Raw genomic sequence first — 72,089 nt, 5'->3', positions numbered from 1 at the left:
TAAATACATTTCATAACTGTAATTACAGGAAAAATTGTGTCATCTTTAGAACATACTGACATTTAAAGTTGATCAACAATCTTCCTTTGTGTGTCTGTTCTAAGTGAAGTCCATAGTTTATGTAACCTAAACACTGTAATACTTGCTGCCCCAAGGTAAGACATCCATGGAAACACGCTTACCTGGTCACATGACAGCCACCTGTTAGAACCTCATTAGAGTCAATGGACTCATACCTTTGGCTCTAGCACTTGTTTGCTAAGGTAATGTTGAATTTAGATTAGATATGAACTCAGCCAAACCCAGTGGCCAAGAAAGTCCCTTCAGAAGTGCAGTGTTTGGCTGTCCTTCTCTTAACCTTCACTTTCATTTCCGTCCTTATCTTGGTAACCATAGAAATTACCCAGAGAGGAGAAATTGACCCAGACCTACACCTCCACTGCATGGAAAGTGACAGCTGCTTGAGTCCAATGTCAATGATTTGAGGGAAAAAGCTAAAGGGTCGAACCTTGAACCCCAGCTGCTCTGACTTTTGAAGGAACATGAAAGGAAGAGAGACAGCAAAGGCCTTATACCCTCAGGTCTCTTGGACTCCTTTGACTTTTACCACTACAGGTTGCAAGTGCCCACCTCACTTGGTCATTCTCTCCCTCTCTGACTCATTAGTTTTTATCTCCTTCTGCTGACCTGTCTTGCTCTCTGTCCTCTCTCCAGATGCACAGTGAATGTGGACTTTGGAATTACAATGAGCATGAACTAGCAGGCTTGATCCTTAGTTTCCTGCTCTGCAAATGGTCATAAAACCCACTTCACAGAGTTATTCTGAGAATTAGAAACAAAAGATTGTTTACATAGTTATTTTGAGTCATGAAGTAGGGATTCTACTTGTTTTTATTTGTCCTCTGGCTATTCTCATGTTCTTTTGACTCCTGAAACTGCTACTTAGAGTATGCTTTGAGGACCTGCAACGTTGGGAATGCTGGCTCTCAGGCCCCACCCAGTATCTACTGAATCAGAATCTGCGCTTGGACAACCTCCCTAGCTGTTTCATATAAAAAGCAGTGCTCTGAAACAGAAACCTTTAAAAAAAAATTTTTTTTATCCTTTTTCCAAAGGGGAAAGAATAGAATGGGCACTACTGTGCCATGGTGAGTTGCCTGACTGCCATAGCTCCATAGCCATCTCACTCTGTGAGATCAGCAGTGAGTAGAAATGGTACAGGTAAGACTCAAGCTCAAGTCCTTCTTCCTAAACACTTTGTACTACTTCAAAACCACCTGGAGGGCTGGCAAAATGGCTCAATTGTACTATGTGCTGTTTTGCCATGTGCACAACTCAGACTTGAGTACTGCTCCCACTGCAGTAGGAAGGAATCTTCACATGAGGGCAATCTGGCTGTGACATCTGTCACCCCACTGACTGCCAGGGTTGATTCGGCCGATCTGGCTGGCTAGGCGGGTGTCCCCTTCCTCCCTCACCACTCCATGTGTGTCCCTCCCAAAGCTGTGTGCTTGGTCGAAGAGGATGGCCTTCCCGAATAGAGACGGACTGGTCTTCTGGTGAGGGTATACGAGTAGCTGCGCTCCCCTTCTAGAACCTCCAAACAAGTTCTCAAGGAAGGAATCTTCAGTGCTGTTGTAGTTAGTCTTGTCCTCTCTCCCTCTCCCTTTCTCTCCAACAACAATAAAAACACCTGGACCTGGATCTTTCTGGTGTAGACAAAGTGGAAAAAAAAAGAAGAGTCAAAAATGAAAATGAAACAAAACAAAAGAGTCATGAAACCATTAAAGAAATCAGTGGACAACCTCTTCCTGGATGACTGACCCCATTTGTCCTTCATTCTTTTCCTGGTTCTTTGCCCTTACCTTGTTATTGACACATGTTTTGGCACCTAATAAGCAATGATAAACTAGTTCACAAGCATGAAGTGATTGTTTAGTTTTCTATTTAGTGAAATGATATATCAGCTAATATTGGCATCTAACCCAGCATGTGATTGTGTCACTTTATTCATGGAAAATATTTTTATTTTTCCCTCTTAACTAGATTGTAAAGGTTTATTTTTCCCTCTTAACTAGATTGTAAAGATTACTAGGAAAGCAACCCAGGTGATGGTGCAGTGGGTGAAGAAAGCATTGACATCAGAGTATTGAGATCAGAGTATTGACATCAGATGCATTGACATCAGAGTATTGCTCTGGTTCTTTCTCTCACAAATGAACAAATTCTGGAGTAGGGAATGAAATTTTCTTCAAGTTATTTAATAATTTTACTTCATTAACAATTAATAGATCACATTTTATTATTAATGCTTCTTCTCATCTGAATAAGGAATCCATGAGATCAGCTTCATTTTAGATCAAGAGGCTCATGTCTCATAACCTGTCTTTTGCACAAATATTAATCTGAAATTTCTTGCTATATGAATAAACTCCCTAGGTATGACTTTTGAAATAAAAAAAAAGAGTGAAGACATTAGTTAATTGAAGTATTTACATTTCCAATGTGGATTTTAACAGTTATACCAGTTATTGCAATTGGATCAAAATAATAAAGCTAAATAATTGATCCATGTAAAATATACCTTACATTCCTCTGTAATGCTATTAAGAAATAAGAGGCATGTAGTATCACAGACTGATTTTTCTCTTTCAGTGGGATCTTTATTGGAGGTAAATATTTCACCTTTATAACATTCTTCAACAAGTTTTCTAAAGAGTCTATGATACAAGCAGGTGGTGGGGAAAACAGATTACCATGCTCAAGGACACAGGTTCAAAATTCCAGCTCCCACCTGGGAGATAGGAGCTTCACAGTTGGTGAAGCAGTGCTGCATGAGTCTTTTTCCTATCTCTTCCTTTACTTTCAAATTCTCTTAGTTTCTGTCAACAAAAAAAAGGGGGGGATGTGGGGGAAAAGGCCACCAGGAGTGGTGGATTTGTTGTTCAGGCACTGAACCCTAGTGCAATCCTGGTGTAAACTAAAAAAAAAAAATTTCTTTTTTGAGGTGGGCTATGGAGCAGCAGCAGCTGTGTTTCTCTCCTTTCCTCTCCCAGGTCAACTAGGAATACCAAAGAAGACCACTTGGGACTGAAACAAGACAGGACTAGAATGACTTCAGGAACCCACCAAATCACCAGAGAGTGCAAACACCTGTGGCTCACGGACAGAGAGGAACCTAGGGAGAGATTAAGTGGCTGGTAACAGTCCGGCAGTTTACCAGTTGAGACACCACCTCCAGTCTGTTTTACCAACAAGGGGATGGCTGAAGGGAGGAGAGGACTCCCCTGAAACTCACCAAGTACAACTGTGAGTCTCCATTGCTACTGCCGTCAGAATCTGGAGCAGTGGCTGGGAGGCCCTGTGCTGACACCAGGGGACAGAGAACTAATGAGGAAACTCAGGAGAAGATCTATACCTTGGTGGCTTAGCCCTTGGTGGGGCTGTGAGAGTCTTTTTGCATAACTACTATATTATCGCTGCCCCCCCTGCTTTATCTCTCGGTCAGGTGTCAGTGGTTAAGCTAAGAAGCCTTAGCTTAAGAAGCCTAAGAAGTTTAGAAGCTTTCAGGCTCCCATAGCTTACAGGGAAGGAAAAGAACAAAACAGGCTTTTAGCCCACTGTGCTCCAACTCAGAGATTAAAATAATATTGAAACAACTGTCAATTTCCACAACTGTGAACGCTTTAATTACCTTACTTAGACACAAGTCATTCCAGGCAAGAGTGATCAAGTAATTTGAAAAGTACTGAGAGAGGGACCTCATAACATACTATATAGAATGGTTAAACCAACAAGAAGAAATATTGGAGAAATGAACCAGGACAAGAGTCCAGCTAAAAGTCCCCCAAAGGCTGAAGCACAAAATAATGAGGTCAGCATCCAAATACTAGTTAAGGAAATATAAGTAAAGAGTTTGAAAGAATTGTCATCAGAAATGCAGAAGCAATGAATGAGACTCTGGAAGAAAACACTAATTATCTCAAGGTGACTAGAAAGCTGAAAGCTGAAATAAATGAGCTAAGAACACAACTAGCTGCACAAGCTAAAACAGTATCAGAATAGGGTAACAAAATAGATGAACTCCAGAAAACAGTAGAGGGCAGAGAGAATAGAATCAATGAGGCTGAAGACAGAATTAGCAAGATCGAGGACGAATTAGAGACAAATAAAAAAGAAGTAATAGATCTCAAAAAGAGATAAAGAGATACTGAAAACAACAACAGAGACCTATGGGATGAATTCAAAAGAAATGATATACACATTATTGGCTTACCAGAGGAAGAAAGAGAGGGAGTGGAAGAAAGCATTCTTCAGGACATAATAGCTGAGAACTTCTCTAGTCTAGACAACATCAAAGACATAAAGGTTCAAGAAGCCCAGAGGGTCCCAAATGAATTAATCCAGACTTAAAGACACCAAGACACATCCTATTTAGAATGGAAAAGAATAAGGATAGGGAAAGGAGCCTGAAGGCTGCAAGAGAAAAACAAATAGTCACCTACAGAGCAAAACCCATATGATTAGCAGCAGACTTCTCTACACAAACACTACAGGCCAGAAGAGAATGGCAGGATATATACTGAGTGCTCAATGAGAAAGGCTCTCACCCAAGAATACTGTATCCTGCTAGAGTGTCATTCAGACTAGATGGAGGCATAAAAACCTTCTCAGACAAGCAACAGCTGAAAGAATCAACTATCACCAAGCCTGCCCTGAAAGAAGCTCTGAGTTCTTCTATAAACAGTCAGACCACCATAAATATGCCATCTATCAGAACACTCTAAAAATCTACAAGAATGGTGTTAAAATGTCTTCAGTTTTTGATATCAATAAATGTCAATGGCCTGAATTCACCTATTAAAAGGCACAGAGAATATATATACACAATGGAATACTATGCAGCTATTAAGAACAATGAACCCACCTTCTCTGACCCATCTTGGATGGAGCTAGAAGAAATTATGTTAAGTGAGCTAAGTCAGACAGATAAAGACGAGTATGGGATGATCCCACTCATAAAAGGTACAGAATAGGATGATGGATCAGAAAATACAATCCAACAATATGCTGTTTACAGGAAACCCACCTAACTCAACCAGACAAACACAGACTCAAAGTGATAGGATGGAAAACTATCATACAAGCCAATGGCCCATAATAAAGGGCAGGAACAGCTATTCTCATATCTGACACTATAGACTTTAAAATAAATAAAATTTAAAAAGACAGGAATGGATATTACTTAATGCTCAGAGGATCAGTCAATCAAGAGGACTTAACAATTATTAACATCTATGTACCCAATGAGAAGCCATCTAAATACATCAAACATCTACTGAAAGAGCTACAGCAATATATTAACAGCAACACAGTCATAGTAGGGGACTTCAACACTCCACTCTCTCAACTTGACAGATCATCCAGGCAGAAAATCAATAAAGACATGAGGGAGCAAACAGGCTCTCATGCCTGAGGCTCCGAAGTCCTAGGTTCATTCCCCGCACCACCATAAACCATAGCTTTTTTTTTTAAAACTCTTATCTGTTTTTTTAAAAAAATATTTATTTTATTTATTTATTCCCTTTTGTTGCCCTTGTTGTTTTATTGTTGTAGTTATTATTGCTGTTGTCGTTGTTGGATAGGACAGAGAGAAATGGAGAGAGGAGGGGAAGACAGAGAGGAGGAGAGAAAGACAGACACCTGCAGATCTGCTTCACCGCCTGTGAAGTGACTCCCCTGCAGGTGGGGAGCCGGGGCTCGAACCGGGATCCTTATGCTGGTCCTTGTGCTTTGCGCCACCTGCGCTTAAACCGCTACTACAGCCCGACTCCCCCATAAACCATTGCTTAACAGTGCTCTGGTAAAATAAATAAATAAATAAACACTACAAAAATGAAAAAAAGAAACTAGATGTATTTCATATTTGAACTAATGAAGTTAATTAGTAAACTGTACAAATTTTATCATTTTTCAGTTTTTGTAATTAACAAAATCATAACCTTCAAATGTTTAAAAATTTCAAATTAAAAATGTTGCAAAGCAAGTTAAAAAATAATTATTTTTACTTATTTGATAGACACAGTCAGAAATCTAGAAGAAAGGGGATATAGAGAGAAAAAAAAAAAGAGAGACACCTGCAGCCCTGCTTGTGAAGCTTTTCTTCTACAGACAGGGACTGGGGACTTGAATTCGGTCCTTGAGCAAATATTGTAATATTTGCGCTTAATCAGGCGTGCCGACACTCGGCCCCATAATTTGTTTTTTATTATTAACCCTGACATGAACACATTTGTCTTTAATACATCAAAGACAAACTTGACAATGGCTCAAATCAGTTTATTCTTTTTGTAGCTAAGTTGTCAGGAAAGGAAGATAGGGAACTACAAATTTAATATGTTTATTGAGCAAATAGTGGATGAATCCACCATACACTCCAAGGACAGTATATCCATAGCAGAATGTCAACATAAAATTTTTCTCAGGAGATTTCAACAAAATACTTCCATAAAAAAAAGAAAAATCAAATAAAGGATGGAGGAGATAGCATAATAGTTATGCAAACAGACTCTCATGCTTGAGGTTCCAAGGTCCCCAACACCACGATAAGCCAGAGCTGAACAGTGCTTTGGAAATAAAATAACATAAATTAGTTTCATCTACAAATCTTTGAAAAGTTTTGGAAGGGAGTAGCACTTATCACAAATAAGGAGGATTCAAAGAAAAGATTCAGAAGACCAACAAACATAAAAAAAAAATGCTGTAAATCATTGATTTTCAGAGCAGTACAAATAAAGAGAAGGAGATACCACTTTACTCCTGTGAGATTGTCATAAATCAGAAAATATGGCAACAACAAATGCTAGAGAGGTTGTGGGGACAAAGGAACCCTCCTACATTGCTGGTGGAAATGTAAATTGGTCCGACCCCTGTGAAGAGCAGTCTGAAGAACTCTAAGAAGGGTAGAAGTGGATCTTCCTTATGACCCTTCAAGTCCTCTCCCAGGGAAATATATTAAGGAACCAAACACACCCATCCAAAAAGATTTGTGTATACCTATGTTCATAGAGTACATTTTTAAATCTCTTTATTGGGGCGGGGGGTAATGGTTTACAGTTGACAGTAAAATACAATAGTTTGTACATGCATAAAATTTCCCAGTTTTCCACATAATAATTCAACCCCCACTAGGTCCTCCTCTGCCATCATGTTTCAGGAACTGAACCCTCCTCCCCACCCCAGTGTCTTTTCTTTTGCTGCAATACACCAGCTCCAGTCCAACTTCTGCTTAGTGTTTCCTTTCTGACCTTGTTTTTCGGCTTCTGCCTAATAAGTGAGATCATCCCATATTCATCCTCATAGCAGCACAATTTGTAATAGCTCAAAGCTGGAAGCAACCTAGGTGTCTAACAACAGATGAGTGGCTGAGAAAGTTGTGATAAAAATGATGATTTCGCCTTCTTCACCTCATTGTGGATGGAGGTTGAAGGAATCATGTTAAATGAGATAAGTCATAAAGAGAAGGCTGAATATGGGATGATCTCACTCATAGACAGAAATTGAGAAATAGGAACAGAAGGGAAAACACAAGGCAGAACTTGGACTGGATTTGGTGTTTTACACCAAAGTAAAAGACTCTGGGGTGGGTGGGTGGGGAGGGTTCAGGTCCTGGAGCATGAGGGCAGAGGAGGACCTGGGTGGGGGGTTATATTGTTATGTGGAAAACTGAGAAATGTTACACATATACAAATTACTGTATTTTACTATCAACTGTACACCATTAATCCCCCAATAAAGAAAAAAAAGTGGGGGGAATTCAACAAAATCATACACAAGCAGGCTTGTAAATAAAGAAAATTAGTTCACAGGAATGTACATATTATGAAAATTCTTTCCTGTAGCAACCACTTTTTAAAATTTTTAATCAGACTTTGAAGCTTAAGCCACCATACAACATACCCTAACCATTTAGAAATAGAATGATACAAGCCCCAATAACTACACTTTATTTACTTTTGGACATGGTGTTGGGAATTGAACATAAGGATTTGTATGTATATAATACCACCACTGAGTGACCTCCTTAGGCCAATTTTTATACTTTATATATATATGTGTGTGTTTTTTTTTTGAGGAGAGAGTGAGAAAGAGAGAGGAAGAGAGAGAGAGAGAGAGAGAGTTTAGAGTGGCTTACAAGATCATAAGATTACTGTGTGTGTGAGGGGGGAGGCTTTGAAAAGCTCCCTTGGACGGTGTGCTGCTTTGCTAAGTGTGCAATTCAGGTTTAAGCCCAGCCTCCACTGCATTGAAGGAAACTTCAGTGTTGTGGTCTCTTTTGCTCTCTCTGCCTTACTGTCTCTACCTTTATCATATCTTTATATCTATGTATAGCTATCTGTAGCTATATATAGAATAGTTTTATCAGTGTAAACTAAGCTGAATGTTATAAACCTCAGGAATATAAATAAAAAATTTATCCTTTCAGATATTTCTAGCTCAACTTGTTTTAGTTTGAAGCTAAATGGACTATTGATTTCCTTTTTACAAAGCTTGTCATATAAGACTTTACATATTTTCCTAGGTCTTCTACTTGGTGTCTGTAGTATTTTCAACTGGTATCATTGCAATTTTCAAGTTACCTGCCTTCTACAGTGAAAACAATCTAGGTGCTGTAAAAAGAAAAAAAGTCTTCCCCCACTTCCAAAGTTCTGTGCCCTCCTCCACCCCTAACCACCATAGTTCTCACAAAATCTTAGAGACAGTTGTGACTTGTGCCTTCAGTGGAATACTATGTTGCAATTAAAAAGATGAGGTTATATCTTCTGGGACAAAATGGATGGGATTTGAAGTAATTATGCTTAGTGAAATAAGTAAAAACGTAAGTGGTAACTACTGGATAGTTCCACTCATGTGAAATGTTGATAATTAAAGCATAAGAACTTGCAAAAATAGAAAAAATAAGGCAACCATGCTGTCTGTCAGACTTTGTGAGAACTATATTGATTATGGGGATTGGGGAGCACAGAACTTTGGGCATGATTATGGTGTGAACTTGCCCATGAAATCTTATAATTTTGTGCAGTATTATCAAATTACTACTAGTAAGACAAAATACTGTGGGTTGATGTTGTAAGGAGCTGGTAAAAAGAGAGAGGAGGAAGAAAGAAAGAGGGAAGAAATTAGAAGCTATCTTGAGAATTCATGAGCTGCTAGATGTCTGTGGCACTACTATCTTTCCAATAAAAGGTATATTAGACACAAGGATAGCCCTGGGGGTGGTTGGCTATGGAACATTCAGTGAATGAACTTATTTGTATCTCTTTGTAATTCTGTGAATATTTGGAGATCTTTTAATTACTTACTTTTTACTCAGCTACAGTGTTCTACATTTATTCTTTCTTTTACCAACTGCAAGTAATTAACAGGAGGAAATTTTCTGGTTTGGGGTGTGTGTGTGTGTGTGTGTGTGTGTGTGTGTGTGTGTGTGTGTGTGTGTGTTTTGCTAGTTCACTCTCTCCTAGATTTGTCTTAGACACACATTTTGGGTCTTAAAGCAATTTCAAAACCTGAGTAATAATCAAGGCTGGAAGCCCACAGTTTTAAAACCTTCAAGTTATTCTGGACCAGTCCCTCCTTTCATACATCTTTGGGGTCTATTTCTTCTATAGAAGAAGCACTGCCCTGCAGAAATAGAATGGACCCTGAAAGTTGAATTTCAGGTCTAATGGAACACACTAAAAATCCCAGCTCTCATTTCCTTTCTATATATTGGAATTCATTTTGAAGAAGGAGGAGGAGTAGGAGGAAGAAGAGGAGAAAGGGGAGGAAGAAAAGAAAGAGGAAGAGGAAGAGGTGGTGGAGGAGGAGGAGGTAGAGGAGAAGAAGGGGAAGGAGTAGAAGAAGAAAGAAGAAGAGTAGGAGGAGGAAGAGAAGGCGAAGAAGGAAGAGAAGAAAGAGAAGAAGAAGGAAAAGAAGAAGGAGAAGAGGGGGGAGGAGGAGGAGAAGGAGGAAGAGAAGGGGGAGGGGGAGACAGCATGCATTTTTCCCCCCTCAGGTAAAGGGAATGGGAAGAAGTCAATGTTTTCCATGACCATTAAGCATAAAATAATTCCAACCTAGAACTGGGAGGCTTTTGGAGAAACACCATTTAGTAAACAGGTATTAGAGCTATTATTAGTGCAGAAGGAAGGAGGTCTAGCTTCTGTAATTTCCTCTCTGCTGGACATGGATATTGGCAAGTCGATCTACACCCCCAGCCTGTTACTATTTTTCCATAGTGGGGTAGAGCTCTGGAGAGGTGAGGTTCTGGGACACATTGGTGAGATCGTTTGTTCAGGCAGTCAGGATGAAATCATAGTAGCATCTGCAACTTGGTGGCTGAAAGGTGGTAAGATATAAGCAGGACAAAATGCTTAATAAACAGGAACCCAAAGATAGGAATAGAGTGGGTGAAAACAGGGGTCTTCACGTGGGATGAAGCTAGGAAGCCTGCTTTAGGTATTTCAAGGAGCTCTTAACTAGTAATTTTTGCCTAAGCCTGGTAGCTAAAATGCTGGTGGACTAGAAATTCTGTCAGGGAAGATGGTAGAGTTGAGATCAGCATTATTCTTTTGCTCCTACAACCAGCAACTTTAACCTTTTGCCAATTTCTTTGGACTCATACTTCTTTAAATTGGGAAAAACTTGTGAAACTGGTCTGGGTGGTTAGACAAACCTCATCAGTGAGATACTTGTAGCTGTGGATGTGTGAAGTTTGCCTTTGGGAAAGGAGGAGCTCATCATAGAGTTAGGAAATTCAGGAAGGAAATCAGGGCTTTGGTTTCTATTACTTGCCACACCTACTATTTTTTCTTTTTTAAATATTTATTTATTCCCTTTTGTTGCCCTTGTTTTCTTGTTGTAGTTACTGTTGTTGTTATTGATGTCATCATTGTTGGATAGGACAGAGAGAAATGGAGAGAGGAAGAGAAGACAGAGAGGGGGAGAGAGAGATAGACACCTGCAGACCTGCTTCACCGCCTGTGAAGCGACTCCCCTGCAGGTGGGGAGCCGGGGGCTCAAACCGGGATCCTTACGCCGGTACTTGTGCTTCGAACCATGTGCACTTAACCCACTACACTACCTTCCTGACTCCCTGCCACACCTACTCTTAAAGGTTGTTAAGAGTTCTTCTGGTCCCTGTACAAGTTAACTGTCCAAGTTCCTCACCTTCTTTTTTTGGTTTACCTGTTGTCTCTTACCTTCTAGTTTCAGCCTAAGAGAGGATTAAACTCCCTTCCAAAGCATGCAAGTTCATTTCCATTCACAAAAATGTCGGGGTCAGAAGCAGAGTTGAGCAGGGAATATACTTAGTGGAGATTTGGGGAAAACACACTTTAATGGCTAGAGCTATTGCTAGCCATTCCAGTGAAGTAAATGGAATGATTTTTGTGAATATTTATACCAATATTTATACTTTGTGCTGACTCATATCCATTTCTACATCCAATACAGGCCAGTGACTTACTATGAGATACATGTTTTCCGCAGAGACCGATACCAGAGGCAGTGAGTTATGAAAGAGCATTAAGACTTAAAATATTAGGAGCCAGGACTTAGTTTGTGAAAAATTCCCACAGGTCATGCACTGAAAACAATTTTAGCATAAAGTTTTGTTTTGTTTTGTTTTTTTTTTTTGCTTCCAGGGTTGTCACTGGGGCTCTCCATGTCTTCACCACAAATCCACTGCTCCCAGAGGTTCTCTTTTTTCCCCACTGTTGTTGTTGCTGTTGCTGTTATTGTTGGATAGGACAGAGAGAAATTGAGAGAGAGAGAGAGGAGGGGAAGACAGAGGTGGGGAGAGAAAGACAGACATTTGCAGACCTGTCTTACTGCTTATGAAGTGACCCCCCTGCAGATGGGGAGCTGGGGACTCAAACCCAGATCCTTGCAGGGGTCCTTATGCTTTGTACTGTATGTGCTTAACCCATTGTGCTACTTCTCAGTCCCCAGCATAAAACTTTTTCCCAAGTTTGATGGCATAGTAAGTACGTCCATAGTTTTACCTAATATGATTTGGGATGAGGAATTAAGTGTTGTGGCATATCTGTAATGACAAGCAAAAGGCACTGACAAGGTAGAAGGAAATATCAAATAATCTTTGCATTTTATTTATAGGGAATAACAAAAAACAATTGTCAAATTGTGAGATGATTAAAGAGTACATAGCCAATGTATTTTTTTTTCAAATATGAAAAAGCTTCATTTCTTTTTTTTTTTTTAATTTTTTATTTAAGAAAGGATTAGTGAACAAAAGCATAAGGTAGGAGGGGTACAACTCCACACAATTCCCAACACCCAATCCCCATAACCCACCCCCTCCCATGGTAGCTTTCCCATTCTCTATCCCTCTGGGAGCATGGACCCAGGGTCGTTGAGGGTTGCAGAAGGTAGAAGGTCTGGCTTCTGTAATTGCTTCCCCGCTGAACATGGGAGTTGACTGGTTGGTCCATACCCCCAGTCTGCCTCTCTCTTTCCCTAGTAGGGTGTGTCTCTGGGGAAGCTGAGCTCCAGGACACATTGGTGGGGTCTTCAATCCAGGGAAGCCTGGCCAGCATCCTGGTGGCATCTGGAACCTGGTGATTGAAAAGAGAGTTAACATATGAAGCCAAACAATTTGTTGAGCAATCATGGATCCCAAAAAGCTTCATTTCTAACTAGACCAACTTCAATAGCAGATAGCCAATGTATTCTTACCAAACAGGTATCAGAGAGGGGCGCTGGAAGTTAACTTACACAAATTCTGTTGCCTTTGGAGTCTTGTGATATCCTGATATAACAATTTTTTTTTAAAGTTAGTAGATTACAATGTTTTTCATGCAAAATAAATATTCATTTCATACCGAAAATTTCTGACCTTACTGATCTTTTGGCTCAAGATTCACAATCTGACAACAGATACCACTTTCTATTCCTTGTTTTGAGTGATAGATACTCTATTTGGCCCAGTTTACAGTCAATAAACCTTAACAAAGGGCCAGGGAGACTGAGCACATCAGTGGTAATACATTAGTCTTTTATGCCTAAGGAGTCATAGACCCTATATTCAGTCTCCAACACCACCACAATCCAGCACTGAGCAGTGTTCTGGTCTCTCTCTCTCTCTCTCTCTCTCTCTCATAAGTAGATTAGTCTTTAAGATATGTGAATTGAGTGAATAAGAGGAAACAATTATGGTGAGATCCAAGGATAATATACAGTTAAGACTGACTCAAAAATTCTAATTATTTGAGGTTCTGGATATATCAGCTAACTTTACTGTGGTAATTCCCTTGCAAAATACACATGCATAAATAAGCTCACTCATTTTGTATTCCTTAAACTTGCACAGTGTTTTGTCACATCTCATCAAAGCTTGGGTGAAAAGATGGACTCAGGTGAAAGGTTGGTGTTAAATAACGGTTAAAAAAAAATAAAGCTTTTTTTTTTTTTTTTTTTTTTTTTTAGCTAAATTCAGGTCTAGGATCCACAGTGTCACACTAAAGAAATCTGGTTGTGTCACTCAGGCATGGGACAACTGCTGCTTTCCCCTACCCCGAACTTACCTCCTCCACTTCTTATTTCCCATCAAACCACAACTGTCCAGCTTTTCATTGTTGTAGTGTAAGTGGGTTGACACACTCTGGGCATGAACTCATGACTCAGGTCCAGTAAACCAGAGTCAATGTTGGTATTTCTGCATGACAATTGAGAAAGTGAACTCTTGCTCTGTGAATGAGGCAACATTTTTCTAGTATAAATGAGCACCTGGGTTGGCTTTGTTGGCACACTTGGGAAGAGTGTGCCCAAGAGTAAGGCCAACCCTGAGCCCAGAGATGGAAGGAGAAAAATTCCTAGGGAATTTTTGAATACGTCGACCCAGCTATGTTTGAAGGCACAATCTTACCTATTTCATTTCCTTGTGTGTTTGTAGGTTTCTTTTTTAAAAGGTGTCAGTTTGAATTTTTTTATTTGCAACTAAAAATCTTCTGGTTAATATGGGCAATAAGTATTTGTGAGCAGACTTTTATAAGGATGATTCTGGTGACCAACATCAACCCAAGTGCTGATGGGGATAATGAACAGGAGAGAAAATATGTGAGGAAGAATTAAGAGATGGCTTGGGAGCTAGAATAGGGAGAAGAAACAGAAGGGACTGGAATTCTGAGACTAAATGATAGCACCAAGGACAGAAATTTATGAATGAGAAAGATACTGTACTTTCCTCACTCCCTCAGGAATAGATATATAAATAAATACATCAATTTACAGGCTTTGGGTTTGAAATGGTGACAGGAAAATCAGTTGGAAATATTGAAGAAACAATTAAAAAGTAGAATTCAGGGGGCCAGGAGGTGGTGCACCTGGTTAAGCGCACACATTAAGTGCTCAAGGACCCAGGTTCAAGTCCCTGGTCCCCACCTACAGGGGGAAAGCTTCACAAATGGTGAAGCAGAGCTCCAAGTGTCTCTCTGTATCTCTCCCTTTTTATCTCCCCCTTCCCTCTCAGTTTCTCTGTTTCTATCCAATAATAAATAAATAAAACAAAATTTGTTTTGGGAGTTGGAAGGTAGCACAGTGGATTAGCGCACAAAGCACAAAGCACAAGGACCGGCGTAAGGATTCAGGTTGAGCCCCCGGCTCCCCACCTGCAGGGGAGTCACCTCATAGGTGGTGAAGCAGGTCTGCAGGTGTCTTTCTTTCTCTTTCTCTGTCTTCCCCATCTCTCTCCATTTCTCTGTGTCCTATCCAACAATGATGATAACAATAATAACTACAACAATAAAACAACAAGGGCAACAAAAGGAATAAATAAATAAATATTAAAAAATAAAACATTAAAAAAATTTTTTAAAAAAAGTAGAATTCATCCTCAGGAGAGAGCACAGGATCCAGAATATAAGAAGGAAACATGCAGCCAAGATAGCAGAATGGGAGAGCCTGAGCTAGTCTGTCACAGGAGAATGAGCAGAGGGCTGGTGAACAGGACTGTCCAGCTGAACAGGAAGGAATCTGGCCTTTCCCTCTACTAGATGCCGAGTCTGCACTCTCTGCACTTTAGGAAGCAAAGACACACTGCCCGGGCAGGCGTGGCTGCATGACAGTGGACTGTGAGGCTAGAACTAAGTGTCTGAAGTTGTGGGTATGAATAAGATTGGGGTGGGAAGGGATTGACTGCAGAGAAGAGAATGATGAAGATGAAATTCAACAGGAGTGAAGATGGATTTGGAAGCTCTCCTAGAATTCAAAGAAAGAGAGACTCAGAAAGTAGATAGAACTACAAAGACAAGTTGAATGTTATGGGAGAATGCAGATTCATGAGAACTCTGGAGGTAGAGCTGGATTAAGGCAAATAGATGAGACAAGTAGGAGCCAGAAATTTGGCATAGAAGAGAGAGGGAGAGAGAGAGAGAGAGAGAAGCAAGTTACGGTTACTTACTAATGAAGCGCTAGCAGCTTAGGCAAAGTTTTTTTTTTTCTTTTTTTTTTTTTGTGGAATGGGCTTATCCCAGAAAATGGATAGAAGGGAAAGGTCAGTGGATTAGAAGGCAATGAAGAAGGAGAAGAGGGGAAGGAGGAAAAGAAGGAAAGCATAGGAGGAAGGAGTAGTAGCAGGAGGAGGAGGAAGAGAAGAGGGAACTCAACTGAATAAGGAAGAATGTGTAATACAGGCAGCAATGGGGGAGCAGACAGGAAGGGGAGCAATATACACCCCTGTCCAGGACTGCAGGAGAGGAGGGAAGCAGGTGTGTAAAGAGAGAAGCTGAGAGGCAGGATGGAGAGGAGGCATCACTCCTTTGTTTCCAAGGTCGATAAGATGGTAACATGAGGTGTCTGCTGCCTTAAAAAAAGAGGCTGTGAATCAGGTTACAGTGAGGATGTTCAAACTGCTTTTCTTCCCATGAGACTTCACAGAAGATTATGTTACTGTAAACTGATGTTTGCACAGGGTGTGGGGGGGATAAATGAAAGGATATACCGAGTTTGCTGTACACTTTGCTTTAGTGGATGTCAGTGAAAATGGGGCAGGACAGGAAGTAGATAAAAGGCTCCTACACCCAACCTGTTATCACTAATACAGACAGTGAAAGTGCAGGTGCGGACATAATTTCACAGCTGTGTCCTGTGGAATATGTTCTCCTCCTCCTCCTCCTCCTTCTTTTTTAATTTGGAAGGATCCCAGAGAAGCCAGTTATCAAGGTTGATGACTGAAGTTTGCTTTTGGGAGCAATGCATTCATCACAAGAAGAAAATCTTGCTATGAATTAGAGGCAGAGCCAAGAGGGAGTCAGTCTTGGTTCTCACTATCAGATCACATTACTCAGGGCCAGAAGAACCCGTGAAACCTGCTGGGAAGGAGTGAATCACTGATAAAGCTCCCTGCTCCTCTCCGCCCTTCCCTCCTCCCACAATTAGACTATTGTTCAGTGCCTTCTACCTTAAAACAATGAGTGGTGATGGTGATGGCCCCCACCCAGACCCTCCCTTTTTGCACTGGCATTGGCATGCAGGCTTCTTTTACCATGCCCCTTCCTGAAATAGTTGTCACTCCTAGACATGCCTGCCCTCAGTCTACAGAGGAAACCTAAGGCATTACGGAGGCAGGACTGGATGGGCAGGTGTAAAGAACAGGGCAAGGACTCTCTGATTAAGACCTTTTTACTTAATGACAGTTACTTCAAAGAAATGTGAACCCAAGGGGATTGGCCAGCAGATCCAAGCCAATACTTTCAGCAGAGCTGGGTGTGGGAAAACACAATTATTTCTGGCAAAACTAGGTGGTTTGGAACCATGTCAGTGTCAGGCCTGACATCACCAGTGTGATGGCATAATTGAATTAGGTCACAGGACTCTGCTAGGCAGGGTTCCCCAGAGTCAGTGGTCCTCATAAAATGTCTAACTTGATTTCAGCAAAGCAAAGGACTCTGGGGAAAGGAGGGCAAGCAGAAGGAGGAAGGGGGCTTTGAGGTCTTGGTGCATGATATTGGAAAAGGTGCATGGTGTTGGAGATAAGAGTACTTTGTAGGTACCTATCCCAGGGAGGTGAGAGATTGGTGAAAAAGAATTCTGGATTACCTGTCCCATGATAGCATACATATATTTACACTGCTAAATGCACACTCAAAAATGGTGAAGATAGTGATTTCTTCTCCTCCTTCTCCTTCTCCTTCTCCTTCTCCTTCTCCTTCTCCTTCTCCTTCTCCTTCTCCTTCTCCTTCTCCTTCTCCTTCTCCTTCTCCTTCTTCTTCTTCTTCTTCCCACCAGGATTATTGCTGGGACTTGATGCTTGCACAATGAACCTACTACTCCCAGTGGCCATTTTTCCTTTTTTTTTTTTTTTTAATTTTATAAGATAGAGGGAATCTGAGAGGGGAAAGGGAGATAAAGAGGGAGAGAGACACCTGTAGTACTTGCTTCACAGTTAGTGAAGCTTCACACCCTACAGGTGGGAAACAGAAGTTAGAACCTAGGTCTTTGTGCATGGTAACTCGAGTGCACACTTAACCAGGTGATCCACCACCTGGTCCCCAAAGATGGTAAATTGAATGCCCCAAAAAGAACATGAGTGAAATAATAAGACTTCATTCATTTTTAATTTAAAACTTTTTTTTCCCCTCTGGGCCAGCAATATGGCTCACCTGGGAAGGTGCCAGCTTGGTCATATGTGTCACCTAGGCTCAAACCCACCTCCACTGCGCTGGGGGAAACTGTATTGTCCTCCCCTTCTCTGTGTTTCTCTCTTTCTATCTGAAAAAGTCATCCTGGAGCAATAAGACTCTGATGATGACAAAATGAAATACATATTATATATATATTTATTTTTTCTGGTGCCAGGGATCAAACCCAGGATCTCATATACAAAAAGCACTCTACCACAGAGTTCTATCCAGAGCTAACAATATGTTTTTAAAGTGATATATATGATCAGAGAGACAGCTCTGTGATTGAGTAATAGGATTTGGATGCCTGAGGCCCTAGCAGGCACAACCATAAACTAGAGCTGAGTAGTGCTATAATCTTTCCCTCTCTTTAAAACAAAACAGAACAACAACAACAAAAAATAAAACTAACAATCTTTTTAGAGAAGGGGAGGGAGGAAGAAGGGGCAGAGAAGTAGAGACAGAGAAACAATAGCTCATTACCTCTTGGAAACCATTGCACAAACTCCTCCTTCTGCCTGCAATGCCCCTTAGTGGCTGTCTCTCATACTTCAGGCCTTTATTGGAAGGCCGCCTTTTCCAGATTCCTCCCTGGTTTCCACACATAGCCCCCAACCATATCTGAAATTGTCTACCTCTTCCAATTTACCATTCACTGCAGCTAGAATGCTCACATTGGTCTGAAATCATTCTTTTTGCTTATCTTTTTAAGGCAGCCTACAAACTCATTTTAACAAGAGACAAGTCAAATCGAACAGGCAGTTGATATTAAGAAAAAAACTGACTAGAAGAAACATTGTCAGGCTAGGGGTCTGGATCGACCTGCCAACACCCAAGTATAGTGGAGAAGCAATTACAGAAGCCAGAACTCCCACCTTCTGCATACCCAAAAGAATTTTGGTCCATACTCCTAGAGGGGGAGGAATGATAGGGGAAGATGACTGGAGGGCTCTGCATCCCTACTCCATGAGGATCTGGAGAGAGAAGAGCTAAAGCAGAAGGATATTTGAAAGTAGTAATAGGTGTAGGTCTGCCTTAGAAAGGAAGAGAAGGCAAAACCATAAGAAAAAAAAAAAGGGCAAATATATGTAAATATAGACAGATAGTTATAGAAATAATTGTCACCCCATATCTGCAACCTTGTGAGAATGACTGTAGCTTCCAGTGGAAGAAATGGGAATACAGAACTCTGGTGGTGGGAACAGTGAGGAATTAAACCCTTGTTACCTTGTAATTTTGTAAATCAATATTAAGTCACTAATAAAGTTAAAAAAATAAATGAAATCATCCACTTTGGAAGAAAAAAGAGATTATAACAGTAGGGGTTTGGACAGTAGCTCATCAGTTTAAGGGCACATGGCAGGAAGCGCAAGGACGACATAAGGATCCTGGTTCGGTTCCAGCCTCTGGCTCCCCACCTGCAGGGGGGTCTCTTCACAAGCAGTGAAGCAGGTCTGCAGGTGTCTATCTTTCTTTCCCCCTCTCTGTCTTCCCCTCCGCTCTCAATTTCTCTCTGTCCTATCCAACAACAATGACAGCAACAACAACAACAATAATAACTACAACAACGATAAAACAATAGGGGCAACAAAAGGGGAAAAATAGCCTCCAGGAGCAGTGGATTCATGGTGCAGACACCGATCCCCAGCAATAACCCTGGAGAAAGAAAAAAGAAATGTAGTCTTAAATATCTTGTAATAACTGACTTGGGTTGCAGTTAACTGAGCTCTGTTGCTGTGAGGAATACTGCTGATTCATAGCTATGGATGAACAATTTGTACAGTTTTCAAATACACCCCCAACTACAACCTATATACATATACCCATTAAATTTCAAAAAGATCTGCAGCTGGGAGGTGGGGCAGTGGGTAAAGTACTCAAGCATGAGGTTCCCAGTGCGACCTCCAGCACTGCGCGTGTGAGAGTGATGCTCTTGCACTCTTTCTATCTAATAAAATAATTAAGTTCATGAATCCTGTGACAAGCCCAGACTAGATTGTTGGGCACCGAGTCTCCACTCCTCTTCTCAAACTGGATGGTCTGAGATACTTATTTGGAAGGTTCTCTAAGGAACACAGCATCAGCTGTACCCTTTGTTCCTCAGATAGCATTCTGGAAATCACTACTTGAAGTGTTGTCTAAGTATTTTGCTTTAACACCTTTGCTTTATTTCTTTGTTGTCTGCCTTTCCTGTATCAGACTACAAAGTCCATGAAGAGAAGTCTTACTTATTTAGCTCTCTATTTTGTTACCAGCATCAAGAGTAGTGTTTTCCACATAGTAAGCTCTCAACAAGCATTCTTTCAGTGAATAAATAAAAAAATTAATGAATTTGATTTCCAGAACTGTCCTGTGAGACAGGCAGAGGCTAGGTCCTCAGTCACATTTTACAGGTATGTTTTGAAAAGTTTCTGTTCACGCAAAAGTCATATGAGGGGAGGGGGCTGGGGCGGCTGCAGGGTAGAACCAGAGCAGACACCAGGTCTTCTAATAACTGCATTCTATCTAATAGTTGATACATTTTTAATCTCAGCCATTTTAGGGGACAGGAGGAGGGAGTGGGGCACATGAAGAGATTCCAAGTATTTACACATTCTCATTCACAAAACTGTCACCCTGGACAGAGCTGAAAGGCTCATCACCAGGGCGTGTCAGCTGTCATCTGCATTGAATTTATGCTCAGCCCAGTAGCAGCAGGTGAGACGGAGCCCTAGCTGGTCTTTGGACAGAGCCAGACCATTGCTAATTTTATGACTTTCTGTTTTTAGTCAAGTTATCTTTCCTATGCAAAACGGGACAAATATCATGGAATTTAAAATATGTGTTAATTTATTTACTTATGGTAGGGAGAGGGAGCTCGAACCAGAACATCACTGGCACAAGTGATGATACTGGGGTTGGACTCAGGACTTCATACTCTAAGTCTAGTATTTGAGCCACTGCACCACCTCCCAGGCTGCTACCACTGATATTTTATTTTATTTATAAAAAGGAAACATTGACAAAACCATAAGATAAGAGGGATACAACTTCGCACAATTCCCACCACCAGATCTCTGTATCCCATCCCCTCCCCTGATAGCTTTCCTATTCTTTAACCCTCTGGGAGTATGGATCCAAGTTCATTGTGGGATGCAGGAAGTTGAAGGTCTGGCTTCTGTAATTGCTTCCCCACTGAACATGGGCGTTGACAGGCCGATCCACACTCCCAGCCTGTCTCTCTCTTTCCCTAGTGGGGAGGGGCTCTGGGGAAGCGGACCTCCTGGATACATTGGTGAGGCTGTCTGTCCAGGGAAGTCTGATTGGCATCATGCTAGCATCTGGAACCTTGTGGCTGATAACATATAAAAGCCAGACAAGCTGTTGACTAACAAATAAAGCCAAACAAATTGTTGACTAGCCACTGATCTTTTAAAGTTCTTTGGGAGACTAAATGAGAACACATGTCTGATATCTGTGTTTGATAAACACTGAATAAAAGATATGATATGAAAATGGAGCTGAATAGGCTTGCCAGAAGTTTAGTTTTCTAACAGTTCCTGTCTTCAGCTACTCACTTAGAAAGGAAATGAACTCCTAGCACTCAGGGCTCATTCAGTCAAGTTACATATTTTGTTGAAACCGAACACCAGGAAAGGTGGTGACATGTGTGGGCTCTCTGGACCACAGATGGTGGAATTAGAAGTGGAACTTAATGAACTGACTCCTGTTTCTAACTCTTTCTATGCACTGGTAACATCACGTGGCATGAAAGCTCTGGTTTCAACCTGCTCCTTTCTTTGGCCACTAAACAAAACAGAAGTCAGAAGGTTCCCCTCAGGGGCAGATGAAATTGTACAAACAGGAACAGGGGCTGGGGAGTATAGGAACCCTCCGTAGAGCCTATTTCCTGTCTCTGTGACTTGGGTCAATCACTTCTTTGAAGAGTCTCCAAAAAAAAAAAAAGGATCATGATAACATCAAACACACTGGAAACATCCCGAAGAGCAAAATTTGGATACTTATTCCTAATTAGATATAAAGGAGCAGAGGAGGAAGATGTATTTTTGTAATTGGATAAATTTCTCCCTACTTTAAACTCATCACAAGAGTCAGGCCACGCCATCAGCTGGGGCCCTTTTCAGGGAGTCCTGATATTCCCAAACAGACTTGATGGGCTTAGAACTTGAATAAATCCCTCACTCCATTGTTACTGGTTATTTCTATCAGGAACAACACAATAGACCCCTTTGTGGGCCCCCATAGGACCTTACCCTCAACTTGGATCAACAATGATAGAGAATGTTCCATCCTCCAAAGGGAGGCTGGACAACACACTCTATGCTACACCTGAGGAAGATGGGTAGATACTGGGGCAGCATGGAAAGTTCCTACTCATGACCACAGAATGTGAGCTCAGATCTAGAGGGATGCAGAGGTCACACAGGCTCCTAAGCTAACTATGGGCCCCAGATCACATCAAATCGATGGGGTTTAGTCAACAATATTAATATCCCTTTCCCATATTAGGGAGCTACTTTCTTCCCTGATCCAGATTTCTGGTCCTTTTTCCAGCCATGACTTCATCTCCCCAGACAATAACTTGTGTTGTTTTTGATGGGTTATGTTGTTTTCGCCGGGCTGGCTTCACGGGCCGGTAAGAGATGACCAGGGACTCATGGTTGAGCTGTAGGCAGTATCTCTTTATTCATGCAGGATGCAGCCGAGCTAAGCTAAACTCTAGGTAAAGTAAAACTCACAATGCTGTCTTTATATATACTTGCGAAGTAGGGTGGAAACAGGATGTGACATAGAGAGGGTGGAGAGAAAAGTGACTGGTAAAAATCAGAGTGTGACAAGGAGGGGGCAGATTAGGCGAGAATCCTATCACTGAACCACAAATGCCCTGGAGGGAGGGTGGAACTTGTTAACATTGGTTATGTAAATAGAATGAAGTGGTTATGTAAATAGAATAGTGTTAAGCAGGGGGGATTTAAACCAAATGAAACAGAAAGGGTCTCATGCATACCAACAAACTTGGATCTACCTGCATATCATATTTCAGGCTCAGGGGAAAAAAGAAAAAAAAAAACCTAGTATAGCCACAGGCCCTTTGGAATATAACTAAAATATGCCTATTAACAATCTACAAAATGGAGGACCCCCCAACTCTTCATCTGCACTATTCTAGCCTTTAGGATGGAACATTGGAGAGGTAGTTTAATGGTTATGCAAACAGACTTTCATGTCTGAACCTCTAGGGTCCCAGGCTCAGTCCCTAGAACCACCATAAAACACAGCTGAGCAGTACTCTGCTTAGTCTTACTTTCCTCCTCCTCCTCTTCCTCCTTCTTCATCATCTCTCCCTCCTCCTCCTCCACCAAATATAAGCAGAAATGCCATATGACCCAGCAATTCCACTGCTAGGCATTTACCCAAAAGATATAATACTGACCTTAGGGATATATGCAACCCTCCCCCATGTTTATAGGATATAAACTATAAACTATATTTTATAGTTTTATTCACAATAGCAAAAACCTGGAAACAACCAAAATGTTCTTTGACAGGTGACTGGATAAAAAAGTTATGGGACATATACTTAACACAGTATTATCCAGCAATAAAAAGGGATGATATTGTGTCCTTTGGGATAAAGTGGATGGAATTGGAGAAGATGCTCAGTAAAGTAAGTAGGAGGTGAAGGACAACTACAGACTGGTTCCACTCATATATGGAATATAGAGGATTGAGTATATAGATGTGAAAAAAGATCAACTTATTTTCAAGACTGTGGGAGAACTATAGTGAATATCTATGTGGGCGGTGATGGGGACACAGACCTTTGGTGATGGGGGTGGTGAAAAAATAAATAAACAAAACCCAGAAACACTTGGGGCCCCATATAAATTGCTAAGGAGAAAACTTTCTGCAAAAGAAAAAAGAGAGAGAGAAAATATAGTTTATACTTTAACACCCAAGGCCATAATCTCCTCATTTATACAATGTGCTTAGTAGAAAAACAGAATGAAATAACATAAGTAAACCACCTAAACTTGTCCTTGTGGTACAGTATCCAGTGATGTTGATTTCCTTACTTCCCTTGTTCCTATCACATTTATGCAGAGACTTACCAAACATACAAGACACAAACAAGTGAAATATTGAGGACTACCTGGCTTGGGAACTACGGGGCATAAACCTCGCCAGATTTTTAAAAACACAATTACTAATGAAAGGAAGCCATGCTCGACAGTATTACCAAACAGGATACAGCAATTTGTTTTAGCAACATGGGAAATTCTTACAAACCACAGATGTAATGAAGTTTTGCTTTTTCCCCAGCAAAGGTGTCTTTTTCTTCAGTATACAAATAATCTTTTATCCATCCCCATGATGACTCTATGGAATGCTGACTATTGCAATCATCTTATGGAGGTCTAATTGAGGTTCAGAGTGGCTAAATTAATAAGGCTAAGTCATGAATGACCTGTGACCATATAGCTAACTAAAAGAAAGTCACTGGAATTTGACCTCCAACTCTCTCTTTTAGAAAATCCTTCTTGTTAAATGACTGTGCAAGTTTGAGCATTCACTGTCCTGTAGGTTTTACTGTTGAGAAACAAAGTTTCTGTTGAGTCACAAAGAGATTAGCACTTGCCTATTTATTGCAGGTAGAAGCTAAAGTCACTGTGTCTATTCTTCTGTCCTTACGAGAAGAATAAGGAGGGCATAGAGGACAGAGGCTTCCTTCCCCCCCTTTTTTTTTCTCTGGATTCTTTAGGCTTCTGTCTGTCTGTTAGCTGCTTTCTTCCTTCCTTCCTTCCTCCCTCCCTTCCTTCCTTCCTTCCTTCCTTCCTTCCTTCCTTCCTTCCTTCCTTCCTTCCTCCCTCCCTCCCTCCCTTTCTTTCTTTCTTTCTTTCTTTCTTTCTTTCTTTCTTTCTTTCTTTCTTTCTTTCTTCCTTTCTTCCTGTAAGTCTCAGTTCTTGTATTTTAGTCATAGAACAAAATCAGATGTGATCTCCTTCTCAGGATTGCTCTTAAGTTTGTGCTGGATGAGGTCACAGGAAGCCCATGGAAACCTCACACCGCAAAGGGGTAGAAGTTAGAGAGTTATTTATTTGAGTGCTACTCATTTCATGCCAATATGGTATCCTACTCTTTTTCTGTCCTGTGCTTTTGAAACCATTCTTTATTTTCCTCCTGAAATTTGAGCTTGACTCATCTTTTTTTTTTTTTTTTTTGTCTAGTGAGAAGTGAAGATTGTATCTATAGGGATGGTTATTATATAAGAAACTATATCCAAAAAAACTAAAACAAAAACCTTTCAGCTCCTTTCTCATCTTCCTTTTGGGAAGAAGCAAGTGTCTGTGCACAGTCTCGAATCAGTGTCCAGGGCGGGGATAGATAACATAATGGTTATGCAAGGAGACTTTCATCCCTGAGGCTCCAAAGTCCCAGGGTCAATCCCTCCCCACCCCGCCCTCCCCACACCACCATAAGCCAGAGCTGAGCAGTGCTCTGGTTAAAAAAAAAAAAATCAATGTCCACTCCCTTAATGCATGAGTTCTTTTGAGTGTTTCAGAAACTGCAAGAGCACAGGTGTCTATTGCATGACCTTTTTTTTAACATTGCTCTAAACCAAACCCATGGGTCAGTGTGTGTGTGTGTGTGTGTGTGTGTGTGTGTGTGTATGTGTGTGTGTATGTGAGTGAAATGCCCCATGCATGGATTTCCAACCAATTTTGAGTTTAGATCTTCACAACACCTTCTGTGATCCTCAAAGCCCCTAAATCCTTTGCTTCTCAATATTTCTAGAAGCATATTAGCTCCTTTCTCGTGGGGAGAAATACTCAGGCTCAAGCTGAAGGTCTGTTTTCTTTTTTTTTTTTTTAAGATAGAGACAGACACTGCCTCTGGGCAGTGGCACACCTGGTTGAGTACACACGTTATTATGATCAAGGACCCAGGTTCAAGGCCCCAGGCCCCATCTATGAGGGGATGATTCACAAGTGACAAAGCAATGCTTCAAGTGTCTCTCTTTCTCCCTTCCCCTCTCGATTTATCTCTGTGCTATCAAATATTAAGAAAGATAGTAAAAATAAAATTAAAAAGGTAGAGACAGAAAAGGTAGACAGAAGAAGAAAGAGGACATAGCACTGAAGCTTCCCTCAATGTAGTGAAGGCCAGGCTCAAACCTGGGTCACACATATGACAAAGCAGGGCACTATCCTAGTGAGCTGTTCCACTAGCTCAGAGGTTCACTTTTAACCTCCTTCTATTTGTTTATTCTTGCTCTCATGCTACCTATAACACCAGTCACAGAATGTTCCTTGGAGAAAGGGGTCCATGGGTCCCAAAGTCATAAGACTGTTTTCTTCGCAGGAGCTCACTCACTGCCTCCATTTTCATAGCTTGTCTGTTCCAGTGACAGACTTGCTTACACGCATTTCAGTGAGATGCACAAAATTTTGGATAGTTTTGGTTTACTTTTCCCATTTAACATTTCTAAATTGTGGTGAGAGGGACAGAAATCACTGTTGTCACTATACTTGTTTGTGTAGTTTAGTGCACATTTTTGTGCAATGTGAAATAGGGATCTGGAAGTCTGAAATTATGGAAAGGGGTTCATGGTTATCTTTGGGTTGTGATATACTCGATTATTTTCCTTTTAGTATTTTAGATTTTTGATGGCTTTTGGGAATTTTGTATATGTTCATGTTTTAAATTTTTAACTGTATTTGCTTATTTACTTACTTATTACATATAGGTGGAGAGAAACTGAAGTGGAAAGGAGTGGTAGAGAAAGACGGAGATGGACAGACGTTGCACAGCTCCACCGCTTATGAAGCTCTCCTCTCCCATTTGGGGACTGGAGGCTTGAACCTGGGTCCTTGCACATGTGCACTATAACAGGTGCACCACCACCTGGCCTCTATGTCAGTTTTATGAATCAAAAGGAAAATATCACAGCATCCTAACATGTATAAACATGCATTCTGGTCTTCGTGTCAAAGCAGCTGAGGGTTACTTTTAGACACACGTTTGTAGGGAACAGTCCTAGTCTCTTGCTCAAGAGAAAGTCGGCACAGAAGGTTCTAGGAAGCTGTCGACAGTTTCAGTTCTTGACAGAACCAGTTCGTGACAGCAGATACCCAAATTAACCTGGAAGCTCTTGGTTGTAGTCTATATTTTCGCCTGTGGAAATATAGACTACAACATCCTTTGGCGCCACCTTATGCTTAGTGGAGTGAATTGCATCTATTTAGACAGACTCAGTAGATGTACTTGCCAACCATGACAAAGATAGAAAATTATTTTGTCGCTAGGCATATTAGACATATTTGCCTATAAAATCACATTATATATATATATATATTTTACCAGAGCACTGCTCAGCTATGGCTTATGGTGGTGCAGGGGATTGAACCTGGGGCTCTGGAGCCTCAGGCATGAGAGTCACTTGGCATAACCATTATGCTATCTACCCTTCACCCTAAAAATATTTTTATTTATTTTATTTACTATTGGATAGAGACAGAAATTGACAGGGGAGGAGGAGGAGGAGATAGAGGGTAGAGGGACAGAGAGATGTCTGCTGTCTGCTTCACCATTTGTGAAGTTTCTACCCTGCAGGTGGGGACCATGGGCTTGAATCTGGGTCCTTGTGCACTATAATTGTGTGCGCTGAGCCAGGGGTGCCGCCGCTTGGCCCCTTAATTGTTTGTTAATAGTTTGTTACAGGATTGTTAGATCATACTGTGTAGTTCCACACCACACCCAACACCAAAGCTCTGTGTCCCCATCCTGCCAAAGACAACCACCATCCTTCCCACAAATCTTGCAGTTTGCTTGACTCTGTTTTTTTTTTTGGCAAGTTTATGTAAATCAGATCTCTCTAATATACATTTTGAATTGAAAAATTATTAGTGACTTTATAGTGACTTGAAAAATCACAAGTTAACAGAGGCCACAGCTCTGCGCTGTTCTGAATCACCAGACTTCTGAGTCTCCACTGCTTCATTATGAATGGCAGCAGTTCTCCAAGGTTGCAGATATTGGTTAACTATTATTTCTATAACTATCAGTCCATTTTAGGCATGTTCTTAGAGGCCCACGACTGTGGGAGTTTTCCTTGAGTCTGATAGCCAACATGGATTTGGATAAAAATATTGTCTGAGAAGATGGTGTCAGAGTAGAGAAAAGGGCTAGAAAGTTCGATTATGGCTGAGAGTAGCTCCCATTCTTGGGGAAAAAAAGTCAGTGAATAAAATTAACTGTTTACCTCATCTACCTGACCCAGGGCTTATATATATTTAGCACACGAGTCCGTGTAACCTCTGAATCCCTGTTGGGAGGGGTTCGAAGTTTGTGTCCTGAGCTGGGACATTCTAGGCTGCACCATTTCAGGACCAGTCTTTCTTGAGTGGCAGGGCATAATGACACAGCCTCCCGTCAGAGAATGGGGCAGTCCCTACCATCGCTGCTTTCTGGTGAGTCCTGGGAAAGCCTGCAAGAGGGCTCATAATGACATTCCTGAAAGAAGTGACCAGTGATTGTGGAGAAAGAGACCCATTAGAAATCTAGGCCCGGCTTAGCTCACTTAACATAATTCCTTCTAGCTCCATCCAAGATGGGTCAGAGAATGGGAAAGCTATCAGGGGAGGGGATGGGATATGGAGATAAGGTGCTGGGAATTCGGTGGAGTTGTACCCCTCCTATCCTACGGTTTTGTTAATGTCTCCTTTACATAGTTACATAGTCAAAGTAAGTAGTGAAGTCAAGATTTGAACTTTGAATCTATTCAAGTGCAGAATTCATAGTTATCAGGCAACACTACTTGTAGGATTAAGATAGCTGGGGTGGGGTGGGAGTAGTTAATATAATGGTTATGCAAAGAGATTCTGTGTTATTTCTGTTATTAATGGTCTGAGAAAACTCTATACTGTTTTCTCTAGTGACAATTCCTCTCCCCCCAGCAGTGCATAAGAGTTGCCTTTTCTCCACATCTTTGTCAGGATTTGCCATTTTTTTGTTGTTTTGATGATAACCACTCAAACATATGTGAGGTGATTTTTTTTTCTCTCCCCAGTAGGATTACCACTGGAGCTGGGTGCCTGTACCACAAATCCACTGCTCGTGATACTTATTCTCCCCAGCCTCTGACCTCTTTTTCTTCTGTTTGTTAGAGTCTGAGAAAAATAGAGAGACTGGAGAGAGTGGGAGAAAGAGAAACCTGTGGCCCTGCTCCACTACTTATGAAGCTTTCCCCTGTACGTGGGGACGAGAGGCTTGAACCTGGGTCCTCATTCATGGCAACATGTGCACTCTACTGGGTGAAGTGCAGACGGTGGAAGGTCTGGCTTCTGTAGTTGCTTATCTGCTGGACATGAGCACTGACAGGTTGACCCAAACCCCCAGCCTGTTTCTATTTTTCCCTAGTGGGGTAGGACTCTGGGGAGATGGGGTTCCAGACTCATTGATGAGGTCTTCTGCCAAGAGAAGGCAGGTTGGTAAGAGATATTTTTCTTAGTAGATCATGATTTTACTATAAGAATATGTAAGTGAAAAAGAATCAGATGGAAGAGGTGCACAGGGAGAGGAGTGTGTGAAGTTTTTCGTGCCGTTTCAAGATGTTCCAACTTCATCTACTTTTACTTTTATTGCCAACAGGGCTACCGTTGGGGCTTGGTGCCTGCAAGATGAGTCTATTGCTCCCTGAAACAATTCGCAAAAATTTCTTCTTCTTCTTCTTCTTCCACCTCTCTTTCTTTTCCTCCCCCCCCCCATTTTTATTTAATAGGGTAGAGAGAAATTGAGAGGAGTGGAAGAGATAGAGAGGGAGTGAGGAGATAAACACCTGCAGATGTGCTTTACCACTTGGGAATTGTCCTCCATGTAGGTGGGGAGCAGGGGTTTGAACCCAGGTCCTTGCTCATGGTAACATGTACACTCAAGTGGTTATGCCACTGCCTGCCGTACACCTTCAGATCTCCATGTGGTCACCAACCCAGGTGATCCATAGCCAAAGCACATCATTTCTTATTCTCACCAAGCCACCTTAAATTGTTTATTTACTTGGTTCTGCCTTTCCCACTAAAATACCAGTAAAGGCTGTGGATTTAGGTTTCCCCCTGTTGTTAAAATTCGGATGCTCTAGCTGGCCGGGCTAGCTTCATGGGCAGGTAACAGAGATGATCAGAGACATACGGCTGGGCAGGGAAGCTGTATTTCTTTATTCAGGAACAACGATTCATAAACTAAACCAAACAGAACTCTGCTGCCTCTTTCCCCCGCGACGGTGCCAAGCACTCTAACTCTGCAACTCTCCAACTCTGGAACCCTCTAAGGGTTCCTTGGGGCGGGGCCAAGCGGCCCACGAAATTAGCAGGACTGATCCAATTTTCTTGGGGGGAGAGCTAGAACAAACCAATGTAAAGCATACAACATCCCCCTCCCTCCTAGCCAGTGTCCTGACCACATTTGGGGTTCCCTAGATGGTCCTGGGTGATACAGAGGGGCTTTTTTACCTCAGGAAATATGAGTAATACATTCCTTATCTTGAATGATGAAGCTTGAGCACAGGATGAGGACTTCCTGGTCTGCAGAGAGAGCAGAACACACACACATATGAAATGTACAGAATTTAACGATTTTTATTGGGGGTCAGTGGTTTACAGTACAGTTGTTAACACATAGGTATGATTTTCCATCTCCCGGTGGTAGGTGTCTGCAGAACAGTCTCACCCCAGTGTCAGTCCTTCCGCACCATCATGCACCAGGATTCAACCCTCCCTTCAACCCCTCCTTACTCTCCTTCCCAGAGTCTTTGGCTTTTGCCCAAATACATTACACCCAGTCCACGTTTCATTGTGTTTGCCTTGTCTGTCTCTCTTTTTATTTATTTATTTATTTATTTGTAGAGACCAAGAAAAATTGAGAAGCATGGGGAAGACAGCGAGGGAGAGAGAAAAGGAAATACCTGCAACATTGCTTCACCACTCACCCCAGCACTGCACATGGGGACTGGGAACTTGATCCTGGGTCCTTGTGCCTGGTAACATGTATACTCAGATGGATGTGGCACTGTGGCCCCTAGTCCTTGTTTCTTAAATTCCATCTATAAATGAGATCATCCAATAATCTGTCTTTTTTTTTTTTTTGGCTTATCTCACTTAACATGATGTCTTTAGCCTGTCCCAACCTTGTCCACAACCCTAGATTCAATGAAAGGATTAAACCACAGCCAACAACAACAGATCTGGCAAGCGATCAGCTAAAAATGACTTTTTGGTTAATAAGTTTTGAAGAAGAGATCTCATTGATATTGCTAAACTGCCTAGCGTTTCCTTTTTTTTTTTTCTCTTTTCATTTCTCCAAGGCCTATAATTTCCCATGAGTTTCAGAATAAATACCATGAAACAATTTGGGGGGTTACTTGTTTCCACGGGGCATAGTAACACACAGTGAGGATGTGAGAGGGAGGAAGAAAATGCTTACTTTGATATGGCTGTTGCCACAGCTCAACTCAGAAGTGATGATAGAAATAATGAGGCAAATCATAGTAGCTTAAAAATGACTTGGCAGTGATTTTATTTGTTGTGCAGTAAAATGGCTGGCCTGTGGCTGTATATGTAGAGTTCGGAGTAAACTTTCAAAGCATGCTCAGGAGGCATGCGTGGTAATCCTATTATCTGATAACAGGATTTATGCTCATACCTCCCACATCCAGCATCAGTAACCCACCCTCCTAGCATTGCTGTGAAATGCAATTTGTGTGCAGATGAAAAGTTTACAGAACATGGGCCGGTGCCACGAAGCTCAACAAAGCCAGCGCACTGTGTGGTAAGGTTTCTGAACTCAACCCCTGTAGTTCCTGCTGTCTCCCTCCTTATTGATTTTTATCCTTTGGCCAAGCGGGCTTTGTGAGGGTCTGCATCGACCCAGAACCTTGCAAAATGAGCTAATCAGATAGGTGCAGCAGAAACCAACCCTAAATTCCCAGTGGGTTTTGGAACTGTGCCACACACATGGAGCGGGTAGAGAGATGATTGAGTCACACACATGGAGGCAGAATTATTTAATTTTTTATTTATAAAAAGGCAACATTGACTAAGCCATAGGATAAGAAGGGTACAACCCCCACAATTCCCACAACCTGAACTCTGTAGCCCATCCCCTCCTCTGATAGCTTTCCTATTCTTTAACTCTTCTGGGAGTATGGACTCAGGGTCATTGTGGGATGCAGGAAATTGAAGGTCTGGCTTCTGTAATTGCTTTCCTGATGAACATGGGCATTGACACGTCAATCCATACTCCCAGCCTGTCTTTCTCTTTCCCTAGTGGGGAAAGGCTCTGGGGAAGCAGAGCTCCAGGACACATTGGTGGGGTTGTCTGTCCAGGGAATTCTGGTTGACATCATGCTAGCATCTGGAACCTGGTGGTTGACAGGAGAGTTAACCTAAAAAGCCAAACAAATTGTTGATTAATCATGGACCTAAAGGCTGGAATAGAGCAGATGAAGAGTTGGGGGGCCCTCCATTTTGTTGATAGTTAGTAGGCATATTTTAGTTAAATTCCAAAGTGCCTGGAACTATACTAGTTTTTTTTTCTTTTTCTTTTTGCCCCTGAGCCTCAAATCTGATATGCAGGTGGATCCTAATTATTGTCTGGGGAGGTGGTATCATGGCTGGCAAAAGGACCAGAAAACTGGGTCAGGGAAAAGAATAGCTCCCAAATAGGGGAAAGGTGTATAAATATTGTTGACTGTAAACCCCAGCAATTTGATGTGGTCTGGGGCCCATATTCAGCTTGGGAGCCTATGTGACCTCTGCATCCCCGTAGATCTGAGCTCACATTCTGTGGTTGTAAGTAGGGACGTTCCAAGCTGCCCCAATATGATGACCCATCTTCCTCAGGTGTAGCCTAGAGTATGTTGTCCAGCCTCCCTTTGGAGGATGGAACATTCTCTACCATTGTCGATCCAAGCTGAGGGCAAGGTCCTATGGGGGCCCACAACAGGGTCTATTGTGTTGTTCCTGCTGGAATGACCAGTAACAATGGAGAGAAGGATTTATTTGAGGTCTATCTAAGCCCATCATGTCTGTTTGGGAATCTCAGGACTCCCTGAAAAGGGCCCCAGCTGATGGGGTGGCCTGATAGTGACTAAAGAGTCATTCTTAAAGTATGCCAGTCTCTTGCCCTTATTCAGCTTTTGCAATCCTTGTTGTGATGAGGTTAGCTCTGGAGTGAGTGAGAGAACTGTAACAGGAAGTAGGTGAGGAGGGTATCTTAAGTCTATGTAGACACTATTTCATTATAAACTTGATACTGACTCACTACAGACTATTGTGTATTTTTGCTTTCAGGTATATATTTTGCCCTAATTAATGGATACATGTGAACATATGCTCTATCTTACGGGATCTGATCTATATCTAGGTTTTGGGATTTTGTTAGGAAGTGAACCTCCTGTAATGGAATTTGAGAATACTATGAAAGGAAAAGTCTCACCTGAGTAATGAGGGTGAAGGGTTGACATTCCATACCTGACATCTCAGGACACAGTATGAAATGAAGCATGCTGAGGTGGTACTCCTGTATTACTAGGTTGGGATCGGTGGATGCAGTATCATTTGGTATGAACTGAGAGAAGCATGCATGAAAGTGAGCCCCACCCTAGAGGTTCCAGGTCTGATGGAAATATAGGCTCTATAGAGGAAGCCGGAGGTTCCTGCTGTCTTAGGGTTTAAGAAGGCAATAGCTAGTTATTGCTATAATCATATTATTTGGCACTTGGGTTAACTTTGAAAAATCCCTTTGTTAGGATTTGCTGTATCATACACATCACCACCATAATTCATGTCCCTTGACATTTGTATATAGCTGTGCCACCAGTTGCTTCTGTTCTCCCTGATCTAAGCTTTTAAGAGAGTCAGCATATCAAAGACTCATGTATTAGAAAGACTCAGTCTGTGATATAAAAGGTTTGAGACATTCAATCAATTTTTCCCCTCTCATATTAATTCATTAGTAACTTATATGACTACAAATTAATAGGAGTGTACATAAACGCCATTCCACCACCAAAAGACTGTGTCGTCTCCTTCCTCCCCCCGAAGCTGAACATCCACCTTGACCCTCAGGCTCACCCTCACCCTCACCCTCAACTCAGGGTTTTTAGTTTGGTGCCCTACTCCAAATTCAGTCAAATCCTGCTTTGAGTTTCCCTTTCTGTTCTTCTTTCTCAACTTCTGTTTATGAGTGGAATCATCCCATACTAATCTTTATTTTTCTGACTTAGCTCACTTAACATAATTCCTTCTAGCTCCATCCAAGATGGGTCAGAGAAGGTGGGTTCATTGATCTTAATAGCTGAGTAGTATTCCATTGTGTATATATACCACAACTTTCTTAGCCACTCATTTGTTGTTGGGCACTTGGGTTGCTTCCAGGTTTTACCTATTACAAATTGTGCTGCTATGAACAAGCTGTACACATTTCTTTTTGGTTGGGTATTATGGAGTCCTTGGGGGGTATATCCTTAGGAGAGGGACTACTGGGTCATATGGAAAGTCCATGTCTAGCCTTGTGAGAGTTCTCCAGACTGCTCTCCACAGAGGCTGCACCAGTTTACATTCCCACCAGCAGTGCAGAAGGGTTCCTCTGTCCCCACAGCCTCTCTAGCGTTTGTTGCTGCTGTTCTTTTTGATGTATGCCATTCTTACAGGAGTGAGGTGTTATCTTAATGTTGTCTTTATTTGCATTTCTCTGACAATCAGTGACCTGGAGCAATTTTTTCATGTGTTTGCCTTTTGGATCTCTTTTGTAGTGTATGTTCTGTTCATATCCTTTGCCCATTTGTGGATGGGGTGATTTGCTTTTTTGTTGCTAAGTTTGGTGAGCTCTTTGTATATTTTGGTTATTAGTCTTTTGTCTGATGTATGGCATGTGAAGATCTTTGTCCATTCAGTGAGGGGTCTCTTTGTGTAATAGTTTCTTTGGCTGTGCAGAAGCTTTTCAATTTGATGTAGTCCCATTGGTTTGTTTCTGCTTTAGTCTTCCTTGCAATTGGGTTTCTTTCATCAAAGATGTCCTTGAGGTGTAGGTGGGAAAGTGTTCCACCAATGTTTTTCTCTAAGTATTTCATAGTTTCTGGTTTAACATCCAGGTCCTTGATCCATTTGGAGTTGATTTTTGTTTCTGATGAGATAAGGTGGTTCAGTTTCATTCTTCTGCATGTTTCAACCCAGTTTTTCCAGCACTTTTATTGAAGAGAGCCTCCTTCCTCCATTTAAGAGTAGATGTACATAGGTGTGGAGGTTTAGTTCTGGCCTTTCAATTCTGTTTCACTGGTCTGTGTGCCTATTTTTGTTTCAGTACCAGGCTATTTTGATGATGATGGCCTTATAATATAGTTTGAGATCTAGAAGTGTGATGCTTTCATTTATATTTCTTTTCCTCAAGATTGTTTTGGCAATTCTAGGTGTTTTCTGGTTCTAGATAAATGATTATAGTTTCTGTTCTATTCTCTTAAAGAAGCTTGATGGCTCTTTGATGGGTATTTTGTTAAATTTGTATATGGTGCTGGGGAGAATATTCATTTTGATGATATTTATTCTTCCAATCCATGAGTATGGGATGTCTTTCCATTTCTTGGTAACAGTTTCTATTTCCTTGAATAGTGACTCATAGTTTTCAGTATACAAGTCTTTCACTTCTTTGGTCAGCTTTATTCCTAGGTATTGTATTGATTTTGCTGCAACAGTGAATGGGAGTGATTTCTGAATGTCTTTTTCATATTTGGTGTTTGCATAAAGAAATGCCACTGATTTTTTACATTGATTTTGTAGCCTGACACCTTGCTATATTGCCTAATAACTTCCAGTAGTTTTCTGCTAAATTCTTTAGGTTTTTCTATGTATACTATCATATCATCTGCAAATAGTGAGAGCTTGACTTCTTCCTTTCCAATCTATATTCCTTTGATTTCTTTCTCTTGCCTGATTGCTATGGCAAGAACTTCCAATACTATGTTGAAGAGTAATGGTGATAGTGGACAGCTCTGTCTAGTCCCTGATCTGAGGGGGAATGTTCTCAGCTTCTGTCCATTGAGTATGATGTTGGCTGTAGGTTTGCTATATATGGTCTCCACTATCTTGAGGAATTTCCCATCTATTCCCATTTTTTGTAGTGTTTTGAGTATGAATGGGTGTTGGATTTTGTCAAAAGCTTTCTCTGCATCTATTGAAATGATCACGTGGTTTTTGGTTTTGCTTTTATTGATGTGGTGAATGACATTGATTGACTTACGTATGTTGAACCAGCCTTGCACTCCTGGGATAAATCCCACTTGGTCATGATGAACAGTCTTTTTGATATACTGCTGCATCCAGTTGGCCGGAATCTTGTTTAATATTTTGGCATCTATGTTCATCAGAGATATTGGTATGTAGTTTTCCTTTTTTATTGTGTCCCTATATGCTTTTTGTTTCAGGGTGATGAAGGTGGAAGGGAGTGTATGAAGGCAGAATGTAAAGGGTGAGGAGGCTGGATAGCATGGATTTTTGACAATGATTTCACAGCAACTCCCACAGAAATAGGGAAAGCCCAAACTGGAGGCAAATGTTTGATGGGCTACATCCTAGTCTCACAGAATTGCTATGACAGAATGGCACAGGCTGTTTGGCTTAAAACAGGCATTATTAGTTTTTCTTCTTGGTGCTGGAGGCTGGAAGTCCAAGATGAAGGTGTTGTCAGCTTTAGATTCTCCCAAAGCTCCTCTTCCTGCCTTTCAGATGGTCATCTCCTGGCTGGACTCCTCACATGGCTCTTTTATGCATTTTGCCTTAAGCCACACTGATCTCTTAAAGTATTTATTTATGAATGTATGTTATCTGATAGGACAGAGAGAAATTGAGATGGGAGGGGGAGATAAAAAGAGAGACACCTATAGACCGGCTTCACCATTCGAAAAGTTTCCTCCTTGCAGGAGGAACCCAAGTCCTTGAGCATGGTAACATGTGTACTGAACCAGGTGCACCACCACTACCTGGCCCTACCTTTCTTATCAGATCCTGGTGTCCCTTCTCCAGCTAGACTAGATATGGACCTCATTCAGCCTTAGTTTCCTTTTTAAAGATTTTATCTCCAGGGTAGGGGTAGATAGCATGATGGTTATGCAAAGAGATTCTCATGCCTGAGACTCTAAAGTACCAGGTTCAATTTCCTTTACCAATGTGAGCCAGAGCTGAGCAGTGCTCTGGTAAATTAAGTTAAAAAAAAAAAAAGGTTCTATCTCCAAACACAGTCAATGAGAAGTCTCTGACTTCAGTGTATGATTTGGAGGAACACAGTTCTTTCTGCTCATAACAGAAAATGACACCACTAGTGCTGTTGGAATATATATATAATTTATTTATTTTCCCTTTTGTTGCCCTTGTTTTATTGTTGTAGTTATTATTGTTGTTGTTATTTATGTCATCATTGTTAGATAGGACAGAGAGAATTGGAGAGAAGAGGGGAAGACAGAGAGAGGGGGAGAGAGATAGACACCTGCAGACCTGCTTCACTGCCTGTGAAGCGATTCCCCTGTAGGTGGGGAGCCGAGGGCTCGAACCAGGATCCTTACTCTGGTTCCTTGAGCTTCCCACCATGTGAACTTAACCCACTGTGCTACTGTTGGATTCCCTGGAATTTATATTTTAAGTGCATTTATCTACATACACTCTCCCTAGCTTCCTTCCCTTCTTGCCCTAATCAACAATTTCACTTATTTCTCCCCTAGTCAACACTGCCTTGTAGCTTTGTTTCAGTTGCACACCACTGAAAATCAGCACGTATTTACACTATGTCGAGCTCCTCACTGAGAGTCTGATTCTCCTTTTCATAATACAATTGGCCTTGTTCTGATTTGCCCATCCTTGTAGTAACCTTCCGGTAATTAGTCTTGTAGTACAAAGATTTGTGTTTTATTTAGCTCATCTGGTTGTTTGTTAGTTCCAGAGTCCACCTACGAGCTCCATCATCTTGAGCCATTTTTTCCCTATCTGGCTTATTTCACAAAGTATAACTCCTTCTAGGTCTAACCATGTTGTTACAAATGCCAGGGTTTCAGATTGTTACTACTGGTTAATACTGTTCCACTGTATATATGTATGTATGTTTTCTTTGCCCAGTGGGCACTTAGGTTGTTTCTAGCTCTTAGTATTACAAATAATTGTGCAATAAACAGGGTTGTGAGGCTGGGTGGGTGCACACCTGCTTGAGTGTACATATTACCATGCACAATGACCTGGGTTCAAGCCTCCAGTTGCCAACTGGGGGAGGGAGGGGCAAGGGAAGTTCTTTGAGTGGTGAAGCAGTACTGCAAGTGTCTTTCTGTCTCTCTCTCTCTCTCCCTCTGTCTATCTCTCCCCTCTCTATCAATGTCTCTCTATCCTATCAAATGAAAGAAAGGAAAAAAGGGAAAAAATACGGATGTAGATGATTCTTTGAATCAATGTCTCTGTATTTTTAGGGAAAATACTCAGATGTATTAGTAAATATGGAATTTTAATTTTTAGTATTTTTTTATTGAAAGAGTGAGAGTGACAGTGGAACATCACTACCATTCTGTGAATCACTGGGGCCTAAACCCAAGGCTTCATGAGTACAAGACATGTGTCTACTATCTGCAGACTCCTTATTTTACTGGGGAAAACCAAAACAAAACAATATAGCTATTAAATTATTCACATAGAAAGACCAGAGAGCATTGCTCAATTCTTACATGAGGTAGTACTGGGTATTGAGCCTGCAACCTTTGGATTCTTAGACATGCAAGTTGGTGTTCTGACAGACTGACTTCCTCCTAGAGCCAGGGTGTCTTGTTAGTTAGGTCTCCTCCTTCCTCACGACAATGCTCAGCTCTGGTTTATGGTGGTGCTGGGGACTGAAGGTTGAACCTGAGACATCAGAGCTTCAAGCACTGAAGTCATTTTGCATAACCATTATGCTGTCTCCCTAGCCCCAGAGTGTCTTTTTACTTTGATGCTTTTTTCTTTTTCTTTTTCTTTTTCTGGATAGAAACATTTTAGGTTGATGTCGTTCATTTGTTTATTTTACATTTCTTTCTCTTGCCAATGTAGTTAGGCTCCCTGTTGTATCTCTAAGGCTGATGCCAAGAATATATTGCCCCTGCTTATTTCTATGTATTTTATGGTTTCAGGTCTTAACTCCAAGTCGGTTATCAGCTATTTCCATTTTGAATTAATTTTTGTGAGTGATATCAAGTGGTGAACAATTGCATCTTTTTGCATGTGCCTCTCCAGTTTCCCCACATGCTTTTTTTTTTTTTTAATTATTTATTTAAGAAAGGATTAGTGAACAAAAGCATAAGGTAGGAGGGGTACAACTCCACACAATTCCCAACACCCAATCCCCATAACCCACCCCCTCCCCTGATAGCTTTCCCATTCTCTATCCCTCTGGGAGCATGGACCCAGGGTCGTTGAGGGATGCAGAAGGTAGAAGGTCTGGCTTCTGTAATTGCTTCCCCGCTGAACATGGGCGTTGACTGGTCGGTCCATACCCCCAGTCTGCCTCTCTCTTTCCCTAGTAGGGTGTGACTCTGGGGAAGCTGAGCTCCAGGACACATTGGTGTCCCCACATGCTTTGACAAGACTGTTTTTGCTCCACTGTAAGCTCTTGGCTCCTTTGTTGTAAATTAGTCATCCATATATATCCGTATATGGCTTTACCTCTGGGCTCTCAATTTTTTTTCTTTTTCACCAGACAGAGCACTGCTTTATTCTGATTTATCATCATGCTGGGGATTGAACTTGAGAGCTTTAGGTATAAAGTCATTTGCATAATTCTCTCTCCTTGGCCCCTGTTCCAACACTTTTCCTGACTGTTTTTATTCTGTTAATTCTAGTGCAAATGAAATTTAGTATTTCCTTGTAGTATAGTTTGAAGTTTGGACAGTGATGCTTCTAAATTTATTCTTTTTTCCCCTCAGGGTATTTATATTTATTTATTTTGCTCTTCAAGTTATTTATTTTTTTGAGGGTTAATGGGTGATAGGATCATTATTGTCACATAAGTATAAATTCTCCTCTTCCTGTGATCGGTGTCTGCACAACAGTCTCACCTCCAACTTGGGTCCTTTGCCCTCGTCATATAGGAGGACCCCAAAGTCCTCCCAACCCCTGCCTCCCCAGAGTTCTTACTATGGTGTAATATAACACACCCAGTCAAGGTTTTTATTTTATTTTATTTTTTAAATAGTTCTAAATAAATACTGTGGTTGGTTATATTTTTGTCATAAACACCATTAGGATTTTGACTGGGATTATAGTGAACCTATATATTGATTTTGGTAATATAATCATCTTTCTGCCTGTCTTTCTTTTTGAAAGAACTTACAGTAATATGTGCATATATTCACCTAAAAATTACTCAAAGAAAAGCAGATGTTAGTGAGAGAAACTGCTGTGGAAAATATAGAAGTGAAGAATTTATTAGTTCCATTGCAAATAAGTGTGTAAATAGACATTCATACTTTTGTTTTCACAAAAAAAGTTACATGATAAATTTATATTTTAATTTAAAAACTAATTTTCAAGAAGCTAGAAAAGGAACATCAGAATAATTCCAGAGAAATTTTAAAGGACATATAAAGCCCAAACTAGAAATTTATGTAATAGATGATAGGCAGACTACATAAAAAAGAGTAGAAAAAAAAACCAAAAGCAATATTAGGAATGAAACAAACCATACCACTACAGTTACTACTATATATATTTAAAATTTAAACTACTATATATATTTAAAATTTTATTCTGTTTCTCACTTTTTTTGTGATCGTAAGATTATAAGATTATATAAGATTATAAGATTATAAGATTACAGTTCCACAGATTACAGTTCCACACCACACACACTCTTGTGTCTCCACCCACCCACCCACCCCCCCGAAGATAACCACCAGAGTTCTTACAAGGCTTACAGTTTGCTTGCTTCTTTTTTCTGTTTGCTTCTCATGTGTTTCAGTTCTCTAGATTCCACACAAGTTAAACTATTGAATAATTGTCTTTTATCTCTTTACTTACTTTGCTAAGCATAATCACCTCCAGTTCCACCCATTTTGTTCCAGAGGACTCACGATCTCATTTTTTTTTTTATTACAGAGTAGTTTTCCATGGAATACGTATCCCATAACTTCATTAGCCAGTCACCTGTTGATGGGTATTTAGTCTGCTTCTACCCTGGCTGTTGTGAATAATACAGCTATGAGCATAAGGGTATGCATGTCCTTGCAAATTAGTGTTTGTCTGTCCTTAGGATAAATACCTAAGACTGGTATTACTGGATCATAATGTAATTCTATTTTTTGAAGGACAGTCCATACAGTATTTTAAATGGGCTGCATCAGTTTGCAGATCCACCGGCAGTGTTTAAAAATGTTAACAAGTAACATATGCCAATATATTGGACAATTTAGACGAGAGAAACAAATTCCTTGGAAGTCATACTTTACTAGCAGTGACACAACAAAAAATAAAAGATTTCTTTGTCAGAAGGTTTTCTTTAAAAATTATTTTACTTTACTGAGAGAGAGGGGAGGGAGGGAGAGAGAGAGGGAGAAAAAGAGAGAGAGAGAGAGAAAGAGAGAGAGAAAGAGCCTAACCCTAGAACACTGACTTACATGGTGTTGGAGTGTGATCCGTGGTTGCAGATATCCAAGTCCTGTGCTCTATCTGCTGAGCCATCTCCCTGGTCTGCTGTAGGTAGCCATTTATTTATTTGCCACCAGGTTTATGATGGGGTTTGCTGATTGCACTTTTAAAATTAATTAATAAAAAGGAAACACTGACAAAACCATAGGATAAGAGGGGTACAACTCCACACAATTCCCACCACCAGAACTCTGTATCCCATCCCCTCCCTTGACACATTTCCTATTCTTTAACTCTCTGAAAAGTACACAATAGTCTACAGTGAGTCAGTATGACGTTCCTAATGAAATAGTGTCTACTAAGACTTAGATACACTCCTCACCCTTTTCCTATTATACTTCCCTCACTCACTCCCAAGCTATCCTTATCAAAGCAAGGACTGCGAAAACTTTTTTAAAAAAAATAATTTTTATTTATAAAAAGGAGACACTGAGAAGAACCTTAGGATAAGAGGGGTACAACTCCACACAATACCCTATGGACATCTAATTTTTTATAAAAGAGGCTTTCTTTTCTTCTCCTTCTTCTTCTTCGTCCTCCTCTTCCTCTGTCTTTACTTTTTCTTCATTTATGTAACGCCTTTTTAGAAGTATCCACTTCTCAACTTTTAAAAATTTATTTGCATTTATGATACATACATGTATATATATATGTATATATATATCACAGTCTTTAGAAATTATTGTGGTGAAGATCTGTTGGTTGTAAACTCTTGAGGCTTTTGTTCAATCGAAAATATATTTTCTTGTTATTTTTGAAAAGATAGTTTTTTTGAAGACAGTTTTAAGCTGAAAAATGATTTCTGTCAACATTTCAGTTATTATTCCCCTTTTGTTGCTTTCTGTTGTTACTGCTGATAGTTTTCATCACTATTCCTTTTCTTCCAGGTTGCTTTTGAAAACTTCTTTTAGAGGTCTGCAATTCACTGCAACACAAATATTTGTATATTTTTAATTTTATCCTGCACTTTCTATGTATTCTGATATATTGCTATAGATACCTTTACCTGTCAGTTTTGTATTTTATCAACTATGAAAAATTCTTTTCTTTTTCTCCTGAAATATTGCAGTTTTTTCATTCTCTCTATAATTCCAACCTTCTAAATTTTGTCTTTTTTATTTAAATGAATTAATTTTGTCTGTTTTGAGGTAACTGGTATATAAGGTTCTCTGTGTTCTAGAAGTACAGTCTGACACCTCTTAAAAATGTGTCAACATAGCACAGCCAACACCTAAAGTACTAATCTCCCTTCAGAGTCTGTAGGGTCCTTTTCACCTCTGTAAACCCCCATGTACAGTCCTCTGTGGTAACTGACCTCAGTTCCACATTTGATTCCAATGTTTCCTCTCCATTTGATTTTGCTTGTTCCTTACTTCTTTCTATACTTCCATGAGTGAGGTTATTCATTATTTTCCTTTTGTGTAAATCCCTTAAGTTTCTCATCAGTGGTGCTTCACCACTTCAGGCCAGTTTTATTTTTTTACTATTTTTAAAATTTATTATTTTTATTTTTATATTACAGTATTACATGGCTACAGGGGTTTGAATCCACACCATTCCTACCACCAGGGTTCTGAATCTTCACTCTCCCCACTGCAGTCCACCACAGTTCCCCTAAGGTTGTAGACATGGGCCGACCGTCTTCTCTACAACTATCTGTCCACATTTATACATAGTTGCCCCTTCTTTTTCTGATTCAATCCTCTCTTCCCCTCCATGTCACTCATGACGTCATAACTACCTCCATATATCCCTCTCCGTTTCCTTCTCTCTCTCTGGGTGCTGATGGAGCTGGAGTGCAGAGTCCTCTTATCTTCATCCTATCACTTATCTCCCACTGGGAGTATGGATCAAGGCTGTTTATGGGGAAGAAGAAGGGAGGAGTTCTGGCTTCCGTAGCTGCTTCTTCACTGAGCATGGGCATTGACAGGTTGATCCATACCCCCAGCTTGTTTCTATCTTTCCCTAGTGGACCAGAGCACTGGATATGTGAGGGTCTAGGACACATTGGTGAGGTCATCTACCCAGAAAAGTCGGGGTACCGTCATGGTAGCATCTACAGCTTGGTGTCTGGAAGGTGGCATGACCTAAGTTGAGACAAGATGGTTAATGAACAGGAACCAAAAAGTAGGATCATAGCAGATGAGATTAGGTATTTTAGGGTAGAAGAAATCTAGGAGAACCATTTTAGGCATGTTCCTGGGGCATACAACTATAAGAGTTTTGCTTGAGTTTGGTAGCTAGCCTGAGGTTGGATGAGAATATTGTCTGAGAGAATGGTGTCAGAGTGGAGGAAAGGGCTAGAAAGGTAGATTAGGGAAGGGAGTAGCTCCCATTGTTATAAAATTTTTTTTGTGGCTAAAATTAACCATCCATAAATTTTATCTCCATCCACCTGCTCCAGGCCACATATGTAAATGCATATTTATATTTGGTGCCAGAGCCTGTGTAACCTCTAAGTCCCTATTGGTCTGAGCTTATAGCTCATGGTCACATCTGAGGAACATTACAGGCTGCGCTAATTTCAGGACCAGTTTGCCTCCCTTCAGAGACTGGGGTTATCCCTACAGTCATTGCTTTATGGTAGAGCCAAGGTCCTAAGAGGGCCCACAAGATGCTGTTCCTTATGGAAGTGACCAGTGGTAGTGGAGAGAGGGACTCTTTAGAGGTCAAGGCCCATCATATGTGTATGGGAATCCAAGGATTCCCTAATTAGGGTCCCAGATGATCATATTGTGTGATATTGACCAAACAGGCCATTATTAAGTGGGCCGGTCTCTTGCCCTTGTCCAGCTTTTGTATTCCTTTCTTTGTTTGATTATCTCAGATTTTCTCTCAGTTGTTTAGGCGTTGAGTATCATTTGTTGAGCCCAACCAGAGTTAGGATTTGTGGTTCTGTCTTCTTTGGGCCTTTCTGCTAGGCTGTTCTGCTAATTTGATCTAAATCCAATCAATTACAGAATTTATGATGCCTTCTTTAAGCACTTCAACCATTATTAAGCACTTTGACTTTGAGTTATATGATTTCCCCTTGTTTATGGGTATGTGCACACCTGTATCCAGTACCCTAAGTCCTAGCCCAGTCTGGTATCTGTTACTTAGTTAAATGACGTGCCATCTAATTTTGATGTAGGTAGTCCCATGTGTTAGGAAAAGTCTCACCAGATTTGAAGAGTTGTGAGGTTGACTTCTCAGGCTGGTATCTCTGGTTACAGTCCACAGTAGGATTTCAGTAGCAGCATAATGTGGGGTGGCAGCCCCAGCAGTGATTTTGTTGAAGTTCACAAAGTTGATATGGTGGTAAAGTAATCATAGAGAAAGAATTTCAAGAAGTATGGGCATGCCTTAGAGGTACCAGGACTAGGAGAAATGTGGGTCTTAAAGAGGATACAAGGGATTTCTTATAGTCTTAGAGAGAGTTAAAATATCAATAATTAATTATTGTAGCCATGTTAGTTGGGGGGGTTTAGTATCTATATTAGTACAGCTGACTTCACTATGATTTGAACACTTTTGGTGGTATCTGAACCTCTTTGTATTTTAAATACTTACAAGGTCAAAATGTCTTGACCTGTCTAGGCCAGCTTTATTTTTTAATTTATTCTCTCTCTCTCTTTTTCTTCCTTCCTTAATTTCTTTTTTTTTTTTTTTCCTTTAAGGTTATCACTTGAGTTTGGTGCCGGCACTATGCATCCAAGGTTCCTGTAATTAAAAAATATTTTCTTATTTTTTACAGAGAGAGAGAAATTGAGAGGAAAGGGGGATAGAGAGGGAGAGAGAAAGAGAGACACCTGCAGCACTGCTTTACTGCTCATGAAGCTCCCCCTCCCTGCTGCAGGTGGGGACTTGGGTCTTGAACCTGAGTCCTTGGCCTGGTGGGTGACATGTGTACTCAGCTGGGTGTACCACTGCCCAGCACTGCTTCACCACTTGTGAAGCTTTCCCCCCTCTCCCCACTCCCCCTGCCCCCAAAGGTGGGGAACAGGGACTTTAACTTGGGTCCTTGAGCATAATAATGTGTCTGCTCAACTAGCTGTGCTACTGCCCTCCCCTGCTTTTCTTCTTTCTTTCTTTTTTTATATTTATTTATTTTCCCTTTTGTTGCCCTTGTTTTCCATTGTTGTAGTTACTATTGTTGTTGTTATTGATGTCGTCATTGTTAGATAGGACAGAGAGAAATGGAGAGAGATGGGGAAGACAGAGATGGGGAGAGAAAGATAGACACCTGCAGACTTGCTTCACTGCCTGTGAAGCGACTTCCCTGCAGGTGGGGAGCTGGGGCTCGAACCGGAATCCTTATGCTGGTCCTTGGGCTTCAAGCCACCTCCGCTTAACCTGCTGAGCTACCGCTGACTCCCCGTTTTTCTTTTTGAGGGAAGTTTCCTTTCTGTGTCCTCGCTCCTCTGTTGGGGAAATTGTCCCTTGCTATGGAAACTTCTCTGGGATTCAGGACCATTTCTGTGCATTTTTCTTCATGTATATATTTTGCCTTCAGGCTCATTGCTGGAGCTTGGTGCCTGCACCATGAATCCATTGCTCCTAGAGGCCATTCATGCCCTCTTTTGTTGCCCTTGTTGTAGCCTTGTTGTGGTTATTATTGTTGTTGTTGATGTCGTTTGTTGTTGAATAGGACAGAGAGAAATGGAGGGAGGAGGGGAAGATAGACAGGGGGAGAGAAGGACAGACACCTGCAGACCTGCTTCACCGCCTGTGAAGTGACTCCCCTGAAGGTGGGGAACCCGGGGCTTGAACCGGGATCTTTACGACTGTCCTTGAACTTGGCACCACGTGCAGTTAACCCACTACACTACCGCCTGACTCCCTCTGTGCATTTTTCTATGTATTGTTCAAGCCTGGGTTTTGTTGCAGGGGAAAAACCAGGTCCTGCTTATCTGGTCATCGCAGCCTGCCCTGCTATCCTTTTCTTTAGGACTCTTTCTGGATAAAATTAGCATTTTTAAAAAAATTCTTTCCATCCATATCTTTCAATCTATCTATCTAAATGTCTATCTCCTTTGCCCCCTCTCTATGGGATCCTTGATATTTCCGTGAGATAGACGATAGACTCCAGCTCACTGGTTCTTTCTTTACTCACATCTGATCTGCAATCTAAGCCATCAGTTAAGCTGTCTTTACACACACACACACACACACACACACACACACACACACACACACACACACATTTTACTTTTGTGTTGATCTCAGATTTCACGATTTTATTTTCACTTTTAGGTAAAAAGCTATAGTAGCGAAGTTAATCTTGCCTCCTGCTGTGTGATACCACTGGATTTAACTGCATTTGCGAAGGAATTTGACATACAGCTATTAACTCACAATGATCCGAAAGGTAAGACTGATGCTTTTATCTATAGTGACTGATAAAGAGATTTAAAAAAAAAATAAAAAACTATGGTTAAAAATAATTTCTAACTATTTACAATAATAGATGTATAATGTAGATACCAAGAACAATTATCTTTATTTTGTTTTTTTAAAAACCATTCATTTATTTACTTATTTTGATAGAGGAGAGAGAGAGACTGCTGCAGCACTGTTTGACTCTTTGTGAAGCTTCCCAGCTACAGATGGGGACCATGGGTATGAACAGGTTCCTGTGCATAGTAACATGCAGGCTCTACACCACCCACCACCACCCAGCACCTACAGCTATTCCTAGTGGTTAAAGTATCTTTTATCTTCAGAAAATGTTTTAGCTTAGTCTTTGTGCCACTGTGAAGGAAAGTAAAGTCATTATTCCCTAAATATCCATTGTGTTATAGTTTATAAGTATTAAGCTAGGGGCAGACTGGTGGTGCACCCGGTTTAGTGCACATGTTACAATGTGTAAGGATCCGGGTTCGAGCCCCTGGTCCCCACCTGCAGGGGGAAAGCTTTACAAGTGGTGAAGCAAGGCTGCAGGTGTCTCTCTGTCTCTCTCCCTATCACCCACTTCTTTCTTGATTTCTGGCTGTCTCTATCCAATATGTAAAGATAACAAAATAAAGAAAATAAATACTGAGCTACACAAGACTTTTTTTTATTTCTAATTTTTTAAATATTTATTTTCCCTTTTGTTGCCCTTGTTTTTCATTGTTGTAGTTATTATTGTTGATGTCGTCGTTGCTAGATAGGACAGAGAGAAATGGAGAGAGGAGGGGAAGACAAAGATAGACACCTGCAGACCTGCTTCACCGCCTGTGAAGCAACTCCCCTGCAGGTGGGGAGCCAGGGGCTCAAACCAAGGTCCTTACGCCGGTTCTTGCGCTTTGCGCCACGTGCGCTTAACCCACTGCGCTACCGCCCAACTCCCCAAGACTTTTTTTTTTATTTAAGAAAGGAGACATTAACAAAACCATAGAATATTTTTACTGATTTAATGATTGGCAAGACTGTAGGATAAGAAGGGTACAATTCCACACAATTCCCACCACCACAGTTCCATATCCCTCCACTCCATTGGAAGCTTTCCTATTTCTTAATTCCTCTGGATAAAGTATGGACCCACGGTCTTTTTCGGGTGCAGAAGGTAGAAGGTCTGGCTTCTGTAATTGCTTCCCCACTGGACATGGGCATTGGCAAGTCGATCCATACTCCCAGCCTGTGTCTATCAGGAAAGACTTTTGAAAGCACTCTCAACAACGTTAGATAAAGGCTTATTTACACCAAAGAGACCCCGAATTAAAGAGGGTAAATATTTGAGAAAAGAGCTCCCTGAGATGCAAGCACTTAGGACAGGTAATTCACTGGGTATTTTAAGCATTACTATAAAGTCGTATGTGTTTGGTGTTAATTAGAAACAAGTTCATGTGTTCCAGTTCTCTGTATTTCACACATATGTGAAACCATTCAGTAGCTGCCTTTCACGTTTTTTACAAAGCGCAGTCATCTCCCATTCCATCCATTTTGTCCTAAAAGTCACAGTATCATCTTTTTAATTGTGGAGTAGCATGTCATTGAATAAATGGCTTTTAACTTCTTTATCCAGTCATCTGTTGATGGGTGAGTTTGCATTTTAAAAAAATATTTATTTATTCCTTTTTGTTGCCCTTGTTGTTTTATTGTTATAGTTATTATTGTTGTTATTGATGTCATCGTTGCTGGATAGGACAGAGAGAAATGGAGAGAGGAGGGGAAGACAGAGATGGGAAGAGAAAGATAGACACCTGCAGACCTGCTTCACAGCCTGTGAAGCGACTCCCCTGCAGGTGGGGAGCCGGAGCTTGAACCGGGATCCTTATGCAGGTCCTTGCACTTTGCGCCACTTGTGCTTAACCCACTGTGCTACCACCTGACTCCCGAGTTTGTATTTGAAATACATGCTTTTGGAGAGAGTATTCTGAAGTATTCTCTCTCTTATCTCACAGGTTTAAAAATGCAAAAAAGAACAGGTTAGCCAAGACCTGCTTGTTTTAGATAAGAGCTTTCAGATTATCTAGTTTCCCTTACTACCAGAAGCAGAAATCTCAAGAACTCTCTCTTCATGTCTCTTTAAAGTTCAAACTATTAAAATTTTTTTGTTTGTTTATTTGTTAATGAGAAAGTGAGTGAGAGGGAGAGAGACAGACAGATGGGGGGGGGGGAATCCCTCTGGCACATACAAATGCCAAGGGTTGAATCTAGGACTCATGCTTGAGAATCCAATGCTTTATTCCTGGGCCACTAAAGTATTTACAAGTAGTTTTTTTTTTTTTCTTTTACAAGTTGAGCATAAACAAGGTAATTCCACCAAAACGGTCTATTTTGTTTCACCAGGATCAAGCAGTGTTCCTCACAGCTCCAGTTTCACGGTCTTCCCATTCACTTTATGTTGCATGTGGAGTGTAAACTTGCAATAATAGAAGTCTACATTTAGAATGTTCAAATGAGCAATTATCTTTTAACACCAACACAAGTCATGCATACAATTTGGCAGATTGAAGATTACACACAGAAGAGACTTGAAGTTTATGGCAAAACAGAGGAGTGAGAACATTACTGAGTGAACACCAGGGAGCTTCATCTCTTAAAAAGTTAAAAATCAGCAAAGAAATCAATGGTTTGACATTAATGAGACTGACAGTCTTTAAGGCTTTATGAAAACTTTCTCTTAGGAAAAAAATATCTTTGTATACATCCAGAGTGTTCACAGTCATTCTGTGAATACAACAGAGTGTAAAATTTGCTTTCAACTAGAAAGCTAGATATGTAGAAGGTTCATAGGTACTTCTGAATTCTGTACTTAATAATGGATTATATAAAGTAGAATATGATTGATACATTAGCAGTAGTCTCATCTTAAATGACAATTCTTTTAAATTTTTTTTATTTATAAAATGGAAATATTGACAAGACTATAGGATAAGAGGGGTACATTTCTACACAATGCCCACCCTCCATATCCCATCCCCTACCTTGATAGCTTCCTGTTCTTCACCCTTCTGGGAGAATGGACCCAGTATCATTGTGGGGTGCAGAAGGTGGAAGGTCTGGCTTCTGTAATTGCTTCTCCACTGAACATGGGCGTTGGCAGGTCGATCCATACTCCTAGGTCATCTCTCTCTTTCCCTAGTGGAGCAGTGGTCTGGGGAGGTAGGGTTCCAGGACACATGGTGGGGTTGTCTGCCCAGGGAAGTCAGGTTGACATCATGATATCATCTGGAATCTGTTGGCTGAAAAAGAGTTAAGATATAAGCAAAACAAATTGTTGACTAATCATGAACCTAAAGGCAAAAATATTGCAGAGAAAGATTTGGGGTCTCTGTTTTGGAAAAAGCTAGTAGGTCTATTTTAAGTATATTCCAGAGGGCCCTTGATTACTGTATTTTTCCTGCCCTTGATACCTAATATGCAGGTGGACCCAGGTTATTGTCTGGGGAGATGGTGTCATAGTTGGAAAAAAGGACTAGAAAGCTGGATCAGGGAAGAGAGTAGCTCCCAAATATGGGGAAAGTATATAAATATTGTTAACTATAAATCCCATTGATTTGATCTGGGGCCCATATTTAGTTTAGGAGCCTACATGACCTCTGCATGTCTGTAGGTCTGAGCTCACATTCTGTGGTCACGGCTAGGAACATTCCAAGCTGCACTAATTTCAGGGTCCATCTTCCTTGGGTAGTAGGTAGAGTATGTTGTCCAACTTCCCTTCAGAGAATGGAACATTCCCTACCACTGTTGATCCACATTGAGGGAAAGGTCTTATAGGGGCCCACAAAGGGGTCCATTATGCTGTTCCTGATGGAGATGACCAGTGACAGTGAGGAGAGGGACCTATTCGAGGTCTAGACCCATCACGTCTGTGTGGGAATCCCAGGACTCCCTGACTACCCCAGGTGATGGGGTGGCCTGGTAGTGACTAAAGAGTCATCGTTAAAGTCTGCTGGTCTCTTGCCCTTATTCAGCTTTTTTAGTCCTTACTTTGTCTGACAAGGTTAGCTTTGGAGTGATTGAGGGATGTATAATAGGAGGTAGGTGAGGAGGGTATCTAGGTCTAAGTAGAAACTGTTTCATTAAGTATTTTAAGGTGTCTTTTTAGGTCTTTCTACTTGCTTGTTGCATTTATTGACTCACTGCAAACTATTGTGCACTTCTGCTTTAAGGTATATATATTTCCCTAACTTATGGATACATGTGCACATCTACCCTATCTCATGGGTCTTGGTCTATATCTAGGTTTTGTTATGAAATGTGCCACTCAAAATGGAATTAAGGAGTCCTATGAGCTAGGAAAGTTCTCACCAGAGTAACGAAGCTGAAGGATTGACATTCCACACCTGAAGTCTCTGGACGCAGTCCAAAGTGAAACATGCCGAGGTGGTACAGGTTGCATTGATTGGGCTGGGATCAACAGATGCAGTTTCAGTTGGTGTGAACTGAGAGAAGCGTGCAGGAAAGTGAGCCCCACCCTAGAGGTTCCAGGACTGGGAGAAATACGGGCTTTATAGAGGAAGCGGGAGGTTCCTGCTGCCTTAGGGTTTAAGAAAGCAATAGGTAGTTATTGCTGTAACCAAGTTATTTGGAAATTGGGTTGAAAATCCCATTTTTAGGATTTACTGTATTATACAAGACCTCACCATAATTTATGGCCTTGTATGATATTTATAGATAGCTGTAAAGCCACCAGTTGCTTCTGTTCTCCCTGGTCTAAGCTTTTAGGAGATTTAATATTTCAAAGAACAAGTCATTATTAGATATGTATTAACAGTTTGATCCCACTGTTAAAATTCAATCTGATTACCAATTTGAAGTCTTAGGTGCTTAGATTGAAGGAACATATATACAGCCTATGGTCTATGCATCAAGAAGTTTGAGATATTCAATCAATTTTTCTCATCTCATATTAATTAAATAGTTATTTGTGAGACTATAAGTTAATAGGAGTGTATATTAACACCGTTCCCACCATCAAAGGTCTGTGTCCCTCCCTCATCCTCCACCCCCAGTGAAGCTGAACATCTACCCTCACCCTCTACCCAGAAATTTTTACTTTGGGGCCCTACTCCAAACTCAGATTCTGCTTTGATTTTCCCTTTCTGTTCTTCTTTCTCAACTTCTGTTTAGGAGTGGGATCATCCTATACTCATCTTTGTCTTTCTGATTTAGCTCACTTAACAAAATTCCTTCTAGCTCCATCTAAGATGGGTCGGAGAAGGTGGGTTCATTGTTCTTAATAGCTGCCAAGTATTCCATTGTGTAAATATACCACAGTCATTCATCTGTTGTGGGCACCAGATTTGCATCCAGGTTTTAGCTATTATGAATTGTGCTACTATGAACATAGGTATACACATATCTTTTTGATTAGGTGTTATGGAGTCCTTAAAATATATCCCTAGGAGAGGAATTACTGGGTAATCCCTGGGAGTAATATAGGAGTTTCATTTCTTGCCTTGTGAGAATTCTCCAGACTGCTCTCCACAGAGGTTGGACCAATTTACATTGCCACCAGCAGTGTAGGAAGGATCCTTTGTCCCCACAGCCTCTCCAGCATTTGTTGCTGCTGTCCTTTTTGATGTATGCCATTCTCACAGGGGTGAGGTGGCATCTCAGTGTTGTCTTTATTTGCATTTCTCTGACAATCAGTGACCTGGAGCAATTTTTCATGTGTTTATTAGCCTTTTGGATCTCTTCTGTAGTGAATATTCTGTTCAGATCCTCTCCCCAATTTTGGATGGGGTCATTTGCTTTTTTTGTTGCTAAGTTTGGTGAGCTCTTGATATATTTTGGTTATTAGTCTCTTATCTGATGTATGGCATGTGAAGATCTTCTCCCATTCTGTGAGGGGTCTCTTTGTTTGGGTGATGGTTTCTTTGGCTGTGCAGAAGCTTTTCAATTTGATGTCGTCCCATTGATTTGTTTGGGGTTTGTGCTGGCATCCCTCCCTCCACTGCAAATACTGTATTGAATCAATAGCAAAAGGAGACTGGGTTTTGCCACTGTGGACTTCAACAGACTCACAACACAGAAAAGTTTTTTTTTTCTTAGATACTATCTAGCATGTAGATTATTTTCTTGAAAGATATGACTTAGTCATTTTCATCTGTTATTCCTTTTTAAAATTGAGTTATCACCTTCACAAAACTCTTAATAGTGCACGTGATTTCATTTATCCAGCATTAAGATATGACCAACACCTGGGAAGCAGAAACATTAAAAAAGCTTTTCAGTGATACTATTAGAACCTTTGATTTAATCATTGCTTGAAGCTGGCTGGGATTTTTTAGTTACCTGCATCAACCATTGTCTTCATTTTATAAGACAGTTATGAGTTTGGGTCATTAGCAATTAAAAAAACATCTTAATGAAAACTTTACTCAAGAGTGTAATTTGAATGCATGATTCACATAAAGATTCATAATCTCTGAGGGAAACAAGTACTAGTTCATACTCTGTTTTGAGAAAAAGAGTTACACACACACACACACACACACACACACACACACACACAAATCCAGATTTGTAATTAGTAAATTGCTTATTTTTTAAATTGCCAATAGGGTTATTGATAAAACTTGGTGCCTGGATGATGAACTCACCATTCCTAGTGGCTGTCTGTCCTTCCTTCCTTTCTCTTTTTATTTTATTTGATAGGGCAGAGAGCAATCAAGAGGGGGACATGTAGACAGAAAGACAGACAGTTGCAGCACTGCTTCATTGTTCTGAAACTGCTCTCTGCAGGTGGTGCCCTGGGGTTTGAACTCAGGTCCTTGAGCATGGTACCATGTGCTTAGCCAGGCATGTCACTGCCTGTCCCCTAGTAATTTGTGTTTTAGAAAGGAGTTAATATCTTTTATTGGCTGTCCACTACAGTGCTTCATTATTTTTCCCCCAGTGAATTAAAAATGTGATTCACTTGATGAACACACTTTCTGGAATGTATGAGTTGTGTAAAGTGGGGACATACCTATTTGGAGCTTCATAATATTTAAGTGTCATCTCTGTACTCAACTTCTGAGGGCCTAGGCAGAAGCAACTTTTTATGGTAAATATCTAGATTTCCTCTGAGTTAGGTGGAAGCTTGCAAAGAGTCTAGGGCAGAGTTAGACATAATCTGTTGTGGGACAAATATATAGAAGTGACATATCTGCTGTCGACTAACCAGCCTGTGAACATTCTGTTTCCAAAGAAGATTTATTGATGGGAATTCACAGAGAAATGAACTTAGCAGGAATCTGCTTGCAGTCACTCACTCCATTCTAGGAGTCTATCGTGCCCCTGACACATGGAGTTTAGTTTATAAGTAGGATTCATCCACGCATTGTTTTTAAACAAATATTTACTCTTCTGTGGGAGAAAACGAGTGAGACTCAATTCGCAGGTGTTAGCAGAAAAGTAACATCTGACCTTCCCAATTGACTAGGTAAAGAAAGCAGAGGTCACCTGTAGGAAAGAAACTGCAGTACTCACCTACTTCCACAAGGAGGAGCTCCAGACTCAGCACTGAACACGCCCGCTGCGATGATTACAGCCAGCGGTTGTAAGAAAGCTTATTCCATCTTTCCCCATACCTAGGGATTACTCTTATTTCACACCCAGGTTCACTTATTAAGTGAGTAGAACAAAAATACATTTACAGGACTCGAAGTCAACGAGGAAAAGCCATTTCAACATCAATCCTTACGGTACTAGCTACCTGTTCTTATCATCTTGAAAAATGTAAGCCAAATGTGTTAAATTTGGAAGCAAATTTCTCTTAAGACCTTTGGGTTTCCATTAGTACAAAGACTAAATAATTGCACCCAAGTTGGATAACTTGGTGGTGGGGGGGTATAACTCTCCTTTAGAACCATAGTCTGGTCTGCCAGAAAATTAAAGTGCCCCCCCCCCCAGCCCCCAAGCACACCTGGCCTCATCAAAATGCACACTAAAGACTTCAGATGGCAGCGAGGAGAAATGTGTGGAATTTTCCACACATGAGTTACGTCCCCACACACGTTCCAGATCTTTATCCTTGTATCTGGGACGAAAACCTTTCACCCTTTCTAGAAGCCCAGGCGCTTTTCCAAGTCGCCAACCAGGGAGGGTGGCGAGGTAGGGTTGCTTTGATGCTGAGAATCAGGCGTTTAGGATGGGCCTTATAGTCCTTCCTTTCTCCTTCCTCCCTTCCTTCTCTTCCTTTCTCCCTGCCTTCCTCCTTCTTTTTCTCTCCCCTCCATTCCTCTTCCTACCTTCTTCCACCCTTTCTTTTCTTTCTATCTCTCCATCTTTTCTTTCTCTTTCTCAGAATTCAATACAGGGGGCGACCCTTACATCTTCAAGTAAAAATAAATAAATAAATAAAGCTGGGGGTGACAGCATCATGGCCATGCAAAAAGAACTTTCATCCCTGAGACTCCAAAGTTGCAGGTTCAAAACCGTGCGCCATCATAAACCAGAGCAGAGAAGTGCTCGGGTCACTCTCATTAAAAATCAACAACAACAACAAAAAACCCCCCACAACAATCCTTTAATAAAAAGATAAACAAATAAATAAGACCGAACGGGGAAGAAGCCCTGCGTGCAGGTTAGCCGCCAGCCCGCGCTCCGACCCCCTTCGCACGCAGGGCCGGGAGCGCCGAGCCACCCGCGTCTCCGAGCCGGCCGAGGGCGCACGCAGCCGGGGCACCCGCTCTCCCTCCCGCGCTGGGCTGGGCTGGGCGCGCGGCGCGGAGGCGGCTGATTGGTTTGCGGCCGGCGGGCGGCGGTGGCGGGCGGCCAGGGCCGCGCCGGGAGCCAGCGCGGAGGGAGCTGCCCCGGGCGGTGGCCGCGGGCGCGTGTTTCCCGGTTCCCGGTTCCCGGTTCCCGGCTCCCGGTTCCCGGTTCCCGGCTCCCGGTTCCCGGATCGGCGAGACACGATCCCGGGCCGCCGCGAGCAGGAGCAGGAAGCGCTCAGTCTCCCCGTCCCCGGCCCTCCCGGCGTTTAGGATCCACTAGAGAAGTGGCAGTGCGCAGTGCCGAGCCCTCAGCCAGAGAAACAAACCTCCCCCCACGCGTGCCGGCCGTGAAGGCGCCAACAGGTTTCTGCAGTCCGGGCCCGAGGCGTCTCCCCGAGGCCGCAGGCAGGCAGCCGCGGCGCGGTTCCCTCGGGGCTGCAGCCCGGGCCGCTCGGGCGGCGCGCTCTCCGCTCTCCCGGGGCTCCAGCGCTCTCCCGGGGCTCCGGCGCACCGCCAGCTCCGCTCTCAACCTCACTTTGCAGGCTAAACAGAAAAGTCACATTTAGTCGCTCCCATAAGAGGGGTTGATTTGTAATGTTTCCAACATTAGACTCTGGTCCAAAAATGCACCCAAATTGTGAGCCTCTCAAATAAAGCACATCTACACTGTTTATTTGGCCATTAGGCTACAAGATAGCATCGTTGCCAAAAGCATCCATGTTGTCTATTTAAAAAACGCCTGCTTAATAGGCTGTAGAAAATGTAGAATGAACACATACACATTATTTCAGACGTCAATATACTACTATTCTCCCAAGGTTTTTTTCACCCACTTACATTATTTTTTTTTGGGGGGGGTAAGAATATATATATATATATATATAATCTTTCTTGGGAAGAATTACCAGTTGTTGGATACTATGTGTTTTTCAGTTTCAACTATTATAAATAAATAACAATAATTAACATCTCCGTACACGTGTCTGTTTAGATTTCATTATTCTCTTTGGAAGAATATTTCCAGGTATGGATCGTCATGACAAAGCATCTCCAAAAATTTCAGCTCCTCAAAGTATCTTGCTACCAAATTTATAAAATGAGACACGGAGGCATTGAATAAGTGAAGCAACATTTTTATAGAGTCTTCATTTTTTTTTAAGTTTATTTTTGTTTTATCTCATGTGTGGTATAGAGTTTCACACAGACAGAAAGAGGTTAGAGCACCATTTTGGAACATGCAGTGCCAGGGGTTGAACCCAGAGTGTGGGGTATGCAAGTCCTGTGCTCCACCAGTTAATCTATTTTCACAGCCATTTAGTATTGATTTCTTTGGTTATATATCAGGTTTAATGTTATACCTTATTTATTTATGTATTTCAGAACAGGGACTTTTTTTTTTTTTTGCTTATCATTGTTCACTTAGAATTCTGCAATGTTAAACACGTACTGCGTAGTCAATATATTCGTTGATCAAATGGCAAAAATAATGAATAAATGTTAGTAGCACATTTTAATTTCTTGTTTTATCAATTGACTTTTCATATTGGTCAGTTGTTACTGTGACAGCTGTCTTTTTGTAAACTGTGTTGTACACAGTAAGGATTAAGTCTTTTGTAACATTGTGGCTAAACTCTCTCCTCTCCAAAGAGTTCAAGTGTGTGTGTGTGTGTGTGTGTGTGTGTGTGTGTGTGTGTGTGTGTGTACTGTGTACTTTTTGATTTCTGGGACTTTAAAATTTATTTTAGTATAATTACTATGAAATTGTGACACTCTATTACACATATAAATTAATTTGTCTTGCTCATATAGTTTTGCACATTTTCCTTTTAATATTTACCAAGCTTTTCTTTGGTCTCAGACTATTTTAATTTAATTTTTTTTGGGACATACTATGTAAAAAGGTATCACTCTTTATCTGACCAACACCAGATTTAAGACCTGTTATTGCACCAGGCAAAAATATGTTAACTTCTTAATTCCCAAGTAAGTGTCCAGGAAATACTTTTTTGCTGCTCATTCGTTTACTTTTTTCTTCTTTCTTTATTGTTAGAGATACGAACAGAGGAAGAATCTTTGCCTCTTAAGGTTTTATTTTATTTTTCTGTAGCTATCTCATTCCAACAGAGTATAGAATCTTCTTCAGTATCTCGCCTGGTAGTGATCAAAATGACATAATCTTCAGGACAGAAATACAGTGCAAGTGCAATTATCTGATGTAATGATTAAAAAATTTGGGACTATGAATATCTAATAAAGAAGGAGATTAAGCCTTAAGTTTCTGCTCATTGTAAATATTCCCAGAATAAGAAGCATGAAGCTGAAGCCAAACATCAGTGAGAACAAACACTACAGCATTTACATCATAAAGGCTGACAAGATCCCCCACAGCCCAGGAACTTTTGTTAAGTTAGACTGGAGCCCTAGAAATGGGCAAGGAGCTTTCTTGGAATAGGTTTTTTTCTTTTCTCCTTACACAATTCACTCTACTCTCACTCTAGATGTAGAATGCTCTCTGGGAAACTCTTGGTCTGATTTAGGAAAATCTCTGTGACCCTCACACTGCCTCTGACAGAATCTACTCAAGAAATGTTGCACTTCTCATGGAATTGTTTTAAAATTAAGTTAGTCAGTTCAATAAGTATCAATGAGTTGTTTTCTGGGTTGTTTGGCCTTTGTAGATGCTGAGGGGAGATAGGATCACCAGTAAGAGGAAAAGTTTGGAAGATCTGATAGGATCAGATTCTTTGTGACACCTTGACTACCCATTCTTGCAGGCCCACAGAGTCCCTGGAGTCTTCCTGGTCAACACCGCATGCTTTTCTCTGCCTCTTTTTAGCACATCTACTCACTGCATTGCCGAAGCCAGGTACGTGTGGCAGACAGTGCAGGCAAGGCTTGCAATTTCATGGGATTGATTTTTAGATCAGGAAAAGTGCTGTGAAAAAAAAACTCATCCCAGGAAAGATAGAAACAGGCTGGGGTTATGGATCGACCTGTCAACACCCATGGCCAGCAGAGAAGCAATTACAGAAGCCAGACCTTCTACCTTCTTGCACCCCATAAAGATCTTTGGTCCATACTCCCCGAGGGATAAAGAATAGGGGATGGGATATGGAACTCTGGTGGTGGGAATTGTGTGGAATTGTATGGAATTGTACTCCTCTTATCCCACAATCTTGTCTACCATTATTAAATAATTGAAAAAAAAAAACTCACCCCAGGGATGATTGCCAGTTGAGGGGTAGGGTCCTGGATGCCCCAGGATGGTTAGTGACAGTTTTTCTTGATGGGTAACTCAGGACCCCAAAACTTGCTGAAGACAAGCAGTAGTTGCAGCAAGGGGCCGGTCGGTGAGTGCAGAGTTCCTAAGGCAGGTGAGAGCAGTTGGCTTCAGGAGGAGACGCCAGTGAGAGCAGAGATGTGAAGCTGAAGATGGTGCTCGCAAGTCAGCAGGAGCTGGGCATCTGAGCCTTTGCACCACTTTGTGGAGGACGGTGCTCTATTGTCATTTTTTTCTCTCTGGTAGGGAGATGGAGAGTTCTAAAAAGAGCTTTTAAAAATTAATTTTATTATTATGATATTTATTAATTTCATTATGATGATAGAAACAGAGAAACTGGGTGAGAGAGGGAGAGAGACACCTGCTGCACTGCTCCCCTGTTTGCATAGCTTCCCCCCAGCAGGTGGTCCAACCTGCATCCTTGTGCGTGGTGACCTGTGCACTTGTTAGTGATACCACCTCCTGGCTCCTATGAGAAGATTCAGAACACCATAGCGCCTCAAGCTCAGGTTGCTGTATGGGGGATGGACAGGTGACATGAAGGTGTGGAGGCACAGAAACCAATAGGGATTTTTACATCAGATCTTTTAAAAACAATTCATTCTGGGGGAGGGCAGTGGCTATTACATGCAGTTGAGCACACAACTACCATGCACAAGGACTTGGGTTCTAGCTTCTCTCCTTAGCTATGAGGGGAAGCTTCACTAGTGATGAAGCAGGGCTGCAGATGTCTCTCTTTTTCTCTTCCTCTCTATCTCCTTTCCCCTCTCATTTTCTGTGTGTTCAGTACACACACACACACACACACACACACAATTGAACAAGCACTGCTTTACAGAAACATTGTTACGGCGGTACTGTGTCACATCTTCCCCAAATAGATGTCAGCACATCTCACTCATTACCAGAATGTCTTTTCTTCTGTCACAGGGCACTGGACCCTCAAACCTCTCTTGTGTCACCTTTCTGGGGGCAGGTCCTGGCCTTCATGAACGCAGAGCCTTGCTGTCCCATTAAGTCTGCTTCCTCCACAGACACCACACACAGCGCAGTGCTAGCAGCTTTAGCTGCCACATTCTGTGTTGCATTCTCATAACTTACTCATCTCTGAATTGCAAACTGACTAGTCTTGTTTTATTGCCCCTACTCTCTAGCCCCTGGCAAGCACTTCATTTCCCTGGTGCTGCGACTCTAACTCAGCATCCTCACACGTGGTACCATGCGGTATTTGTCTGCATCTGACTGATTTCAGCTAACGCAGCGCTCTCCGCCTTCTCCTGTGTCATCACAGAAGGCAGCCTTTCCTCTTCTGTTTTCTACAGGCTGAATGACATCCCGGTGTATAGATGCACCACATCTTCTTTGTCCTTCCCTCATCAACGTGCAGCAAGGTTGCTTCTGTACCTCAGTTGTGGGAAATAATGCAGCAGCACACAAAGAAGTACAGAGATTTCATTCGTCTTGTAGACATACCCAGTGGTGGAATGGCCTGATCATATGGTAGCCCTACTTTCAGAGCTATAAATGGGTATGAAGTGATGCCTCCCTGTCGATTCTACTTCCATTTTCTTGATGATTAGTGACAGGACCTTATTCTGTACCTCTTGAGTTTTTTTTTAAATTGTGAGATTAGTGGTTTACAGTAAATACAGCTGTTGACACATGTGTGAAATTTCTCAGTTTTCTGCAAAACACTCTCATCCCCAGGCTAGCTCCTTCACCATCATGCACTGGGACCTGAAAGCCCACCATCCCCCTCCCAGAGTCCTTTGCTTTTGTGCAATACACCTAACTCAGTCCAAGTGCTACCTTGTGTTTTGCCTTTCTGCTTTTATTTCTCAACTTCTGTCCATGAGTGAGATCATCCCATGTTAGTCCTTCTATTTATGGCTGATCTCACTTAACATGATTCCTCAAGCTCTATCCAAGACGAGGTGAAGAAGGTGAATTCACCATTTTTAATAGCTGAGTAGTATTTCATTGTGTATACGGACCACAGTTTTCTCAGCTACTCATCTGTTGTTGGACCCCTAGGTTGTTTTCAAGTTTAGGCTACATGTTGACATTTTATATATCTTTGGAAAAGACCTATCCAGGTTTGCTCTCAATTATTTATAGAAATTTAATATAGAGAATAACTATTATGCTCATAAGTTTTGTCTTTCTATAATTGTAGAACAAAATCATATGTGAAATAATTTGCAAATAAAATTACATGTGAAATAGTGAACCCTGTATTAAATGTATACTCACATTATTTCAGAGTATATTCTCTATGTCAGTATCTATATTTTAAATTATCTTTATTTATTGGATAGAGACAACCAGAAATTGAGAGGGAAAAGGGAGCTAGAGAGGGAAAGACACAGAGAGACACCTGCAGCCCTGCTTCACCACTCACAAAGCTTTCCCCCTGCAGGTGGGGACCGGGGGCTTAAACCTGAGTGCTTGCTTATTGTAACACATGTGCTCAACCAGGTGCACCACCACCCGGCCCCTCTGTGTCAATATTTAAAGTTTTTATTTTAACAATTTTTTTTTTACTTACTTACTTTTTCTCATTCAGACTGATGATAACATTAACGTTACCACTTTACAGAGACTATTGTACATCTAAAGTGTATGTTTTCTTTTTTTAACTGAGATATATTAGTACATCATGGTGTGTATTTCAGGAGTGGTTTTTCATACCTCCTCAAAAGTAAGTTGTCACTCATGGGCAGAATTGAGGAATGGGAACAGAAAGGGGAAATACAAAGTAAACTGTGGACTGGTTGGCTATATTGCATCAAAGCAAAGGAGTCTGGGGAAGGAGGAAGTGGAGAGGCATAGAGCTTCAGGTCCTGGTACAAGATAATGGAAAAGGACCTTGGGTGAAGGTGAGAGTGTTCTGCAGGTAACTATCATGACAAAATGAGAAATTGTACCCATATGCCAGCAGCTGTACTGTAAGCCATTAACTTCCCAGTAAAAATAAAAAAGTGAGTTGTTACATCACGTTTCCCAATCAAAGTACCCACATCCCTATATTACAGTCCACTGGTCCCCCATTGTAGGGTTTTCCCTCTCCCCTCACGTCCCCTCACAGCCTCTGTTCTAGGAGTTAGCTGTGGATTGATTTTTCTTCCTCTTTTGTTTCATGATCTCTCATGTGTGAGCGAGATCATCCACCATTTGGTTTTCTCTTTCAGATTGATTTTTACCATGTTTACCAAATGGCAAGCTTTTAACTTTCCTTGCAGTGCGAGTGGTATTCCAATAGATGCATAAACCATCCCTTCCTGAGAGCTTGTTTGCAGGTTCGTGCAAGGCAGTGCAGCTACTCATATACCCTCGACTGAATACTGGTCCCTATGTACTCGGGGAAGGTCATTCTCTTTTCAAGTGAGCAGGCAGCTGTGGGAGGGTTGTACATGGAGCCGTGAGGGAGGCAGCCACCTAGCCAGCCAGATCAGCCCACTCAACCGTGGTGGATCAGTGGGGTGACAGATGTCACAGGCAGATCTCCATCATATCCAGACCGTATCTTCTTGACTTCCTCATTCATTGTTGGGCACTTGGGTTCTTCCCTTAACTTGACCATGGTAGGTAGTATGGCAACGAAGATAGGAGTGTTCTTTCCAGTTACTGTTTTAGTATTTTTGGATTGATAACCAGGAGTGGAACTGAGGGCTAATATAGTAAATTTATTTTTAGAATCTTGAGAAACCTTCACACCGATTTCCAAAGAGACTGGCCCAGTTTCCATTCCCAGCAGGTTCCTTTTCCTCAATGTAGTCACGAACACTCTCTCTTTTCTGGTCATGACAGTTTGAATTTCCATTTCCCTGACAGAAAGTGGCGATGAACATTTTTCACATGCTTGTAGGCCCTCTGTGTATCTTCTCTAGACATGTGACTAGCCATCCTTACTGCCCATTTCTGATGGGGTTACTTGCATTTTTGTTTTGCTCTATGGACTCTTTATATGCCTTGACTGTTGGCCTTTTTATCATATGTGTAGTGTGCAGATGTTTCCTCCCCATTCAGGAGGATGTGTTTTTTATCTCTCATGTAGTTTCTTGACTCACTATGCAGAAACCTTTTGGTTTAATATAGTTTTAATTGTTTATGCTTATCTCTGTCTCTCATTTTTTTTTTTTGGTATGAGTTCCCAAATTCATCATTGGAACCAACGTGCTACTCATGTCTTTGCCCATTGTAAAAGTTGTATTTTTTGTTATTGTTTATTTTTACTTCTGAGGTGTGTGATATCCTTGTGTATTCTGAATGTTAACCTTTGACTGGCTATGTAGTTTGCCAATGTAGTCTCCCATTCTTTGCATTTTGTCGATTACTTTCTTTGCTACACAGTAGTGTTGTTAACTTGGTGAAGTCTCACTTGTTAATGTTTGCTTTAGTTGGTATTGCTTTTTGGTTTTTTGGTCCAAAATGTCATCACCAGGAACAGTGACCAGGAGCCTATTCTGTAAGTGTCTTCAAATCTTTTGAGTTGATGTTTGTGTACAGAATAAGATAGGGATCTTGTCTCAGTACATACCCTTTTGTTCTAGTTTAGCACTGTCTTTTTCTTTTCTTTTCTTTTCTTTCCTTTTTTTTTTTTTTTTGTCACCAGTGTATGGGCTACATGATTCCACTGTTCCTGAGGTCTTCTTCTTTTTTTTGTTATCTTTATTTATTTATTGGATAGAGACAGCCAGAAATCAAAAGGGAAGGGTGGAATAGAGAGAAAGAGAGACAGAGAGACACCTGCAGCACTGCTTCACCACTTGTGAAACTTTCCCCTCTGCAGGTGGGGACCAGGGACTTGAACCTGGGTCCTGGCGCATTGTAACAGGTGTGCCACCACCCGCCTCCCCCCTTTTTTGTTATTCTCTCTAGATAGAGAATGAGAGAGAAAGAGTGGGAGAGAGATACTAAGAGAAAGAAGGACAGACATCGGCACTGCTCTGTGCTTGTGAAGTTTCCCCCTACAAGCACTTCTGTGTGATTGCCCAGGGCTCCACCCCAGGTCCTTGGGTATAGAAGTCTATGAGCGCTACCAGGTGAGCTACCTGCTACCTACCACCCGCATGGCTCAGCATTGTTTACTGAAGAGATTAAACTTTTCCTGTTGTGTATTGTTGGCTCTTTTGTTGAAAATTGATAGACTAGGTACACATGGGTTGATTTCTGGGCTTGCTATATATATTCTGTTGCATTGATCTGTTTATTACCCCAGTTTTGTAGTATAGTTTGAAATATCTAAATATGTCATTGCCAACTTTGTTCTCCTTTACCAAGACTGCTTTGACTGTTCCAGCTCTTATTGTGGTTCCATACAGAGTTTAGAGTTATTCTTTTTCTGTGAAAAATATTGATAAAAGAATGAATACCAGATGATCTCATTTGAGGCAAAACAAGGGCAGAAAAGGAAAACACAAAGTAAAACTTGGACTGAATTTGGTGTATTGCAAGAAGGAGAAGGAAGGGAGGGGAGGCTGGATGGGAAAGGAGTCGTTTGGGGGCCTGGTTTGGTTACTATTTCTGCAGGTGTGTTGGATTTACTCATCTTGATTCCACATCTGAGTGAAACCACTTTGTAGCTACCTTTCATTTCCACTTTTCCCACCAAGCAGAATCACCTCTAGCTCCATTCATTTTGTCCTGAATGATAGAATATTATTTTCTTTTAAATTGCTGAGTAGTGTTCCATTGAATATTACTTTCATTTAAAATTTAATTTGGGTGGGCAGGGGAGGGAGATAGCACAATGGCTATGTAAACAGACTTTATCTTATTTTTTTTAAATTTATTTTTTATTTATAAAATGGAAAAATTGACAAAGCTACAGGATAAGAGGGGTACATTTCCACACAATGCCCACCCCCACCCAGAGCTGCTCCATATCCATTCCCCTCCCTTTATGCCTTCCCTATTCTTTATCCCTCTGGGAGCATGGACCCAGGATCATTGTGGGGTACATAAACAGACTTTCATGCCTGAGACTCTATGAAGTCCCAGGTTCAATTCCCCATGCCACCATAATCCAGAGCTGAGTGGTGTTCTGGTAATAATTAATTAATTAATTAAATTTAATTCAACTTTAGTTCCATTTAATAAGGTTAACTTAATCCCTTAGAAATATTACTTTGCACTAGATACTTTGTATTTAACTGTATCAAATACTATATTCAGTGTCACATGTCTTCTTTAAAATATTTATCTATTGTGATAGAGAGAATGAGAAAGGAGGAAGGAAGACTGAGAGAGGATTAGCTCTGGCATAAGGTGGTGCTGGAGATCGAACCTGCAGCCTCTGGGGCCTCAGGCATACCAGTTGGCCCTCTCTCAGGCTGTGCTATCTCCCCAACCTTATCACAGAACTTTTTATCCAGTTGTCCACTGATGGCATTAGAATTGCTTCCACATTTTGGCTATTGTGAATAATGTAGCTATAAGTGTAGGGGAAGCACTCATCTCTTCAAATTAGTGTTCGGGCCAGGCTGGGGCGCACCTGGTTAAGTGCTCACATTACAGTGCACAAGGACCCGTGTTCAAGCCCCTGGTCCCTCAGTGCAGGGGGAAAGCTTCACGAGTGGTAAAGCAGGAACCCCTCTCAATTTCTCTCTGTCTCTATCGAATAATAAATAAAAATATTTAAAAAACCCCTTAAATTAGTGTTTGCCTAGGAGTGCTATTGCTGGAATTTCCATTTTTATTTGTGGAATCTTTGTACTGTTTTCTGTAGGGGTTGTACCTGTTGACATTCCCACCAACTGTGTAACTGGGCTCCTTTTTCTCCACATCCTTGTCGACACTTATCATTTCAGGTTTTATTGACATGGCCATTCTCACAGGTGTGAGGTGGAGTCTCAAGGAGGTGTTAATTTAAATTTCTCTAATGATAAGTGATGTGGAATATATATATGTCTGTTGGCTATCTGTGTACCTTTTTAGAAAACTGTCTAGATCTTTACCTCTCCCCCTTTTAAAATTAGTTTTCTAGTATTTTTGTTGCTTAACTTTTTTGTCATCTGTGTGTTCTCTGAAGTAACACTTTTAATTTCCTTGAAAAGTTTTCCTTTGCCTTTGTAATTGTTTGATGTAAGAGCTTTTGTTCTGTTTTTGATCTGTCTTGATTTTCGATATCCTCTCCTCACTAAACTTAGTCATTTCTAGTTTTTGTGACTGAGGAGGTAGCTAGGTGGGCAGAGTTCAGTGCTTGGACACATGATCCTGGATTTCATCCCCTGCAGTGCATCTACTAGAACAATACTCTTGTCTCTCTTATAAAATAAATACAATAAGTAAAAATAATTTCTTTTGTTTTATTTAATGTGTGGGAGATACAACTCTTCCTTTCACTAGACACTTAGAGGCCTCTCATTAAAGGGTCATTAGCTGGCCTAATTTTGATAGGATTGTGTCTCAGGGAGGCCTGAAGAGTGGGAGCAGCTGGTGTGTGGAATTGTGAGGACACATATGTTCTCAGTCTCTTGCCACCTTATGTGCGAGCAGTTCATGGCACCCTCTCAGCTATTACAGCAGTAAGACCAGACATCTCTGGTAACAGATCATCAAAACAGATAAAAGTAATAATAAAAAAAGGTTTTGAAATATTGTGAGAATCACCATAGTGTGATATAGAGGCAGGAAGTGAGCACATGCTATTAGAAAAATGCCCCTCCAGTAACCCACTATAAGGAGAGAGAGAGAGAGAGAGAGAGAGAGAGAGAGAAATTAAATAATAAAAAAGTTACAAAATACAAGAAAAATAGCATGGATAGGCTTGTTTGAAGCAAGGTTATATCAAGTCTTCAATGTGTAAGAGATACACTATCTGTGAAGCACAATAAAACATCATGAAACAAAGCATGCTTGTATCATTGTGAAAAGCATCCTAAAGATACACTAAATTACACTTGCTTCAGTCATATTGAAATTAAGTCCTGGGTGGTGTTGACAGTTTTGTTTTATTTATTTTTAATTTTTATTGTCACCAGGGTTATTGCTGGGGTTTGGTGCTTATAGGCCAGATCTATTGCTCCTGGTAGCCATTTCTCTCTGTCGCTGTCTCTCTCTCTTTCTGGATAGAGACAGAGAAAAATTAAGACAAAAGGGGAAGATAGAAAGGGAGAGAGATGGAGGGAGAGACTCCTGTAGCACTACTTCACCACTTGTGAAACTTCCCCCCTGCTGGTGGGGACTGGGGGCTTGAACCTGAGTCATTGATCATGGAAACATGTGCACTCAACCAGGTGCACCACCCTGAGGAGTTTAACTCATATAGTTGGAGAAACACCCTTCCTATCTTTATTATTTTACTTTATTTATTTATTTACCTCCAGGGTTATTGCTGGGGCTCAGTGCCTACACTATGAATCCACTCCTCCTGGCGGCCATTTTTTCCAATTTTTTTGTTGTTGCTGTTGGATAGAACAGAGAGAAATTGAGAGAAAGGGAAGACGGGGGGTGGGGGTGGGAGAAAGATAGACACCTGCAGACCTGCTCCACTGCTTGTGAAGTGACCCCCCCTGCAGGTGGGGATGGGGGGGTGGCTCAAGCTGGGATCCCTGTGCTGGTCCTTGTGCTTCACACTACGTGGGCTTAACCCAGAGCATTACTGCCTGCCCCCCTTCTAATCTTTGATCTGTAATGTGGCATGCTTAGAGAATAGCACAGGCAGTTAGAGAAGTTGCTGGCAATCACTGGGGTCTGTGAGTGGCTGATGCATTTTCATTTCACAGATGAAGAGACTAAAGCCCCCAGGAAGCTCAGTGGAGATAATCACAAACATAAAGGGGAAATCAAAGAAAACCTCTTTAGTAATTTAGAATAATGAGAAGACCTTTACATTTTAGATCACAGATTATTAACTACATGCTTTCAGAAAAGTATTTTATAATGTCTGGGAGAAAATGCTGTGCAAACAGACACTGTTCTGTATGACATATCAATTGCAACTGATTTAAATTAAAAAAACAACCCTTGTAAATCTATATAAAGGAACCCAACATGACAGTGGCCTTTTACATTATGGCTACATGTCTCTAGCCCATGCTAGAAGCAAGAGATATGGGGGATTGAAAGTGTTCTTCATCTGAAAAGTGTGAGAAAGATATTTGCCAGGACCTGAAATTTTACCTGTAGCAACAAAGTAAAAAGTAGGCAATGAATCTCAGTATTGATTTATTAAAGCTTTATAGAGGGTTTTTTGGTTTCTACTTAATTCATACGATTGATAGTGGGATTTCATCACTGTGTTTGAGAACTTTTTGCTATATCACTCACCATTTTCCGGGTAGTTGCCCCCTTAAAAGTAAAAAGCTGTCATGTATTAGGCCACAATACTTCATATGACTTTTTTGTCACTACTGGGGCATCACTGCTCTGAGCTGATTTTTTACATAGATAGAGACAGAAATAAAGATAGAGAGGGAAAAACCCTATGGCACTGAATCTTCCTCCAGTGTGGTGGAGCTTAGGCTTGAACCTGAATCACCCACATGGCAAAGCAGTGTACTCTTCAGGCGAACTAATTTACTGGCCCAGTAGTTCATATTTTAAATTAGTTGCTTTAGAATTTGCTCTTTCATTGTTCATGTAAAAATATGTATTAGGTACTCCCTAAGAATCTAGATTGGTTCTTAAGATGGCTTGATATTTCCAATCTGAATATCAGCCCTTTGAGAGTAGGGAAGGTTTTTGCCATCTGAGTATGCTTCAGAGAATGACAGGCATCATGCAGAGTGGCTCTTCTAGAGTGTTCTAGGCATGAAAGATGATTCAAATCCTTGGAACATTAATGCCTTTTTTTTTTTTTTTTTAATATTCCAGGTTACTTTATTTAACATTAATGAATACTGTGTTTATCAGAGCTAGAAAAAATGCTATTGTTTTTGAAATAGCTATTGGAATAATAAAAACATGATTTGACATTTCTTGTAATCCTATAGATGACTTTATCTTAAGTGAATAAATGTCGGGTTGCATTGTGGGGAGAGAGAAGAGACCAGGAATTTGTGGCATTTTGGGAACGCAAATCTTTATTCACGTGGACGCCCAAGAGTTGGGTGAGAGCACAGCGGTTTGGGCTAGCAAAATGGCTGCCTCCCGCTATGCCCAACAGCCCTTCTCCAGGTCTGGTTGCAGAAGAGAGAAGAGCAAAGAGAGCAAAAGCAGAAACACTAGTGGCTTTTATGGGAGGATTAGGGAAGTGGCAAGTCAGGATGGGATTGGCTAGGAAAGGGGGTGGAGAGAGGCAAAGGGCATGTTGGGAAGATGGAAGCATCTTTAGCAACTGTTGCAATGGTTTTAACTGAATTAGCAGTACCCTGAGGGGATAATGTGGTATATATCTGTAAATAATGCTTGCATGGAAATATAGTGGTTTGTGGGCCCTGCCAATGTTCGACCACATCTGCACAATTCCCCAACAAATAAATGTTAAAGGGAGACTGATATGACAATCAGAAATCAGTTCCAGAAACAAAGTTGTCTTCTTAATAAGATGTCAAAATTTCTATTATTTCCAAAGAATTTTAATATTAAATTAAGTAAGTCTAAACAGTTTAACCATGGGGGACCCCTATTTAGTACTCTACAGGACAGCTGAGGTGGAACCCCCTTTAGTGCTACTGTGGGAAAATTCCCTGGACTCTGATCTGACCCCTAAAGTCCTATCTGTGTTTAGTGTCAAATTGCTCGTCTCAGAGGCTAAGGAACCAAAGGCATCAAGAGGCACAAAACTTCTATTTTCATCAGGGAGAAGAGTGAACATGAAGATGGAGCATTTAGTCCCCTCTACAGTCCAGTCCTAGCCAGATCATAATAAAATCTCAACCAGCTCATGATTACTTCTTAATTTTTAGGAATCACATACTTTGCAATGATTAGATAATGAAGAAAACAAAGAAAAAAATTGACAGTACATGAAGACAGAGCAATAGTAATTTTTTACAAGGTCCTGGATTAAAAAAATACAAAAAGAGCTTTTGAAAATAATCAGTATTCATGAACATATCAATACACAGGTCACTTTTTTAAAACCAAGTCGTGTTAACTTACCAATATAATAGTAAGCAAACCAACATTTTGAACAAATTTGTAAATTACTTTTTTTTTTCTTTTGTTAGTATCACTCTCTCAATAATAACGCTACAGTACTAGTCCTCAAGCCTGTCTTCATCTTTACCAAGCTCTGGGCCCTGGAAAGAGATTGGTCATCAGTCTTCACTACAGATGTCTCCCACAAAGGGCAGATGCATGTGGCTGTCAGTGACATTGGGCAGTTGGGACAAGTCTGGCAGGCTGTGGATCCTGGACCTGGGTTTTTGTGCACCAGGGAACTCTTTCTAACTTGCGCTTGTATTCTTTTACTTTATGCTCTTTTTCTGCAAGGGTTTCCTTTTGACAATGAAGGAAATCTAATAACATTCGAGTGAGTTGCTTCCTATCATCTATTTGGGCTGCCAGTCTGCCATTATAATCTGCCAGCAACATACACTCATGTTCTGACATCTTAGCTTTTCTCCAGAAGTTTATCTGTTACCTTGTCTAGCAGGGATACCTCTTGAACTTCCACTGGCAAAGAAGTGATCCTCTGATGATCCTTTTCTAGATCTCATAAGGCTCTAAGGAGATCTAAAGTTTTTGGTGGTTCACTTGGTGATCCCAGAAAAGAGCTGTTATCGTTCTTATCTACCTTTATCTGGCTACAAGTTCGTTTCCTAGGCTTTTTATCACCACACAGAGTTTGTTTAAGCTGCCCTAATACATCACTTTCACAAACAGACCTTTCTTCCCAAATAGATAAAACTCATCCAAGGCACTTCTTACTACTTTCATCAGTTGCACTTGAAACATACTTAAAAGGCAACACTATCAGTGGTGCAAAATCCTGTGTAAACTCTGGCCTCTTCTGTTTACTGTTCTGAATGACATCATTGGCCAGGTAGAGAAAAGTAAGCTTCCTGTTTGGTTTGGTTTTGCACAGCTCCCACTCCCACACAGTGAGGTGGGCCACGAGTGCTTGTGGTGGTGGGTGAGCCACAGGGCCAGGGACTGCACACTCTCCTTAGTGTCTTTTTATTAAGTAGCTATAGTTTAAAAGGCCACAATTCCTTCCATGTGCGGATGTGCATGTGCAGAACCATGTTGTCTTTGCAGTCACCTCCCTCTGGCAATTAACTATCTAATTAATTAATCATATGGTAATTAAAATGACCTCCTTTTGACTGACATGGGATCCTAAGGAAGTTCAAAAGAAACTTGATACATCTTGTCATGTCACGCTCCATTGCGAATCTCCCCTACAGTTTACCACATTATGTTATAGCTGATCATATGGTGGCAGTGTCAAAGTGCACAAAATGTGGTGACATGGAAAACAAAACAGTACATTAGAATTATGGAAAGTTGTTTGTTCTTTACTCTTTCAAAAATGAGGGAGTTACTGGTTGAAGCTGGCAAGTGTAGCATCTTGAAACCATCAGCAAAATTAGGACTACTGTTTATCAAGTAGGCTCACATGCTCCACTTAGCCAGCCCTTCCCTCCACTCTAGTGTAAGATTTAGATTTTGGAGTGGGATGTGGTGGTGGCGTACCTGGTTGAGTGCACACAGCACCATGTGCAAGGATCCAGGTTCTAGCCCTGCTCCCCACCTGTAGCGGTATGTTTCATGAGCAGTGAAGCAGGTCTGTAGTTGTCTATCTTTCTCTCTCCCTCTCCATCTCCCCTTCCTCTTTCAATATTTCTCAGTCCTATCAAATAAAAATAGAAAAAAAAAGGCTGCCAGGAGTCATGGATTTGTAGTGTTGGCACTGGGCCCTAGTGATAACTCTGGTGGCAATAAAAAAAGTTTGGTTTGGATATTTCGGATGACATATGGCCTATGTGGCTTATCAGTCTTGCACAATCTAAGCTTTTTCTCAGAGAATCATTTTTTAAAAACATATTTATTTATTATTGGATAGAGACAGAGGAATTGAGAGGGGGTGGGGAGATAGAGAGGGAGAGAGACAGAGAGATACATGCAGCCCTGCTTCACCATTTGTGAAACTAACACCCCCCCACAGGTAGAACCAGGAGCTTGAACCTGAGTCCTTGTGTGCTGCAATCTGAGCGCTTAATCAGGTACGCCACCACCTGGACCACTCTTACTGAACCATTAAGTCAGCCTCAGTTCCTACACTGGCAGACACTGAGAACACAGACTTAAAATGTGCTTTGCCTTCATTTATTCCTTCTAGTGCTTTTCCTCTATATAGCTCTTTACTACCACAACTGTACCATTTGATTTCTTTCAGACTGATGTTAACAGTTCTTGTAGAGCA

The 72,089-nt window shown here is 41.1% G+C and overlaps 1 pseudogene; it reads right to left on the bottom strand.

Annotated features, from left to right (window-relative positions):
• Window positions 1–69,978: 69,978 nt before the first annotated feature.
• Window positions 69,979–71,052, bottom strand: LOC103109420 (regulation of nuclear pre-mRNA domain-containing protein 1A-like; annotated as a pseudogene).
• Window positions 71,053–72,089: the final 1,037 nt, after the last annotated feature.

Source organism: Erinaceus europaeus, chromosome 14 (genome assembly GCF_950295315.1).
Source record: "Erinaceus europaeus chromosome 14, mEriEur2.1, whole genome shotgun sequence".
NCBI lineage: Eukaryota > Metazoa > Chordata > Mammalia > Eulipotyphla > Erinaceidae > Erinaceus > Erinaceus europaeus.
This window is presented reverse-complemented; position numbering and strand designations above follow the sequence as displayed.